Here is a 72,089-nt window from a genome sequence, read left to right as displayed (position 1 = left end):
CCCCTCCCGCTTCTCCTCCCCACCTCTATCCCTTCCCCTCCTGGCTCCAAGCTGCCTGGCCAAGGAGCTCCTTCTTTGGGGGGGGAATGAAGGCAGAACCACTGGTAGGACAGGAGAGACCGATCCTGAGGTGGGAGCGTGCTTCGAGCCAGAAGCAAAATCTTCTTCCTGGCTCTTGTGTGGTTGGCAATGGGGGTGCGGCACCTTGGGGTCCAGTGCCATGCTCCGGGACCACTGGGAGGCCTCTGCCACCAATGTTCCTGGCTATCACCTCCAGGGCTCTTGCATCCGCGGCACATACTCGCTCATGGTGGCGGACATGCTGGCCAGCTGGTGGGACATGCCCCCATTGTCTGTAGGATCTTCTGACCTACATCAACACTCCTCCTGGACAAGTGTACCATGTCCCTGCTCAGATGGGACAGACCTGCTGTGTCGAACCAATCTCCACATGGTCAGCGCCATCCTGGAGACACCTCGGGTGCCTGCAGCAAGGTGCTTGGGCCCGGTACCTCCATGGTGGAGGAGCACTAGATGTCATGCGTGTCGACTGCATTATGGAGCAGGCTCCTCGAAGTTCGCACTCACATCCGCGGAGAAGGCACCCTGCAGCTCCACAGGCGAGAATCGGGTCTCCTCAGCACCAGATGTACGATCGTCCGGCGAGTCCGGTCCCGCACCCACACCTTCATAGAATACAAGAGCAGGGAGGTTATGCTTAAATTGTATAATACTTTGGTTAGGCCACAGCTGGAGTACTGCGTGCAGTTCTGGTCGCCGTATTATAGGAAGGATGTGATTGCACTAGAGAGGGTGCAGAGGAGATTTACTAGGATGCTGCCTGGAATGGAGAATCTTAGTTATGAGAACAGATTGGATAGGCTGGGTTTGTTCTCATTGGAACAGAGGAGGTTGAGAGGAGACCTCATTGAAGTGTGCAAAATATTGAGGGGCCTGGACATAACGGATAGTAAGGGCCTATTTTCATTGGTGGAGGGGTCTATAACGAGGGGGCATAGTTTTAAGGTGGGTGGTGGAAGGTTTAGAGGGGAATTGAGGGCGGGCTTCTTTATGTAGATGGTTGTGGGGATTTGGAACTCGCTGCCTGGAAGAGTGTTGGATGCCGAAACCCTCACCACTTTTAAGAGATGGTTGGATGGGCACTTAAAGTGCAGTAATCTGCAGGGTTACGGACCTAGAGCTGGTAATTGGGATTAGACTGGATGACCTTTTGTTGGCCGACGCAGTATTAATGGTAAGTACTGCAGGGAATCGAATACGGCCAGGGTGATCTCCTGGACTCGTTTCGATCGCTTGGATGGGTTGGAGAGTAATTTTCCCAGCTTTTTGTTCTCCCAAAATTGGCTTGGGTTTTTATCTGGTTTTTGCCTCTCCCAGGAGATCACATGGCTCCGGTTGGGGTGGAGTGAAGAATGTTTCAGCATAAGAGGTGTTGCAGTTGTATGGGGTGGACTGGTTGGGCTGGGTGCCTTTCCGTCATTGTTCATAGGTTTATATGTAACCTTCAGGGCTGCTGACCAAGGGCCGTGTGGTTCTTTGTCGGTCGGTGTGGACACGATGGGCCGAAATGGTTCTGTTCTGTAAATTTCTATGTTTCTGGGCTCGGTGGTGTTGCATGGGGCCACGCTGCTGGCTGAGCTACAAAACATAAATGAGGTTATTCGAGGAGAAGGGGGTGCTAGGGTCACAAGATGATTCCAACGTTACACACAGCATATGTACGTCAAAAGCACAACCACTATTAAAACCATCACAGACATCACATTTCATGACCATCACCAAATTCTGCATTGCAATAATGCTCATGAGGCCATCATTATTTATATAACACTTTTTTCAATCTATCATATATTATTGGTCGGATATTAATTGGTTTGGCATCTATTGACTTTACATCACGCAATGGTGTATACTTTACTCACGTGGTATCACATTAGGTTCTGCAGCTGCATACATGGCCGACAAGGGTGGCTCCTCACTTGTGCCAGCACCGAGTCCTCGAAATCGGTGAGCTCGATGATAACTGGTGACCCACCATCCGTTCGCCTCTACTCAGCCCTATTCTTCGAAAGCTTCTTCTGTAAAAGGTAACACCAGCACGTCATGGCATGAGGTCATTGTGTGAGATCATTGCTAGGTACTGTCACAGAGACTGATACAACACATAACCGACAGATGTAATCATGATTATTATGATAATTATCATTCTTTACCTAACGACATACACCGTAAATGTAGGCTTTGAGTAAAACATTCCCAGTATAAGTGCAAGACATCACATCTGATTAAAATCAGATCATTACACTTACAATTCAAATTATATAAATATATAAGTATATATAATTAAATGTAATACTTACTCTGGCGGATCCGACAAGGTCATTCCAATGCTTATGGCACTGGTTGCCCTCACGCACCTCGTTGGTCGCCGACGAGACCACCTCGGCTATGTCGGCCCATATCTTTTGGTAGACCTTTGGGGTGGGCTTCCCACGCCCACCCTGGGTCAATTGACCCCTGCATGACTCCACCTCCTGCAGGAGGGAGACATTTGCCTCATTGGAGAATCTCCTCACTCGTTTGTGTTCTCCCAATTGTTCCTCTCACTGCTTTCACCAGCGTCCTCAGTCTCCACAACGTGCTGTGTCGCCTCCTCCATCTCTTCCAATGTTACATTTTTTTTTTTTGCCAAAAAATTGGTGGGAACGACGTTCTTTGTGCTCAGCAGTCTTTTTGCTGCTGGTAAATCTCCCTCCTACCTCCCACAAGAGCCAAACAAGCACACAACACACCCACACACGCTTTCAGTTCCTCTCTGCTCCCTCTCTCTCTCTCTCTCTCTCTCTCTCCCTTTCTGCATACGTATTGATGACCACTGACCTCCTGAAACGCAGGAAACAACCGTTGCCATGCCATTGCTATGGATGGTGACACTTTACGGCAGAAGATCAAAAAATATAATGCTAACGCCCATTTCAGATCGCTCACGGTAATGCCCATTTTATAAAATGGAAAGTTGGGGTTTTGAAAATGGGTGATAATCCGGCGATCTCAAAACCCATATTTACTGCCAATACTGGAAATAACGCCCATTTTTGAGTGATCTGCACAAAAGTGGCAAGTCTAGCCCTATACCTTTTACACTGATAGTATCCCAGTTAATATTACTGTTACTGCACTATTGTTTATGCACTTGCCAGAAATGTGCCTGCAAATTTGTTCTTCTATCTCCCTCGGACTTTTGGGGGTCTATAGTACACTCCTAGCAATATGATTGCCGCTTTTTTGTTCTTTAGTTGAACCCATATTGCTTTATTTGATGATCCTTGTAACATATCATCCCTCCTCACAGCTGTAATTGTTTATTTAATCAATACTGCAACCCCCCATCCATTTTAACCCCCTCGCTATCTCGCCTGAAAACCCTGTAACCAGGAATGTTGAGCTGTCATTCATAGAATTCATAGAATCATAGAAATTTACAGCATGGAAGGAGTCCATTTCGGCCCATCGTTACCACGCTGGCTAGCCAAGAGCTATCCAGCCTAATCCCACTTTCCAGCTCTTGGTCCGTAGCCCTGTAGGTTATGGCACTTTAAGCGCACATCCAAGTACTTTTTAAATGTGGTGAAGGTTTCAGCCTCTCCCACCCTTTCAGGCAATAAGTTCCAGAACACCACCACCCTCTGGGTGAAGACATTTCCTCTCAAATCTCCTCTAGACCGTCCCTCAATTATTTCAAATCGCTGCCCCCTGGTTGTTGACCCCTCTGCCAAGGGAAACATTCCTTCCCATCCACTCTATCCAGGCCCCTCATAATTTTATACACCTCAATAAAGCCTTCCCTCAGCCTCCTCTGTTCCAAAGAAAACAGACACAACATCTCCAATTTTTCCTCATAGCCAAAATTCTCCAGTCCAGGTAAATCTACTCTGCACCCTTTCCAGTGCAATCACATCTTTCCTGTAATGTGGTGACCAGAACTGCACACAGTACTCCAGCTGCAGCATAACCAGTATTTTATACAGTATAAGCATAACGTCCTTTCTCTTGTATTCCATGCCTCGACTAATAAAAGCAAGTATTCCATATGCCTTCTTAACCACCTTATCTACCTGGCCTTTTACCTTCAGGGATCTGTGGACCTGCATGCCAAGGCTCCTTTGTTCCTCTACACTTTTCAGTGTCATACCATTTAATGTTTATTACCTTGTCCTGTTAGACCTCCCCAAATGAATTACCTCACACTTATCCGGATTGAATTCCATTTGCCACTGTTCTGCCCACCTAACCAGTGCATTGATGTCTTCCTGCAGTCCGCAGCTTTCTTCTTCATTATCAATCACACAGCCTATTTTAGTGTCATCTGTAAACTTCTTAATCATGCCTCCAACGTTCAAGTCCAAGTCATTGATATATACCACAAAAAGCAAGGGACCCAGCACTGAGCCCTGCGGAAACCCACTGGATACAGCCTTCCAGTCGCAAAAACACCCATCAACCATTACCCTTTGCTTCCTATCTCTGAGCCAATTTTGGATCCAACTTGATACCTTGCCCTGGATCTCATGGGTTTTTACTTGCGTGACCAGTCTGCCATGTGGGACCTTATCAAAAGTTTTGCTAAAATCCATATACACTACATCACACACACTGCCCTCATCGACCCTCCTGGTTACCTTCTCGAAAAATCAATCAAGTTAGTCAGACATTCCTGCCCTTCTTTCAACCATGTCTCAGTAATGGCCATAATATCATAATCACACGTGTCTATCTGTGCCCTTAGCTTATCTTCCTTATTTTCTAGACTCCTTGCATTACAATATATACCATTTAGCATGGGCAAACTGCCATGTTGTCCATATTCCTATTTGGTCCTGGTTTTCCGGCGGGCGGTCACCCATTCCCTCTCTGCCTCCACACTCTTAAGTTGCGGGGTGACCACCTCTAGAAACGTGCTATTCACGAATTTCTCAGCCTTGCGGATGCACGGCAATGACTCCAGCAGTTGCTCAAGCTCAATAACATGGATTTCGAGCTGCCATAGCTGGTGACACTTCCCGCACATATTTTTGTCCAGGCCATGAGTGTGGTATCTTTCTTACGACCTCACAACACACAGACTTTACAAGATGGCTCTTCACACAGGAACTTGTCAGGTGGCCGGTCACCTGATGCCTTTATTGTATTTACAGCAATGACTGCATTACCACGGTAATCCATTAGGTGGAGCAGTAGTCCACTGGATGGAGCTATATATTACACTTCTCCCACCTTAATGAAGAAGTAATTATAAGAATCATCACACATAACTTGCATGTTATACATAACAAAAGATATGGGGCTAGGACCCCCACTTTTGTGCTTATCGGCCAAAAATGGGCGTTATTTCCGGTGTGGGCGGCAAAAAAGGCTTTTCAGATCACCGGCTACTTGCCCATTCTCAAACACCTAGTTTACATTTTTGAAAATGGACGTTACCGTGAGCGATATCAAATGGGTGGTAACGTTAAATTTTTCTGACCTTCTGCCGTAAAGCGTGGCCGTCCTTAGTAACGGCATGGCAACGCTCGATTCCTGCAATTCAGGAGGTCAAGTGTCATCATGACATGCGCAGAAGAGGAGACAGAGAGAGAGGGAGCTCAGAGGCACTGAAAGCGTGTGTAGCTGTGGTGTGTGCTTGTTTGGCTGTTGTGGGAGGAACAATGGAGATTCATCAAAAACCTCAGGAAGCACCAAGAACATAGTTGGCACCGAGTTTTTTGTCCAACAAATAACATATAAAATGGAAGGGATGGAGGAGGCTTTGGAGCTGGTAGCCAGGAACACTGGTGGCAGAGGGTTCCCAGTGGTCCTGGATCACTGCAATGCACCCCAAGGTGACGCACCCCCATTGGCAACTACATATGGAAGCCAGCAGCAATATCTTGCTTATGGCTCGGTGCAGGCTCCCACCTCGGGACCGTCCTCTCCGGTATCCATCCAAGCAGCACTTCAGCCGCCCCCACCCCTCCCTCTGCCCCAATGAAGTATCGCCTGAGGAGCACCTCGGCCAAGCGGCTTGGAGTCAGGAGGCGAAGGGGAAGGGATAGGGGTGGGGAGGAGAAGGGGATGGGGGGGCAACGGTTAGTTTGTACAGAAATACTGATGAGTTCAGACTAATATTCAGTTTAAATATTTAAAAATTTTACAAAACCTTGTAGCATATTGGCTCAGATAGCTGCACCATTAAATGCTGGTGATTCCTTAACATCAAAGGGTATAATCACACTTAACTTTAATCAATGTAAACTTTAACTGTCACCAAGGTGATGCCCACCGTTGATGTATGACCCGCACACCCAGCCTTGGACATAACACCAATGTTCTTTCAGGCAAAGCGATCATTGATGAGCTCCTAACGTAAGGCTCTTGTAGCTATCATGCTACCATGGGCCCTTTTATGTGGTCTACAGGTGGGCGGGGACATGGCTTCAGCATCAGCCTGATTGTCTGGTCCTATGTCAGCGTCCACCTCCTCGTCCTCCTCTTTCTCTCTCTGGTTAGGTGGACTGTCAGACTCATCAGGCAATTCTTGTCCCTCCTGATAGTTGTGTAGCATGGAGCACACCACCACAAATTGAGCTACCTGCTCAGGGTAGTATTGGAGCTTGCCTCCTGAGTGATCCAGGCATCTGAAGAGCTGCTTCAGCACTCAAATGGTTTTCTCCACGCTATTGCGAGTTGCTCTATGGCTCTCATTGTATCGCCTCTCAGCCTCAGTGTGGGTGTCATGCAGGGGGGTCATCAGCCAGGTGATGAGGCCATATCCTTTGTCCCCAAGCATCCAGCATTGACCTTGTGGCTGATTGTTAAACAAGTCAGATACAGTGCTCTCACGCAGGATGTGCGCATCACGGATGCTGCCCGGAAACTGAGCATTCGCTGTCAGTATAATTTGCTGGTGGTCGACAACCAGTTGGACATTCAGGGAGTGGAATCCCTTGCAGTTCCTGAAAACCTCAGCATCCTGAAAAGGTGCCCGCATCGCGATGTGAGTACAGTCTATTGCTCCCTGCACCTTGGGGAGGTTTGCAATTCGGGATAATCCTAGAGCCCTCTCACTCTGTGCCTTCCTGGTCATAGGGAAGCTGATCAAGTCCCTCCTGTTTGTGTACAGGGCTTCAGTGACCTGTCTAATGCAGCGATGTGTGGCATGCTGAGAAAGTCCGCAAATGTCGCCAGCTGTGGCCTGAAAAGAACCCGAGATGTGGAACAACAGTCCTGCAGTGACTTTGACCTCAACGGACAGTGCAGTACTGATGGTGCTGGCAGGCTGCAGGTCTGCCCTTATCAGCTGGCATACCTCATGAGAACCTCTTTATGGAAGCATAGTCTCTGAAGGCAGGTGTCGGGCAAGTCGAGGTAAGAATGCTTCTCTTTGTACTTGCGGGGGGTGTAACGTCTGGTCCTCCTCATCTGTCTGTCACTTCGTACATTGGGCACATAATACAATGCAGCATTCCTTTGGCGATGCTGAGTCTGCTGCATGTATTTGGTCACCAAGGGAGGGTGAGAAAGGACAGGCCCCATTGCCTGTTTGCCACCGATTGCACACAAACAAGGAATGTCCTGACGAGCACACCTCTCCAATTCCAATCGGTCACAGTGTGGTCAAGATGTTTTTAGAGATGTTCACATCAACTCTAATGACCTGCAGAGTACATCCGAACTCCACCGAGGTTGAAGCACAGCAGCCTGTTAAAGGACGCAACATGTGATCTACAACATGGCATCCATAATGCTGTTATTCGTCCCGGTTAGTTCCACTTTTTGTGGGCGTTTTTTTGAGCGAGCGATATTGTGGGCGATATGTGTGCGAGGTGGTGAAATTGACGATGGTCGATCTCCATGGCCGCTAGTTTGGGTAAAAATGCTCTTTACGACAAAAAACAGTCGCCGGGTGCTAATATTGAATCTTGCCATTAATTCTGTGCGGAAAGTAACACTGGGCAATATTATGGGTGTTGAATTTGCCCATCCTGCTGATTCCGCCCAAAAAAGGTGGGCGTGTGGTAATATTTTTTCTCGCCATTAAGGAAAAATAACGCTCGCCAATAAGTCTCCTAAAAAAGCTCGTTAGTTTCCATTTTGTGCCAAAAGTGGATGATATCTGGGCCTTATACATCATTTTAGTGGTAAAATGGGTGTTAAGTGGGCATTCTAGCCCTTGGACTTATTTTGCCATATTTACAAATCAAACTTAACCACTGGTTTTCTGTTTAGAAGAGGATACCTTCCCTCTTGAATAGAACCTTCCAAACATGGTGTCGAACTTAGACTCATTCTAGGCTGATCCTGAGGAAAGTTTTCCTCCAAGGGATGCCCTTGATCTACAGCTTCAAACTGTTTGTCTGCCTGACTCAGACTCAGACTTAAATTCTGACTTTCTCTTGTTTGTAGTACATCTTGTTTGTAGTACATCTGATGTAAGATATGATACTGGTACTGTACTTGTAATAAGACTATCTGATGTGTCAGAAATAATCAAATCATTCCAACTTCCAACTCCTTCCACATCAGTAGGTAAAATATGATCAATGTGAACCAACCTAACCTTCCCATGATCAAACATCTTGACCAAATATGAGCGAGGACCACATATCGTCACTATTCTTACTGGTAACCACTTTAACCATTTATGGCAATGGTTCTTCACTCCCACCTTCTGATTTAATTTCACACTTCTCTCTCTTAGTCTACCTCTATCATGATTCTCTTTCTGTCTTAATTGTTTCTCTTCTACTGACTGTGCCAAGTTTGGTTTTAACAACGAGAACCTGGTTCGTGGCTATCGTTTGAGAAACAACTCTGCTGGTGTTCTACCAGTAGTTGTATGAGGAGTATTATGTAATAAGTAATTAGAAAATTTGCCAATTTGTGGTTCAACGACAATTGCCGTTTCTTTGGATTTGGATCCAACATTTGTTTGATGAGGGTACGTTTTACAATTTGTACTGTGCGCGCTGTTGCACCATTTGAAGCAGAATGGTATGGTGGAACTTTGGCATGTTTCACACCATTTCTGCTTGTGAACAGTGCAAATTCTTTTGAACAAAATTGTGGCCCATTATCAGAGACAATTTCTTCTGGGAAGCCATATGAAGAAAATAATCTTCGCAAATTGTCTAGTCTTTTAATATTGTTATTTTCCACATCAGAAACACCTCTACCCACTTCAAATGGCTATCAATCACAATAAACAATTGCTATCCTTCTAGCTCAGCAAAATCGATATGTAACATTTGCCACACCTTCGGAGGCCATTTCCATGGCTGTAATGGTACTTATGGTGGTTTCTTGCTTACCAATTGACATGTTATACACTGACTAATGATGTACTCTATGGGCTAGATTTTCCACTTTGCTGTCCATCGCCCAAAAATAGGGGGGTGATACAGTGATGTTCGATGGCCCAGCCTTAGCGATCGCTGGCTCATCGCCCATTTTTTGGATGTCGATTTTCCACTTTGCCATAGGCCAGTGATGTCAAATGGGCGATTCAAAAGGTCAGCGATGTGATGCTCGTCCAGTTGACAGCATTTTGTGCATTTTGGGAGGTCAAGGGTCAACCACACATGCGCAGAAGGCCACTGGGGAGAGAGAGAGGAGAGATAAAGGAGAGAGTTGTTGGAATTGGAGAGAGGAGATTTGCGGAGTTTTGTGGAGTTTTTTGCCGTTGGAGATTTGGATAAAGTGTTTTTTGCCATTGGAAAGTTGGAGATTTGGATAAATTGTAGAGATATCATCATCGGAAAAGGGCAAAGCCGTTTTCGGATGAGGCCAACGAGGCACTCGTTGAGGAGGTCCACTCCAGGTGAGCAGAACTTACCCGGGGTGCTAAGGGCAAACCTCCACCCCGGGCGTAGAAGAAGCTGTGGTCCGAGATACCGGACGTCGTCTCCCTGTGTCCCAGGAGGCGAGGAGCCCGACCAGTGCTGGAAGCGCTGGAACAGCCTTGTGGCGTCAGCTAGAGGATCTGGAGGGAAACGTGGCCGCAGGTAGGGAGGAGGAGTGTTATTGTTGTTCATGTTTTTCTTGTTTTTCTTCTTGTTACTGTTGATGTTGGGGGGGGGGGGAACTGGCGGGTGGGGGGGGGGGCGGAGGGTGGTGGGAGCTGGGTGGGGGGGTGGTGTTTAAAATTGAAATTGTTAATAAAATTTTGTTGAATCTTACAATTGTTGTGCATTGGCTTTTAATATCGTAAGTAAAGTTAAGTTAAAATATTAATGTAACTGTGATACATTTAAATATAAATATAAGGAGAAATGTGAGTGGATCTATCAGTAAAAGGATAGAAACATAGAAATATTGAAAATAGGTGCAGGAGTAGGCCATTCGGCCCTTCAAGCCTGCACCACCATTCAATAAGATCATGGCTGATTGTAGGGGGTGGTGGGTTTGTCAGCCTTTTCTGACCTTGACAGTTCGAATTGTCCCACTCCCTGGTTCTAGAGCTTGGAATTATTTAGGGGATGTGATAGATGTAGACAGACAACTGTTTGGTGCAAGAACAAATATTTTATTTAGAAAATAGCACACCACACTAATTAACTTAATAGCATATAAAAAAATGTACAGAAAAAGGGGGAAAACATATATGCAATGGGTACAGAGGTTACGCAGTGAAAAAAACAAACAAACCACCTCCCACCACTACACTAACTAAGTTAGGCACTGAAATTGCAGGGACTATGCTCACCAAAGGATTTCTCCACAGTTTAGACCAGTTGCACACAGTTTTCTCTCTCTTCAATCTTGTGGATTCTTTGGCTGGTTGCGGTGTCTTCGGTATTAGCACTGGTCGACGTTTTGATGGTAAATACGTTTTTTCCTGGATGATTGTTGGTTTTTCAGTGGCTCCGAGGCTTCTTGTTCGGTTCTTCTTGTTGCGTTGCTGTAACCTCGTGTGGCAAGTTAGATGTTTCAAAGCCAGAGTCAAAGAGCCCAGAGTCCAAGTGCTTTTCCAGAGTGTCCTCGGGTCCATTTCTTCAAAAGGTGTTTCCTCAGCCCAAAAGTATCCACCAGCCCAAAAAGTCAGCACCAAGGCCCCCAGTCATACCTGAGTGCACAATTGATTTTTGATGACTGCTTTTGTGCGATTTTGGCTGGCTGATCAACTCTAATGTTATTCCTTTTGTGAGAATTTTGGTGGGCTGATTGAGCATTAACATGATACAAGATTCCCAAAGGTGTTGATGGGATTTTCGAATGGTGCTGTTCGACTGTAATTAGGTCTTGATACTGTCCATTGTGTGTTTTGCTGATGCCAGGGTTTTTCTGTATAGCTGTATTAAGAACTATTAAAATATGTATGTATCTGGGTCCCTGGTAAGTGGGCTTTCGTTAGATTGCTAATGTCTCCCTGGGGCCTGCCTCCCAAGTGGGTTAGCAGCCCTATGCAGACCCAGCATACAATTTACAATATCCAAACTCAATCTGAAAGGCCCTAGTTTAGTCCAAAGGCATCTAATAGTGAGATATTTCTGTCCACATTTCTCCTCCAAAAGTCTAACACAGTTCCCTTTTAAATTCCAGACACATATCCATTGAGTAAGGGTCCCAGAATTTTCTGAATCCTAAACTGATCATTCACCTCAGTACCCCTTTCCTGCCTTCTCTCCAAACCCCTTGATCCCTTTAGCCAACATGGTCACATCTAATTCCCCTCTTGAATATATCTAACGAACTGGCATCAACAACTCTCTGCAGTAGAGAATTCCAGAGGTTAACAACTCTCGGGAACATTCTTCCTGCATCTAACCTGTCCAGTCCCGTCAGAATGTTATATGTTTCTATGAGATCCCCTCTCATTCTTCTAAACTCCAGTGAATACAGGCCCAGTCGATCCAATCTCTCCTCATACATCAGTCCCGCCATCCGGGGAATCAATCTGGTAAACCTTCGCTGCACTCCCTCAATAGCAAGAATGTCCTTCCTCAGATTAGGAGACCAAAACTGAACACAATATTCCAGGTGAGGCCTCACCAAGGCCCTGTACAATTGCATTAAGACCTCCCTGCTCCTATACTCAAATCTCCTCGCTATGAAGGTCACCATGCCATTTGCCTTCTTCACTGCCTGTTGTACCTGAATGCCAACTTTCAATGACTGATGTACCATGACACCCAGATCTCGTTGCAACTCCCCTTTTCCTAATCTGCCGCCATTCAGGTAATATTCTGCCTTCATGTTTTTGCCACCAAAGTGAATAACCTCACATTTATCCACATTATACTGCATCTGCCATGCATTTGCCCACTTACCTGTTAAAAGCCCCTTGTTTTAGCAGCCTTCTCCCTGCCTCCGACGTTTAAAATGGCGTCCGTAGTGCCGAGTTCTGTGAGGAAGGCAAGGAAAAAGCAACTGTTCTCCAGCGATGTTCTCGGCGAGCTATCAGCCGGCGATATGCCGGCGATGTGCCACAAGTTGGGCTGGGCAATGTGTGGGCGATCACCTCAGCGATCAGCTCGGTAATGTGAGCCAAAAGTCAGGGGGATAATTTTTCAGCGATGATCCAGCCTGAATTTCCACGATTTTGTCAAAATGGGTGATGAAAGGCCGTTTTGGGCGATACATGGGCGATGTGAAGTGGAAAGTCTAGCTCTATATCTTTATCTAGACCTGGCCACCATAAGTGACCTCTTGGTCAAGCACATTGCTAGGTGCTGATCATGATGATCTCCTAATAGTTGCTTTTGCTGAATTTATTTGGGATAACTACTCTTGCACCCCACATGATACAATCTTTATCCACTGATAATTTATTCCTCCGAACGAAGTATAGATGAATATCTTTCTCTGATACCTGGTTTGGCCAGCTATTTGCTATGTAATCCTACACCTTTGACATAACTGGTTGCTCTACCAATCTCTTCAGCTGTGACTGGCAGTTCATCAATGTATGAACAATAGAACACTTCTTCCCTATTGGGTGTAACTTGTCAGTGGGGTTTCAACCTAGATATAGCATCAGCATTACTGTGATCAGCTGATCATCTGTATTCAATACTGACAAAATCAAAGCCTATCTCTGCATTCCGGCTGCAGCTAAGGTTGGAACTGGGGATTTTGGATTGAGGATTGCTGTCAGGGGCTTATGGTCGGTAACGATGGTAAACTTATGACCATAGAAGTATTTGTGGAACTTTTTGACCCCAAAAATTAATACCAAAGCTTCCCTTTCGATTTGAACATAATTACGCTCACTGGCACTGAGAGTGTGTGAAGCAAAAGCAATTGGTCTCTCCTCCTCACTATGTAGTACATGAGAGATCACTGCCCCAACTCCATATGGAGAGGCATCACATGCTAGCTCCTTAGATACATCATTTAAATTGAGAAAAATTGTAAAGTGCAGCAGTACAGAGAGATCTGGGGGATCCTTGTCCATGAAACACAAAAAGTGAGTATGCAGGTACAGCAAGTAATCAGGAAGGCAAATAGAATGTTGGCCTTTATTGCAAGGGGGATAGAGTATAAAAGCAGAGAAGTCCTGCTACAACTGTACAGGGTATTGGTGAGGCCACACCTGGAGTACTGCGTACAGTTTTGGTCTCCGTATTTAAGGAAGGATATACTTGCATTGGAGGCTGTTCAGAAGGTTGATTCCAGTGATGAGGTGGTTGACTTATGCGGATAAGTTGGGCATATACACATTGGAGTTCAGAAGAATAAGAGGTGATCTTATTGAAACTTATAAGATAATGAGGGGGCTTGACAAAGTAGATGCAGAGAGGATATTTCCATTCATAGGGGAAACTAAAACCAGGGGACCTGGGGCTAGAGCTTCCTCGCACGCATGTACAGCCCGATGACCTCCGACAGTGGCGTCCCCTGTTGTTTAGTGACCCCAAGCATCAATACATAACAACATCCCCCTTCAAGATCTCAGTATCAGTCTCTTTACAAATTAAGATGGTCTGGAGCTTTTCGCTCAAGAGTTGATCGTCTCAGTTTAACTCCAGTTCTGGGTGAGTGTTCGGAGTCAGCTATGGCTGGAGGCTGAGTAACCGATCTGATGGGAGTAGTAATGACCCTATCAGAGACTGAAAGTCCAGATTCAGTAATGACAGCAGAGTCTTCTGATGAATGAACATTGGTTGGTTGGTCATTGACTGCATCTTCCTCAACATGTTCCGGTTCATCCATGTGCCACAGTTTTATCTGATCAACATGTTTCCTGCATGTTTGCCCACTCTTGAGCACGACAATAAACACTCTGTTACCCTCCTTGGCCGTAACAGTACCGGCGATCCACTTTGGACCTTGACCATAATTCAGCACGTAAACTGGATCATTGACAGAGATGTCACATGACACAGCAGCACGATCATGATACCATTGCTGATTTTGACGTCTATTTTCAACATGATCATTCAAATCGGATTGGAAAGCAGCTAATGTAACACCTCTGTTTAAAAAAGGGGACAGACAAAAGGCAGGTAACTATAGGCCGGTTAGTTTAACATCTGTAATGGGGAAAATGCTTGAAGCTATCATTAAGGAAGAAATAGCGGGACATCTAGATAGGAATAGTGCAATCAAGCAGACACCACATGGATTCATGAAGGGGAAATCATGTGCAACTAATTTACTGGAATTCTTTAAGGATATAACGAGCATGGTGGATAGAGGTGTACCGATGGATGTGGTGTATTTAGATTTCCAAAAGGCATTCGATAAAATGCCACACAAAAGGTTACTGCAGAAGATAAAGGTACGCGGAGTCAGAGGAAATGTATTAGCATGGATCGAGAATTGGCTGGCGAACAGAAAGCAGAGAGTCGGGATAAATGGGTCCTTTTCGGGTTGGAAATCGATGGTTAGTGGTGTGCCACAGGGATCGGTGCTGGGACCACAACTGTTTACAATATACATAGATGACCTGGAAAAGGGGACAGAGTGTAGTGTAACAAAATTTTCAGATGACACAAAGATTAGTGGGAAAGCAGGTTGTGTAGAGGACACAGAGAGGCTGCAAAGAGATTTAGATAGGTTAAGCGAATGGGCTAAAGTTTGGCAGATGGAATACAATGTCGGAAAATGTGAGGTCATCCACCTTGGAAAAAAACAGTAAAAGGGAATATTATTTGAATGGGGAGAAATTACAACATGCTGCAGTGCAGAGGGACCTGGGAGTCCTTGTGCATGAATCCCAAAAAGTTAGTTTGCAGGTGCAGCAGGTAATCAGGAAGGCGAATGGAATGTTGGCCTTCATTGCGAGAGGGATGGAGTACAAAAGTAGAGAGGTCCTGCTGCAACTGTGCAGGGTATTGGTGAGGCCGCACCTGGAGTACTGCATGCAGTTTTGGTCACCTTACTTGAGGAAAGATATACTAGCTTTGGAAGGGGTACAGAGACGATTCACTAGGCTGATTCCGGAGATGAGGGGGTTACCTTATGATGATAGATTGAGTAGACTGGGTCTTTACTTGTTGGAGTTCAGAAGGATGAGGGGTGATCTTATAGAAACATTTAAAATAATGAAGGGGATAGACAGGATAGAGGCAGAAAGGTTATTTCCACTGGTCAGGGAGACTAAAACTAGGGGGCACAGCCTCAAAATACGGGGGAGCCAATTTCAAACCGAGTTGAGAAGGAATTTCTTCTCCCAGAGGGTTGAGAATCTGTGGAATTCTCTGCCCAAGGAAGCAATTGAGGCTAGCTCATTGAATATATTCAAATTACAGATCGATAGATTTTTAACCAATAAGGGAATTAAGGGTTATGGGGAGCGGGCGGGTAAGTGGAGCTGAGTCCATGGCCAGATCAACCGTGATCTTGTTGGGTGGCGGAGCAGGCTCGAGGGGCTAGATGGCCTACTCCTGTTCCTAATTCTTATGTTCTTATGTTCTTATTAATGTTGGGAAAGTCCAGAACCAGGGGTCACAGTCTAAGGATATGGGGTAAGCCATTTAGGACCGAGATGAGGAGAAACTTCTTCACCCAGAGAGTGGTGAACCTGTGGAATTCTCTACCACAGAAAGTTGTTGAGGCCAATTCACTAAATATATTCAAGAAGGAGTTAGATGTAGTCCTTACTACTAGGGGGATCAAGGGGTATGGCGAGAAAGCAGGAATGGGGTACTGAAGTTACATGTTCAGCCATGAACTCATTGAATGGCGGTGCAGGTTCGAAGGGTCGAATGGCCTACTCCTGCACCTATTTTCTCTGTTTCTATGTTTCTAAATCAGGATGGACAAGAAAAAGCTTGGTCTTGAGACTTCTCTTCATCAGTAGTTCAGCAGGGGTGACCCCGGTAAGGTGTGAGGTCTTGTCCTGTAACTAAGCAATATACGTGACAAACTAGTCTGCAGTGAACCCTGGGTCACCCGTTTCATACTTTGCTTGATCGTTTGAACCGCACACTCTGCTTGACCATTAGATGCAGGTTTGAATGGAGCAGAACTTACATGTCTGATACCATTGAGTTTCATGAACTCCTGTGAAGCAAGATCCGTTATCGCTCACAACAATGTCAGGCAAACCATGAGTAGCAAACATGACACGAAGGGTCTCAATAGTAGCTGTGGATGTACTGGATGACATAATAATGCACTCTATCCACTTTGAATATGCATCCACCACAACAAAAAACATCTTTCCCAGGAAAGGGCCCGCAAAATCGATGTGTATCCTAGATCATGGTTTCAATGGCCATGACCAAAGACTCAGTGGAGATTGTGCTTTACTTAGCTGTATACAAGTATTGCACTGATGCACACATGATTCCAGATCAGAGTCAATTCCAGGCCACCAAACATGAGCCCTGGCAATGGCTTTCATCATGATGATACCAGGATGAGTGCTATGTAGTTCACGTACAAATTTTTCTCTGCCTTTCTTAGGCATAACAACACTATTACCCCACAGTAGACAATCTGACTGAATGGACAGTTCATCTTTGCGACGGTTGTAAGGTTTGGTCTCATCACACATTTCCATAGGTATAGCAGGCCAATCACCACTGAGGACACAATGTTTTACAACCGATAAAATAGGGTCTTGGCTGGTACAGATCCTCACTTGTTGAGCAGTGACAGGAGTTCCTTCACTCTCAAAAGCATCCATTACCAACAGTAGATCTGCAGGTTGATGCATCTCCACTTCAGGTGTGGGCAACGACTCAGTGCGTCAGCACAATTCTCAGTGCCAGATCTATGACAAATAACATAATCATAGGCAGACAATGTCAACACCCACCTCTGGATATGGGACGATGCATTGGTATTAATACCTTTGTTTTCCGAAAACAATGAAATGAGTGGCTTGTGATCCGTTTCGAGTTCAAAACGAAGACCAAACAGGCACTGATGCATCTTTTTGACCCCATACACACAGGCCAAAGCTTCTTTTTCTACCATGCTGTAAGCTCTTTCCGCCTTTGACAAACTTTTCGAAGCATACGCAACAGGTTGTAGCTATCCAACTCATTTGCTTGTTGTAGTACACAGCCAACCCCATATGAAGAAGTATCACAGGCCAATACAAGACGCTTAAATGGATCATAATGAACAAGCAGCTTGTTCGAACAGAGCAGATTCTTTGCTTTCTCAAAAGCTCTATCTTGAGATACACCCCAGACCCAGTTGTTGCCTTTTCTGAGCAGCATGTGCAGTGACGCTTTCATAAAGTGCTCAATCTGGGTAAGAAATTACCGAAGTAGTTGACTAGCCCAAGGAATGTACGCAGCTCTGTCACATTCTGAGATCAGCGTGCATTTTTGATGTCATTGGTTTTCGAATCAGTAGGCCTGATGCCATCAGCAGCAATCTTCCTTCCCAGGAATTCAACTTCAGGTGCCGTGAAGACACATTTCGAACGTTTCAGCCTGAGTCCCACTTTGTCCAGACGATGTAGGACTTCTTCAAGATTGGTGAGATGTTCAGCTGTGTCGTGACCTGTGACCCGAATGTCATTTTGAAACACGATGGTTCTAGGAACGGACTTCAGTAGACTCTCCATGTTCCTCTGAAATATGGCTGCAGCCGAACGGATTCCAAAAGGACACCTGTTGTAGACAAACACTCTTTTATGGGTGTTGATGCAGGTGAGTTTCTTCGAAGTGTCGACAAGCTCCTGTATCATATAGGCCGATGTCAGATCCAGTTTAGTGAACGATTTTCCACCAGCTAGCATGGCGAACAGGTCATCAGCCTTCGGTAGAGGATACTGATCCTGTTTCAAAAATCAGTTAATCGTAACCTTGTAATCTCCACAGATCCTGATAGTGCCATCACTCTTTAACATAGGAATGATAGGACTGGCCCATTCGTTAAGTTCGACCGGTAATATGACCCCTTCATGTTGGATTCTGTCAAGCTCAATTTCGACTTTCTCCCTCATCATGTACGGAACAGACTGAGCTTTATGATAGATAGGTCTTGCATCAGAATCCAGGTGAATCTGCACCTTGGCTCCAGTAAAATTGCCACTGACCAGTTCAGACAAAGAAGGAAACTTGTTCAATACTTGAGCACATGAAGTGTCATTCACCAAGGATAATGCTTCGATATCATTCCAGTTCCACTTGATTTTCTCGAGCCAATTCCTGCCGAGCTGCGTTGGACCATTGCCTGGGACGATCCATAATGGTAAGTCATGATCCACACCATCATATGACACCTTGACTACTGCACTGCCAATCACCGGTATGAGTTCCTTAGTCTAAGGACGCAACTTGGCATTGACTGGACTCAGCTTAGGCTTCACAGGCTCAGTGTCCCACAGCTTGTCAAATGTCCTTTGGCTCATTATCGACTGACTCGCACCCGTGTCCAGCTCCATTGATACAGGCACGCCATTCAGCTTAACATTAATGATTATCAGCTGGTTCTTTCCCAAGAACGAATACAGACCATACACTTCCTCCTCGGGTTGTGTATCCGGGCCAGCACTCGACTGGTCATCATCAGCAATGTGATGAGTGGCAGCATGCTTGCTCAGTTGTGGGCACATTCTCTGAAGATGCCCCACTTTCGAACAGCCTTTACAGATGTACTGTTTAAATCAACACTGATGAGGCTGATGATTGCCCCCACAATGCTAACAGGGTGAAATCGGATTCGTAACAATTGGTGGACTTTGAGTAGCTACAGGTTTCACATAAGCAGTCGAGTCGGTCCTACCATAAGCAGCTCTGCCAGCCAACGACACAATCTTGTTTACAGTACTTGCCGTGGAGCTCCGACTCTTCGATGATATCTGCCTTAAATTATCATCAGTCGCCATGCATGCCTGAGCAGTCATGATGGCCTTGCTCAAATCCAGCATTTCTGCAGCCAGTAATTTCTGAAGGATCACATCATGTCAGCCAGATGCCTTAGGTCGGCGATGAATCCTGACACATCCTGGCCCTCAGCATGAACATGTGTATTGAAGCGATAGCGTGAGATGATGATCCCCTCTTTTGGCTTGAGATGTTCACACACCAGAGCGCACAAATCCCCATACTCTTTGTCCATTGGATGTGCAGGCGAGAGAAGATTCTTTATGAGGCCATAAATTTTTGGACCACAAATGGTGAAGAAAACCGCTCTGCGCCTAACTGCATCACCAGCTTCCTCAATTTTATTGGCTACGAAATACTGATCCAGGCGGTCAATAAAATCCACCCAATTCTCACCATCCATGAATCTCTACAGAATTCCAATGGTGCCCATTGTGCATGCAAAGGTTCTTAAGTTTCCTCGTTGCCAAATGTAATGTATATAATGACTCTCAAGACTTGTTACTGTAAACTCACTCAGGTGCAAACCTGATTCAACTTTATTCGCACCCGAAGTGCGAACATGCCATGGTACTCACTCTTATATACCCGGGCCCGCGCACAGGCGCGTACAGCCCGATGACCTCCGACAGTGGCGCCCCCTGGTGTCTAGTGACCCCAAACATCAATACATAACAACTTTGACCTCAACAGACAGTGCGGTCCTGATGGTGCTGGCAGGCTGCACATGTCCCCTGATGAGCTGGCATATCTCACTGATAACCTATTTCTGGAAGCGCAGTCTCCTAAGGCACGTTTTATCGGATAAGTTCAGGTAAGACCGCTTCTCCCTGTAAGTGCGTGGGATGTAAGATCTTGTCCTCCTCAGCAGTCTGCCACCTCTTTGATTGGGAACATAATGCTGTTGAATATACCTTCTGCCATCTCTAGTCTGCAGCATGTGCGTAGTCATCAAGAAAGGCTGAGAAATTACAGGCCCCATTACAATCACAATCAGTAATATACCTGTTGTTCATAAACAATAAATTTACCTACTAAAACACCTAAAATAAATTCACATCGTCCACAGTATGACGAGATGTTTGTTCAGATGTTCAAATCACCTTAAAAGACCGCAAGAGTACATCATAACTCCCGAGAAGTTGAAGCAGCCTTTTATATGAACCGACCTCCGATTTACAAAATGGCATACATACCGCTGTGATTAGTTCAGGTAAGAGCAACTTTTTCTCAGCAGGTTTTTCGGCGAGTGATATTTTCAGCGTTATGTGGGCGAGGTGCCAAAAGTAATGCTCGCCGATATTATGGGCATTAGTTTTGCCCACTCTGATCTATATGGCAAAAAAAGTGGACGGTGGGTATTATTATTTCTCGGCGTTAACGACATGCCGAAAGTAACGCTGGGCGATAAGTGAGCGATACATGGTCGTTAGTTTCCATTTTGTTGCGAAATGGCCGATATCTGGGTGGAATATCTCATCTCAGCATTAAAATGGATGTTAAGTGGGCGGTATCGATGCAAAAAAAAGTGGAAAGTCAAGCCCAGAGAGGGCACATTTGGCTAGAACCTCCACTTTTGTGCTTTTCACCCAAAAATGGGCATTATTTTCGGCATGGGTAGTAAAAAAGGGTTTTCAGATTGCCGGCTTCTCACCCATTCTCAAAACACCTAGTCTCCATTTAAAAAATGGGCGTTACCATGAGCGATATGAAATGGACGGTAGCGTAAATTGTTTTTGACCTTCTGCCGTAAAGTTTGGCCGTCCTTAGTAACGGCACGGCGACACTCGTTTCCTGCGATTCAGGAGGTCAAGGGTCATCATGACATACACAGAAGAGGAGACGGAGAGGGAGGGAGATCAGAGGGACTGAAAGCGTGTGTGGCTGTGGTGTGTGCTTGTTTGGCTGTTGTGGGAGGCACGAGAGAGATTAACCAGCAGCAAAAAGCCTACTAAGCACCAAGAACATAGTTGGCACCGAGTTTTTGTCCAACAATAAGATATAACATGGAAGGGATGGAGGAGGCCCTGGAGCTGGTAGTCAGGAACACTGGTGGCAAAGGGCTCCCAGTGGTCCCAGAGTACGGCACTGCACCCCAAGGTGACACACCCCCATTGCCAACTACACACCTTGCTTCTGGCTTGGAGAACATCCCCGCCTCGGAACCGTCCTCTCCCATATCCATCCAAGCAGAGTTTCAGCCGCCCCCCCCCGCACCGCCCACCTCCCGCCCCAGCGAAGCATCGTCTGAGGACTTCCTCGGCCAGGCAGCTTGGAGTCAGGAGGGGAAGGGGAAGGGGTAGAGGTGGGGAGGAGAAGCAGGGGCGGGGGTTGAAGGGTTGATTTGTACTGAAATACTGATGATTTCAAGCTAATGTTCGGTTTAACTGTTTTTTATTGAACAAAACCTTGTAGCGCATTGGCTCAGATAGCTGCACCATTACACACTGGTGATTCCTTAACATCAAAGTGTATAATGACACTTAACTTCAATCAACTTAATCTTCAACTGTCACCAAGGTGATAGAAACATAGAAACATAGAAAATAGGTGCAGGAGTAGGTCATTCGGCCCTTCTAGCCTGCACCGCCATTCAATGAGTTCATGGTTGAACATGTAACTTCAGTACCCCATTCCTGCTTTCTCGCCATACCCCTTGATCCCTCTAGTAGTAAGGACCTCATCTAACTCCTTTTTGAATATATTTAGTGAATTGGCCTCAACAACTTTCTGTGGTAGAGAATTCCACAGGTTCACCACTCTCTGGGCGAAGAAGTTTCTCCTCATCTCGGTCCTAAATGGCTTATCCCTTATCCTTGGACTGTGACCCCTGGTTCTGGATTTCCCCGACATTGGGAACATTCTTCCTGCATCTAACCTGTCTGAACCCATCAGAATTTTAAACGTTTCTATGAGGTCCCCTCTCATTCTTCTGAACTCCAGTGAATACAAGCCCAGTTGATCCAGTCTTTCTTGATAGGTCAGTCCCGCCATCCCGGGAATCAGTCTGGTGAACCTTCGCTGCACTCCTTCAATAGCAAGTATGTCCTTCCTCAAGTTAGGAGACCAAAACTGTACACAATACTCCAGGTGTGGCCTCACCAAGGCCCTGTACAACTGTAGCAACACCTCCCTGCCTCTGCACTCAACTCCCCTCACTATGAAGGCCAACATGCCATTTGCATTCTTAACCGCCCGCTGTACCTGCATGCCAACCTTCAATGACTGATGTACCATGACACCCAGGTCTCGTTGCACCTCCCCTTTTCCTAATCTGTCACCATTCAGATAATAGTCTGTTACTCTATTTTTACCACCAAATTGGATAACCTCACATTTATCCACATTAAACTTCATCTGCCATGCATTTGCCCACTCACCTAACCTATCCAAGTCACTCTGCAGCCTCATAGCATCCTCCTCGCAGCTCACACTGCCACCCAACTTAGTGTCATCCGCAAATTTGGATTCCCTCGTCTAAATCATTCATGTACAGTGTAAACAGCTGGGGCCCCAGCACAGAACCTTGCGGTACCCCACTAGTCACTGCCTGCCATTCTGAAAAGTACTCCGACTCTTTGCTTCCTGTCTGACAACCAGTTCTCAATCCATGTCAGCACATTACCCCCAATCCCATGTGCTTTAACTTTGCACATTAATCTCTTGTGTGGGACCTTGTCGAAAGCCTTCTGAAAGTCCAAATATACCACATCAACTGGTTCTCCCTTGTCCACTCTACTGGAAACATCCTCAAAAAATTCCAGAAGATTTGTCAAGCATGATTTCCCTTTCACAAATCCATGCTGACTTGGACCTATCATGTCATCTCTTTCCAAATGCGCTGCTATGACATCCTTAATAATTCATTCCATCATTTTACCCACTACTGAGGTCAGGCTAACCGGTCTATAATTCTCTGTTTTCTCTCTCCCTCCTTTTTTAAAAAGTGGGGTTACATTGGCTACCCTCCACTCGATAGGAACTGATCCAGAGTCAATGGAATGTTGGAAAATGACTGTCAATGCATCCACTATTTCCAAGGCCACCTCCTTAAGTCCATCAGGCCCTGGGGATTTATCGGCCTTCAATCCCATCAATTTCCTCAACATAATTTCCCGACTAATAAGGATTTCCCTCAGTTCCTCCTCCTTACTAGACCCTCTGTCCCCTTTTATATCCGGAAGGTTGTTTGTGTCCTCCTTAGTGAAAACCGAACCAAAGTACTTGTTCAATTGGTCCGCCATTTCTTTGTTCCCCGTTATGACTTCCCCTGATTCTGACTGCAGGGGATCTACGTTTGTCTTTACTAACCTTTTTCTCTTTACATATCCATAGAAACTTTTGCAATCTGTCTTAATGTTCCCGGCAAGCTTCTTCTCGTACTCCATTTTCCCTGCCCTAATCAAACCCTTTGTCCTTCTCTGCTGAGTTCTAAATTTCTCCCAGTCCCCGGGTTCGCTGCTATTTCTGGCCAATTTGTATGCCACTTCCTTGGCTTTAATACTATCCCTGATTTCCCTTGATAGCCACGGTTGAGCCACCTTCCCTTTTTTATTTTTACGCCAGACAGGAATGTACAATTGTTGTAGTTCATCCATGCGGTCTCTAAATGTCTGCCATTGCCCATCCACAGTCAACCCTTTAAGTATCATTTGCCAATCTATCCTAGCCAATTCACGCCTCATACCTTCAAAGTTAACCTTCTTTAAGTTCTGGACCATGGTCTCTGAATTAACTGTTTTATTCTCCATCCTAATGCAGAATTCCACCATATTATGGTCACTCTTCCCCAAGGGGCCTCGCACAACGAGATTACTAATTAATCCTCTCTCATTACACAACACCCAGTCTAAGATGGCTTCACCCCTAGTTGGTTCCTCGACATATTGGTCTAGAAAACCATCCCTTATGCACTCCAGGAAATCCTCCTCCACCGTATTGCTTCCAGTTTGGCTAGCCCAATCTATGTGCATATTAAAGTCACCCATTATAACTGCTGCACCTTTATTGCATGCACCCCTAATTTCCTGTTTGATGCCCTCCCCAACATCATTACTACTGTTTGGAGGTCTGTACACAACTCCCAGTAACATTTTTTGCCCTTTGGTGTTCTGCAGCTCTACCCATATAGTTTCCACATCATCCAAGCTAATGTCCTTCCTAACTATTGCATTAATCTCCTCTTTAACCAGCAATACTACCCCACCTCCTTTTCCTTTTGTTCTATCCTTCCTGAATGTTGAATACCCATGGATGTTGAGTTCCCAGTCCTGATCATCCTGGAGCCACATCTCTGTAATCCCAATCACATCATATTTGTTCACATCTATTTGCACAGTTAATTCATCCACCTTATTACGGATACTCCTTGCATTAAGACACAAAGCCTTCAGGCTTGTTTTTTTAACACCCTTTGTCCTTTTAGAATTTTGCTGTACAGTGGCCCTTTTTGTTCTTTTTCTTGGGTTTCTCTGTCCTCCACTTTTCCTCACCTCCTTTCTGTCTTTTGCTTTTGTCTCCTTTTTGTTTCCCTCTGTCTCCCTGCATTGGTTCCCATCCCCCTGCCATATTAGTTTAACTCCTCCCCAACAGCACTCGCAAACACTCCCCCTAGGACATTGGTTCCGGTCCTGCCCAGGTGCAGACCGTCTGGTTTGTACTGGTCCCACCTTCCCCAGAACCGGTTCCAATGCCCCAGGAATTTGAATCCTTCCCTGCTGCACCACTGCTCAAGCCACGTATTCATCTGCGCTATCCTCCGATTACTACTCTGACTAGCACGTGGCACTGGTAGCAATCCCGAGATTACTACTTTTGAGGTCTTACTTTTTAATTTAGCTCCTAGCTCCTTAAATTCGTTTCGTAGGACCTCATCCCTTTTTTTACCTATGTCGTTGGTACCAATGTGCACCACGACAACTGGCTGTTCTCCCTCCCTTTTTAGAATGTCCTGCACCCGCTCCAAGACATCCTTGACCCTTGCACCAGGGAGGCAACATACCATCCTGGAGTCTCGGTTGCGGCCGCAGATACGCCTATCTATTCCCCTCACAATTGAATCCCCTATCACTATCGCTCTCCCACTCTTTTTCCTGCCCTCCTGTGCAGCAGAGTCAGCCACGGTGCCATGAACTTGGCTGCTGCTGCCCTCCCCTGATGAATCATCCCCCTCAACAGTACTCAAAGCAGTGCATCTGTTTTGCAGGGGGATGACCACAGGGGATCCCTGCACTACCTTCCTTGCACTGCTCTTCCTGCTGGTCTTCCATTCCCTAGCTGGCTGTGGACCCTTCTCCTGCGGTAAGACCAACTCGCTGCACGTGCTACTCATGTCATTCTCAGCATCGTGGATGCTCCAGAATGAATCCACCCTCAGCTCCAATTCCGCAATGCGGTCCGTCAGGAGCTGGAGGCGGGTACACTTCCCGCAGATGTAGTCGTCAGGGACGCTGGAAGTGTCCCTGAGTTCCCACATGGTACAAGAGGAGCATATCACGTGACCGAGCTCGCCTGCCATGACTTAACCCTTAGATACACTTAAATTGGCAACAACAATGTTAAAAGTTACTCACTGTTATAGAAGAGAAAAAAGAAAAAAAAAACTACTCACCAATCACCAGCCAATCACTTACCCCTTGGTTGTGACGTCACCTTTCTATTTCTTTCTACTTTTTTACCTTCTCCCTGTAGCTGCACAAGTCACGCCTCTCCACGCACCTCTCGCCAACTCTGGGCCCCGGACTCCCTGCTGTGCCTTTTATAGGCCTCTCTCTGAAGTCCCGACTGCCTCTCCACGCACCTCTCGCCAACTCTGGGCCCCGGACTCCCTGCTGTGCCTTTTATAGGCCTCTCTCTGAAGTCCCGACTGCCTCTCCACGCACCTCTCGCCAACTCTGGGCCCCGGACTCCCTGCTATGCCTTTTATAGGCCTCTCTCCGAAGTCCCGACTGCCTCTCCACGCACCTCCTCGACGCATGGCCCCAGACTCTCTGCTGTGCCTTTTATAGGCCTCTCTCCGAAGTCCCGACTGCCTCTCCACCATTGTGATGCCCACCATTGATGTATGACCTGCACACCCAGCACTGTGTCAGTCTTGTAAATAACACCAACGTTCTTTCAGGCAAAGCTCCCAACATAAGGCTCTTGCAGCTATCATGCCACCATGGACCCTTTCATGCCATCTACATGGGCCATGGATTCAGCGTCAGTCTGATTGTTTGGCCCGATGTCAGCTTCCGCCTCCTCGTCCTCCTCTTCCTCTCTGGACAGTCAGACTCATGAGGCAATTCTTGTTCCCTCCTGCTAGCCAAGTTGTGCAGCATGGAGCACAACACCACGAATTGTGCTACCTGCTCAGGGTGGTATTGGAGCTCGCCTCCTGAGTGGTCCAGGCATCTGAAGCGCTGCTTCAGCACTCCAATGGTTTTCTCCACGATATTGCGAGTTGCTCTATGGCTCTCATTGTATCGCCTCTCGGCCTCGGTGTGGGTGTCACACATGGGGATCATCAGCCAGGTGGTGAGGCCATATCCTTTGTCCCCAAGCATTCAGCATTGACCTTGTGGCTGGTTGTTAAACAAGTCAGATACAGTGCTCTCATGCAGGATGTGAGCATCATAGAAACATAGAAATATGGAAAATAAGTGCAGGAGTATACCATTTGGCCCTTCGAACCTGCACCACCATTCAATATGATCATGGCTGATCATGCAACTTCAGTACCCCATTCCTACTTTCTCGCCATACCCCTTGATTCTTTAGCCGTAAGGGCCACATCTAACTCACTTTTGAATATATCGAACGAACTGGCCTCAACAACTTTCTGTAGTAGAGAATTCCACAGGTTCACAACTCTGAGTGAAGAAGTTTCTCCTCATCTCGGTCCTAAATGGCTTACCACTTATCCTTAGACTGTGACCCCTGGTTCTGGACTTCCCGAACATCGGGGACATTCTTCCTGCATCTAATCTGTCCAAACCCATCAGAATTTTATATGTTTCTATGGGATCCCCTTTCATTCTTCTAAATTCCAGTGAATATAAGCTTAGTCAATCCAGTCTTTCTTCATATGTCAGTCCTGCCATCCTAGGAATCAGTCTGGTGAACCTCCACTGCACTCCCTCAATAGCAAGAATGTCCTTCCTCAGATTAGGAGACCAAAACCGTTATGTATTTAACCCTTGCAACCTGTATTACACTACCACCAGCAGGTCTACCACCCATGAGGTATCTACACTCTGGAATCTCATTAAAAGAGCTAAGGTCTCACTTGCTCATTGTACACAGTACTCAGTATCATCCTTTATTGTGAGCTTATCAATTGGCGACGATGTAACGATCAACCGCGCAAAAATACAAAGAACAGTTGGTATCCTAGAGAAGTTCTCAGAAGGGGATGATTGGGAGGCCTTCGTGGAGAGACTCGACCAATACTTTGTGGCCAATGAGCTGGAAGGGGGTGAAAATGCTGCCAAATGAAGGGCGATCCTCCTAACTGTCTGTGGGGCAACAACCTATGGTTTCATGAAGAATCTCCTAGCTCCGGCAAAACCAACAGCTAAATCCTATGAAGAATTGTGTACGCTGGTCTGGGAGCACCTAAATCCTAAGGAAAGTGTTTTGATGGCGAGATATCGGTTCTGCACGTGTCAACGGTCGGAGGGCCAGGAAGTAGCGAGCTATGTTGCTGAACTATGGCGCCTTGCAGGACATTGTGAATTTGCAGAATAAATGCTTCGAGACTTTTTTGTACTGGGCATTGGCCATGAGGCAATCCTTCGCAAACTGTTAACTGTTGAAACTCCCAATCTAAGTAAAGCCATAGCGATAGCCCAGGCATTTATGTCCACCAGCGACAACACCAAACAGATTTCGCAGAGCAAAGAAGTTTCGGCAAGTACTGTGAATAAAGTAACATCGTTTTCGAGCAGGAATATACATGGCAGAACGTACTTGCCGGCTGCTGCTGCTCGACCTTAGATGACCCAGAGTCCGCCATCAATCGTTAATGCGAGGCAGTTAACCCCTTGTTGGTGCTGTGCAGGTGATCATCGGGCCCATCAATGCCGCTTCAAGAACTATGTGTGCAACAGTTGCAGAACAATGGGATACCTCCAGCGAATGTGCAGGCAAGCTGCAAACCCTGCAAACCTTGCAAACCACCACGTTGCAGAGGAAGATCGATCCACTGTGGATCAGACTGAATCGGAAACTCGAACGGAGGAGGCAGAAGTGTACGGGGTACACACATTCACCACGAAATGTTCACCAATAATGTTGAAAGTTGAACTGAACAGAATTGCAGTATCGAGGGAACTGGACACGGGTGTGAGTCAGTCCATAATGAGTAAAAAGGCCTTCGACAGGCTGTGGTGCAACAAGGCACATAGGCCCAAGCTCAGCCCCATTCACACCAAACTAAGGACTTACACCAAGGAACTAATCCCTGTAATTGGCAGTGCAGAAGTCAAATTCTCCTATGATGGAGCAGTATACGAACTCCCGCAAGGGATTGTGCCAGGGGATGGCCCCACATTGTTTGGCAGAAGCTGGCTGGGAATAATCCGCTGGAACTGGGACGACATCCGAGCGCTCTCGTCCATCGGCGACGCCTCATGTGCCCAGGTTCAGAGCAAGTTTCCATCGTTGTTCGAGCCAGGCATTTGAAGCTTCTCGGAGGCGAAAGTGCAGATCCATTTGGTTCTCGGTATGCGACCCATCCACCACAAGGCACGGGGCGGTACTGTACATGATGCGTGAGAAAGTGGAAATTGAGCTGGACAGGCTGCAGCGAGAAGGCACCATTGCGCCGGTGGAATTCAACGAATTGGCTAGTCCGATTGTCGCGGTACTTAAAGAGGACGGCACGGTTAGAATTTGTGGGGACTATAAAGTAACAATGAACTGTTTTTCGCTACAGAACCAGTACCCGCTACCCAAGGCAGACGACCTATTTGCGACCCTGGCTGGAGGGAAGATGTTCACCAAGCTGGACCTGACCTCAGCCAACATGACGCAGGAGCTGGAGGAGTCTTCGAAAAGCCTCACCTGCATCAACACGCACAAAAGTCTGTTGATCTATAGCAGATGCCCGTTCGGGATTCGGTCGGCCGCGGCGATCTTCCAATGGAACATGGAGAGCTTGCTAAAATAGGTTCCTCACACCGTGGTTTTCCAGGACGACATATTGGTTACAGGCCGGGACACCATCGAACACTTGCAGAACTGGAAGAGGTTCTTAGTCGGTTGGATTGCGTGGGGCTCAGGTTGAAACGCTCGAAGTGTGTTTTCCTGGCGCAGGCGGTCAAGTTCTTGGGAAGAAGAATCACAGCAGATGGCATCAGACCCATTGACGCCAAGATGGGAGGTCATCAAGAACGCGCCGAGACCACCGAATGTGACGGAGCTGCGGTCGTTGCTGGAACACCTTAACTGTTTCGGTAATTTCCTACCTGGGTTAAGCACCCTGCTAGGACTCCTACATGCGCTACTATGCAAGGGAGACGACTGGGTCTGGGGGAATTCACAAGAGGCTGCCTTTAAGAAAGCCATAAATCTGTTGTGTTCAAACAAACTGCTTGTCCTGTAATCCTTGTAAAAGATTAGTGCTGGCTTGCGATGCATCATCATATGGAGTCGGGTGTGTGTTACAACAGGCTAACGAAGCGAGGATTTTGCAACCGGTCGCTTATGCATCCAGGAGTTTGTCCAAGGCCAAAAGGGCCTACAGCATGATTGAAAAAAAGGCTCTGGCGTGTGTTTACGGGATAAAGAAAGGTCACACTTGCTCATTGTAAACAGTACTCAGTTTCATCCTTTATTGTGAGCTTATCAAAAACTGTACACAATATTCAAGGTGTGGCCTCACCAAGGCCCTGTACAACTCAGCAAGACCTCCCTGCTACCATACTCACATCCTCTCGCTATGAAGGCCAACATGCCATTTGCCTTCTTCACCGCCTGCTGTACCTGCATGCCAACTTTCAATGACTGATGTACCATGACATCCACGTCTCATTGCACCTAATCTGTCACCATTCAGATAATATTCAGCCTCCCTGTTTTTGCCACCAAAGTGGATAACCTCACATTTATCCATATTATATTGCATTTGCCATGCATTTGCCCACTCACCTAACCTGTCCAAGTCACCCTGCAGCCTGTTAGCATACTTGTCACAGCTCATACTGCCACTCAGTTTAGTGTCATCTGCAAACTTGGAGATATTACATTCAATTCCTTCGTCCAAATCATTAATGTATATTGTAAATAGCTGGGGGCCCAGCGCTGAACCCTGCGGTACCCCACTAGTCACTGCCTGCCATTCTGAAAAGGACCCATTTATTCCTACTCTTTACTTCCTATCTGCCAACCAGCTCTCTATACACGTCAATACATTACCCCCAATACCATGTGCTTTAATTTTTCACACTAATCTCTTGTGTGCGACCTTGTTAAAAGCCTTTTGAAAGACCAAATACACCACATCCACTGGTTCTCCCTTGTCCACTCTACTAGTTACAACCTCAAAAAATTCTAGAAGATTTTTCAAGCATGATTTCTCTTTCATAAATCCATGCTGACTTGGACCGATTTTGTCACTGCTTTCCTAATGCGCTGCTATTTCATCTTTAATAATTGATTCCAACATTTTCCTCACTACTGATGTCAGGCTAACCAGTCTGTAATTCCTTGTTTTCTCTCTCACTCCTTTTTTAAAAAGTGGGGTTACATTAGCTATCTCCAATCCATAGGAACTGATCCAGAGTCTATTGAATGTTGGAAAATGACCACCAATAAATCCACTATTTCTAGGGCCACTTCCTTAATACTCAGGGATGCAGATTATCAGACCCTGGGGATTTATCAGCCTTCAATCCCATTAATTTTCCTACCACAATTTCCTGACTAATAAGGATTTCCTTCCGTTCCTCCTTCTCGCTAGACCTTCAGTCCCCTAGTATTTCCGGAAGGTTATTTGTGTCTTCCTTAGTGAAGACAGAACCTAAGTATTTGTTCAATTGGTCTGCCATTTCTTTGTTCCACATTATAAATACACCTGATTCTGACTGCAAGGGACTTACATTTGTCTTCACTAATCGTTTTCTCTTCACATACCTGTAGAAGCTTTTGCAATCAGTTTTTATGTTCCCCGCAAGCTTCCTCTCATACTTTATTTTTCCCCTCCTAATTAAACCCTTTGTCCTCCTCTGCTGAATTCTAAATTTCTCCCAGTCCTCAGGTTTGCTGCTTTTTCTGGCCAATTTATATGCCTCTTCCTTGGATTTAATTTCCCTTGTTAGCTACGGTTGAGCCACCTTCCCTGTTTTATTTTTATGCCAGACAGAGATGGACAATTGTTGAAGCTCATCCATGTGATCTTTAAATGTCTGCCATTGCCTATCCACCGTCAACCCTTTAAGTATCATTCACCAGTCTATCCTAGCCACTTCACGTCTCATACCATCGAAGTTACCTTTCTTTAAGTTCAGGACCCTAGTCTCTGAATTAACACTGCCTGGAAATTGAGCATTCACTGCCATTATAATTTTCTGGTGGTCGACAACCAGTTGGACATTCAGGGAGTGGAATCCCTTGCGGTTCCTGAAAGCCTCAGCATCCTGAAAAGGTGCCCGCATCACGATATGAGTACAGTCTATTGCTCCCTGCACCTTGGGGAAGTTTGTAATTCTGGAGAATCCTAGAGCCCTCTCAGTCTGTGCCTCCCTGGTCATCGGGAAGCTGATTAAGTCCTTCCTATGTGCATACAGGGCTACAGTGATCTGTCTAATGCGGCGATGTATGGCATGCTGAGAAAATCCGCAAATCTCTCCAGCTATTGCCTGAAAAGAACCCGAGGCATAGAACGACAGTGCCACGGTGACTTTGACCTTGATGGACAGTGCAGTACTGATGGTGCTGGCAGGCTGCAGATCTACCCTTATCAGCTGGCATACCTCAGTGAGAACCTCGTTGTGGAAGTGCAGTCTCTGAAGGCAGGTGGTGTTGGGCAAGTCGAGGTAAGAATGCTTCTCCTTGTACTTGCGCAGGGTGTAACGTCTGGTCCCCCTCATCAGTCTCTCATGTCTTACATTGGGCACATAATGCAGTGGAGCGTTCCTTCGGTGATGTCGAGTCTGCTGCATGTAATTGCTCACCAATAGGGGGTGAGAAAGGACAGGCCCCATTGCATTAGCTCTCTGTTTTTCACTGATTGGTCACAAACAAGGAATGTCGCGACGAAGACACCTATTTAATTCCAATCGGTGACTGTATGGTCAAGATGTTTGTAGAGATGTTCACATCAACTCCAACGACCTGCAGAGTACATCCGAACTCCGTCGAGGTTGAAGCACAGCAGCCTTTTAAAGGACGCGACATGTGATGTAGAACATGGTGTCCATAACACTGTGATTAGTTCCGGTTAGTTACACTTCTTCTGGGCATTTTTTTGCGCGAGCAATATTATGGGCGATATGTGTGCGAGGTAGTGAAATTGACGCTGGGCGATCCCATGGCCGCTAGTTTCGGTAAATATGCTCTTTACAACAAAAAACAGTGGGCGAACGTTAATATTGAATCTTGGCATTAAATTAGTACGGAAAATAACGCTGGGCGATATTATGGGCATTGATTTCGCCCATTCTGATGATTCCGGCCAAAAAAATTGGGATGGCGGTAATATTTTTTCCCGGCGTTAAGCACATGGGGAAAGTAACACTCGGTGATAAGTTGCTAAAAAATGCCCGTCAGTTTCCATTTTGTGGCAAAATGGACGATATACGTCATTTCAGCGGTAAAATGGTCATTAAGTGGGCGTTAAGCATGCAAAAAAAGTGGAGGTTCTAGCCCATAATTCCTAAATTGCATTCTGGAGAACTTTTTTAGCCAATACATGGCAAAACCAACAAGAGGGGGGACAGTTTTGGATTTAGTGTTAGGGAATGAAGCTGGGCGGGTGGAAGGAAAAGCAATGGGAGAGCATTTTTGTGGCAGTAATCATAATTCAGTTAGTTTTAGCATAATTATGGATAAAGACAAAGAAAAAACAGGAATAAGAGTTCTAAATTGGGAGAAGGCCAATTTTACTAGGCTGAAAAGTGATTTAGCAAAAGTAGAGTGGAAACAGTTATTTTGAAGGTAAATCAGTGCCAGCTCAGTGGGAGGCATTCAACAGGGAGGTACATGGAGTTCAGAGTAAACATGTTCCCACAAAGAAAAAGGGTAGAACTGCCAAATTTAGAGCCCTGTGTATGACGAGGTGCATACAGGGTAAGATAAGGCAAAAAAGAAAAGCCTATATCAGATATTGTGAACTCAATACTGCAGAAAGCCTAGAAGAATATAGAACGTGCAGGTGTGAAATTAGGAAGGAAATTAGGAAAGCAAAAAGAGGGCATAAAAAAATACTGGCAAGCAGAATCAAAGAAAAACAAAAGATGTTTTACAATTACATAAAGAGCAAGAGGATAACTAAGGAAAGATTAGGGCCTATTGGGGACCAAAATGGTAATCTATGTGTGGAGGCGGAGGATGTGGGTAAGGTACTAAATGAATACTTTGCAACTGTCTTCACAAAATAGGGGGGATGATGCCAACATTGAAGTTTAGGAGGAAGATAGTGAAATATTGGATGGGACAAACATTGGAAACGAGAAAGTTTTAAGGGGATTAGCATCCTTGAAAGTAGATAAGTCGCCAGGACCGGATGAAATATATCCAAGGCTATTAAAAGAAGCAAGGGAGGAAATTGTGAAGGCACTGACCATCATTTTTCAATCCTCCCTGGCTACAAGAGTTGTACCAGAGGATTCGAGAACTGCTAACACTGTACCATTGTTTAAAAAGGAAGGGATAAACTGAGCAATTAGTTTAACCTCAGTGGTGGGCAAATTACTGGACTCAATACTGAGGTACAGTATAAACCTTCATTTAGAAAGACACAGATTAATTAAGGACAGTCAGCATTAATTTGTTAAGGGAAGATCGTGTCTGACTAACTTGATTGAGTTCTTTTGAGGAGGTTACAAGGTGAGTCGATGAGGGCAGTGAGTTTGATGTAGTTTAAATGGATTTTAGCAAGGCTTTTGATAAGGTCCCACATGGTAGACTGATCAAAAAAGTAAAAGCTCATGAGTTCCAAGGGAGAGTGGTAAATGGTATCCAAAATTGGCTCAGTGGCAGGAAGCAAAGGGTAACCATTGAGGGGAGCTTTTGTGACTGGAAGGCTGTTTCCAGTGGGGTTCCACAGGGCTCAGTACTCGGTCCCTTACTTTTTGTAGTAAATATTAATGATTTAGACTTAAATGTAGGGGGCATGATAAAGAAATTTGCAGATGATACAAACATTGGCCGTGAGGAGGAAAGCTTTAGACTGCGGAAAGATATCAATGAACTGGTCAGTTGAGCAGAAAAGTGGCAAATGGAATTCAACCCAGAAAAGTGTGAGGCAAAGCATTTGGGAAGGGGCAACAAGACAAGGGAATATACAATAAATGGAAGGATAAAGAAAGATGTGGAAGAACAGAGGGACCTTGGAGTATATGTCCACAGATCTTTAAAGGTAGCTGGACAGATCGATAAGGTAGTAAAAAAGGCATATTGAATCCTCTCCTTTATTAACTGAGGCATAGCATACAAGAGCAGGGAGGTTATGCTTGAACTGTATACAACACTAGTTAGGCCACAGCTAGAGTACTGCGTGCAGTTCTGGTCACCACATTACAGGAAGGATGTGATTGCAGTAGAAAGGGTGCAGAGGAGATTTACGACGATGTTGCCAAGACTGGAAAACTTTAATAAAAAGAGAAAATGCTGGAACTCTCAGCGGATTAGGCAGCATCTGTGGAAAGAGAAATAGTTAACGTTTCAGGTTGATGACCCTTCGTCAGAACTAGCGTGTTTAGTGATGTTGGTGTTGGGGCTGACCATGGTGGGATTCTGAGGAACAAGGTGAGATTTTCTCAATGGCACAGATGCTCCTGGAGTAGATGGCAGGTGAGGTTGAAATGACAGAAACGATCTGTCAATGGTGGGAGAGGTTGCTCCAAGTAGGTGACAGTGAATAGAGAGGTCACTGCAAAAGCTTCCTGTTATGTATGGAGAAAGAGTCAGACTGAACACTGTGAGCTCAAAGTAAAGTGTGACCTTAGTCTTTTATTGCAGGTCTCCAGAGTGCCTCTCCAACCTGTGAGGCCCCCTTAAGTACCTGTGCTCCCAAGGGATTATGGGATCCCTTGGGACTCCAGGGGATGTGCCCTCTGATGGCTGTACAGAGTATATACAAGTTTACATATATAACAACATTCCCCCCTAAAGTCAATAGTGTAACTATTTACAATGTGAGTCGACCTGGGGCCCTTCTTGCCCTGGTTGATCATCTCGGTGTGAAAGCTGGTATTGGTGATTCAATTGTTGGGCCCTCGCTGGGCGCTGTGCAGCTGGCCTTGCTGGGCAGCCTGGTATGGTGGGTCCTGCTGGGCTGCTGTAGATGATGGATTCTGCTTCGTGGCCAACTGTGGTGCCGGTTGCCACTGGTGTGTATGTTGGGGGATCAAAAAAGGTAGGGTCCAAAATGGGTTGCTCAGGATAGTCCATGATTCTGAGATTGATTTGGTCCAAGTGTTTCCGGTGAATGAGTCCTTTTGAAAGTTTGACCCGAAACACCCTGCTCCCCCCTTTGGCCACGACAGTGCTGGAAAGCCACTTAAGACCTTGTCCATAATTCAATAAAATACAGGATCATTGATTTCAATCTCGTGTGACACATTTGCGCTATCATGGTATGTACTTTGTTGAAGCCACCTGCTCTCTACCTGTTCATGTAGATCAGGGTGAACTAACGAGAGTATTGTCTTAAGTGCTCTTTTCATGAGCAGTTCAGCGGGTGAGATCCCCGTAAGTGAGTGGAGTCTCGTGCGGTAGCTAAGCAGGACTCGGGATAGGCGAGTCTGCAGTGAGCCTTCCGTTACCCTCTTCAAGCTCTGCTTGATGGTTTGCACTGCTCTCTCTGCCTGACCATTGGACGCTGGTTTAACCGGGGAAGATGTGACATGTTTGATCCCATTGCGGTTCATGATTTCTTTGAACTCGGCACTGGTAAAACATGGCCCGTTGTCGCTCACCAGGACATTGGGTAGGTCGTGTGTGGCAAACATGGCCCGCAGGCTTTCAGTAGTGGCAGCGGATATGCTAGCTGACATTATATCACATTCAATCCACTTGGAGTATGCATCTGCAACCACAAGGAACATTTTACCCAAGAACGGGCCTGCATAGTCAACATGCAGTCTAGACCACGGTTTGGAGGGTCAAGACCATAAACTTAGCGGCGCCTCCCTGGGTACATTGCTTAACTGTGAGCAAGTATAACATCTGGGAACGCAGGACTATAAGTCCGCATCGATACCGGGCCACCACACATGGGATCTGGCTATTGCTTTCATCATTACGATGCCTGGGTGGATACTGTGGAGGTCATTGATGAAGGTATCTCTGCCCTTCTTGGGGACCACTACTCGATTGCCCAACAGAAGGCAGTCTGCCTGTATAGACATATCATCTTTTGCCGCTGGAATGGCTTTATCTCTTCCTGCATTTCCACTGGGACACTGGACCAGCTCCCGTGAAGCACACAGTATTTGACTCAGGACAATAAGGGGTCCTGGCTCGTCCAGGTTTTGATCTGCCGGGCAGTGACGGGTGATTGCTCACTCTCAAATGCTTCCATAGCTAAATCTGCGGGCTGTGCCATTTCCACCCCCGTGATGGGCAATACCAGCCTACTGAGAGCATCGGCGCAGTTTTCTGTGCCTGGTCTGTGGCCGATGGCGTAGTTGAATGCAGACAACGTGAGCGCCCATCTCTGGATGCGGGCCGATGCATTGGTATTTATCCCTTTACTCTCGGAAAACAGGGATATGAGTGGCCTATGGTCAGTTTCCAATACGAATATTGATGCATTTTCTTTGCCTCATAGACACACGCTAATGCTTCTTTTTCAATCATGCTGTAGGCTCTCTCAGCCTTAGACAGACTCCTGGATGCATAAGCAACCGGTTGCAATTTCCCAAAATCATTGGCTTATTGCAATACATACCCGACGCCATATGACGACGCATCACATGCTAGTACCAAACGCTTACATGGATCATACAACACAAGCAATTTGTTTGAGCATAACAATTTTCTAGCTTTTGCAAAGGCATTTTCTTGGCTTTTTCCCCATGCCCATTGATCCCCTTTACGCAGTAAGATGGTTCTAACAGTTTGCTGAGACCCGGTAAGAAGTTACCAAAGTAGTTCAGGAGTCCTAGAAACGACCGCAGCTCCGTCATGATCTGTGGCCTCGGTAAGTTCTCGATTGCCTCCGTCTTCAAATTGGTGGGCCTGATGCCGTCCGCCGCGATCCTCCTCTCCAAGAACTCCACTTCAAGCTCCAGGACAATGCACTTCGAGTATTTTAACCTGAGCCCCACGCGGCTGAGTCGACTAAGAACCTCCTCCAGTTTCTGCAGATGCTCAACTGTGTCCCGACCTGTGGCCAAGATGTCGTCCTGGAAGACCACGGTGTACGGGATCGACTTCAGCAAGCTTTCCTTGTTTCTCTGGAATATCGCCGCTGTAGATCGAATTCCAAACGGGCACCTGTTATAAATGAAAAGACCTTTGTGCGTGTTGATGCAGGTGAGGCCCTTCGATGATTCCTCCAGTTCCTACGTCATGTAGGCTGAAGTCAAATCCAGCTTGGTGAACGTCTTTCCTCCGGCCGGCATTGCAAAGAGGTCGACGGCCTTTGGTAGTGGGTATTGGTCCTGAAGGGAGAAATAATTGATAGTTACTTTGTAATCGCCACAGATTCTGACGGTGCCGTCTCCCTTGAGGACTGGAACAATAGAACTGGCCCACTCGTTGAACTCAATCGATGAAATGATGCCCTCGCGTTGCAGCCGGTCTAGCTCGATCTCTACCCTTGCTCCCATCATGTACAGTACTGCTTTTGCCTTGTGATGGATGGGTTGACCCCCGGAATTAGATGGATTTGCACTTTTGCTCCTTGGAATTTCCCGATGTCTGGTTCGAGCAGCGAAGGGAACTTGTTTAAGACCTGGGCACACGAAGTGTCGTCAGCAGGCGACAGTGCTCGGACGTCGTCGCAGTTCAAGCATATCTTTCCAGCCAGCTCCTGCCGAGCAGTGTGGGACTATCGCCCGGTACCACCCAGAGTGGTAGCTTGTGCACCGCTCCATCGTAGAAGACCTTTACGGTAGCACTGCCGATTATGGAAATCAGTTCTTTTGTGGAAGTTCTTAGTTTCTTACGAACTGGAGTTAAGACCAGCCTTGAGGCCTTGCTGCACCACAATCTTTTGAAAGTCTTTTTGCCCATGATGGACTGACTTGTGCCCGTGTCCAGCTCCATTGACACCGGAAGTCCATTTAGTTCAACATTTAGCATTATCTTGGGAGACTTTGTGGTGAATGTGTGCATCCTATGTATCTCTGCCTCTTCGGTCTGAGGCTCTGGGTCGTCGTGATCCTCCGTGGATCTGCCCTCCTCTGCAACATGGTGGTTTGCATGATTAACAGGATTTGCAGCTCGCCTGCACATACATTGGTGGTGTCCCATTGTTCCACAGCCTTTGCAGACGTACCCCTTGAAGTGGCATGAATGGAAACGATGATCATCTCCGCAGCGCCAACAAGGTGTTAATGACCTTGCATTTATCACCCTTGATGGTGGACTCTGAGACATCTGCGGACATGCAGCTGCAGATATGTGTGACCTGCCCTGTATGTTGCGATTCGAAAACAACATAACTTTGTTCACTGTACTTGTAGCAGCACTTATGTGCTGAGAGATTTGCTTAGTATTGTCACTGGTGGCAATGAATGCCTGGGCTATCACTATGGCCTTACTCAAGGTTGGGGTCTCTACAGTCAGAAGTTTGCGAAGTATGGTTTTGTGACCAATGCCAAGTCTGAAAAAGTCTCTGAGCATGTGCTTCAAATGTCCTTCAAATTCGCAATGTCCTGCATGGGTCTTAGCTCTGCGACATAACTCGCCACTTCCTGACCTTCAGACCTCTTGTAGGTGTAGAACCAGTACTTCGCCATCAGAACGCTTTCCTTCGGGTTCAAATGCTCCCGGACCAATGTACACAAATCATCGTACGATTTCTCCATGGGTTAAGGATATTGTTAAATCTAAGGAAGAGGCATATAAAGTGGCCAGAAAAAGCAGCAAACCTGAGGACTGGGAGAAATTTAGAATTCAGCAGAGGAGGACAAAGGGGTTAATTAAGAGGGGAAATAGAATAAGAGAAGAAACTTGCCAGGAACATAAAAACTGACTGCAAAAGCTTCTATAGATATGTGAAGAGAAAAAGATTAGTGAAGACAAATGTAGGTCTCTTGCAGTCGGATTCAGGTGAATTTATAATGGGGAACAAAGAAATGGCAGACCGATTGAACAAATACTTTGGTTCTGTCTTCACGAAGGAAGACACAAATAACCTTCTGAAAGTACTAGGGGACCGAGGGTCTAGTGAGAAGGAGGAAATGAAGGTTATCCTTATTAGGCGGGACGTTGTGTTAGGGAAATTGAGGGGATTGAAGGCCAATAAATCCCTGGGGCCTGATAGTCTGCATCCCAGAGTACTTAAGGAAGTGGCCCTAGAAATAGTGGATGCATTGGTGATCATTTTCCAACAGTCTATCGACTCGGGATCAGTTCCTATGGACTGGAGGGTAGCTAATGTAAGACTACTTTTTGAAAAGGGAGGAAGAGAGAAAGTGAGTAATTATACACCAGTTAGCCTGACATCAGTGGTGGGGAAAATGTTGGAATCAATTATTAAGGATGAAATAGCAGCGCATTTGGAAAGCAGTGACAGGATTGGTCCAAGTCAGCATGGATTTATGAAGGGGAAATCATGCTTGACAAATCTTCTGGAATGTTTTGAGGATATAACTAGTAGAGTGGACAAGGGAGAACCAGTGGATTTGGTGTATCTGAACTTTCAAAAGGCTTTTGACAAGGTCCCACACAAGAGATTGGTGTGCAAAATCAAAGCACATGGTATTGGGGCTAATATGCTGACATGGATCGAGAACTGGTTGGCAGACAGGAAGCAGAGAGTCGGGAGTCCTTTTCAGAATGGCAGGCAGTGACTAGTGGGGTGCCACAGGGCTCAGTGCTGGGACCCCAGTTCTTTACAATATACATCAATCATTTGGATGAAGGAATTGAGTGTAATATCTCCAAGTTTGCAGATGACACTAAACTGGGTGGCGGTGTGAACTGTGAGGCGGATGCTAAGAGGCTGCAGGGTGACTTAGACAGGTTACGTGAGTGGGAAAATGCATGGCAGATGCAGTATAATTTGGATAAATGTGAGGTTATCCACTTTGGGGGCAAAAATGCAACGACAGAATATTATCTGAATGGTGGCAGATTAGGAAAAGGGGAGGTGCAACAAGACCTGGGTGTCATGGTTCATCAGTCATTGAAAGTTGGCATACAGGTACAGCAGGCAGTAAAGAAGGCAAATGGTATGTTGGCCTTCATAGCTAGGGGATTTGAGTATTGGAGCAGGGAGGTCTTACTGCAGTTGAACAAGGCCTTGGTGAGGCCTCACCTGGAATATTGTGTTCAGATTTGGTCTCCTAATCTGAGGAAGGACGTTCTTGCTATTGAGGGAGTGCAGCGAAGGTTCACCAGACTGATTCCCAGGATGGCTGGACTGACATATGAGGAGAGACTGGATCAACTGGGCCTTTACACACTGGAGTTTAGAAGGATGAGAGGGGATCTCATAGAAACATACAAGATTCTGACGGGACGGCACAGGTTAGATGCGGGTAGATTGTTCCCGATGTTAGGGAAGTCCAGAACCAGGGGACATAGTCTTAGTATAAGGGGTAGGCCATTTAGGACTGAGATGAGGGGAAACTTCTTCACTGAGAGAGTTGTTAACCTCTGGAATTCCCTGCCGTAGAGTTGTTGATGCCGGTTCATTGGATATATTCAAGAGGGAGTTAGATATGGTCCTTACGGCTAAGGGAATCAAGGGGTATGGAGAGAAAGCAGGAAAGGGGTACTGAGGGAATGATCAGCCATGATCTTAATGAATGGTGGTGCAAGCTCAAAGGGCCGAATGGACTACTCCTGAACCTATTTTCTATGTTTCAATGTTTCTATGTTTCGCTGGAGTAAGCAGATTTTTCATGAGACCATACATTGGTGCCCCACAGACGGTGAGGAGGATCGCCCTTCGTTCGGCAGTGTTCTCTTCCCCATCCAGCTTGTTGGCTATGAAGTATTGATCGAGTCACTCCACAAAGGTTTCCCAATCATCTCCCTCCCAGAATTTCTCCAGGATGCCCACTGTTCTCTGCATCTTTGGGTTCGATATCCCATCCTCGTCACCAGTTGTTATGTATGGAGAAAGAGTCAGACTGAACACTGTGAGCTCAAAGGAAAGTGTGACCTTAGTCTTTTATTGCAGGTCTCCAGAGTGCCTCTCCAACCTGTGAGGCCCCCTTAAATACCTGTGCTCCCAAGGGATTATGGGATCCCTTTGGACTCCAGGGTATGAGCCCTCTGGTGGCTGTGCAGAGTTTACATATATAACACTTCCAACCTGCATACAACTCAGAAGTTTCGACGAAATCCTGAAGGCTTCAGCTTATTACATTGGAAAGTGAACAGCTGTGAAATGGTAGCTTTTATAGCACTTCTGCAGCTGCCAACTTACCAAAACAATAGTGAATCACTGAGAAGCTGAGTCCTCTTACCTAGCATGTTCTCAGACAGACGGAAAACCCGAAAATATGTGTGAAAATTGTAAGTGCCTGCTTTTAACCCTCTTAAGCAGCATTCAGCTACCTCTTAACTACATTAATTAACTGGTTTGCGATCTGCACGCAGACCTGACAGATGAGAAACTTACACGGAGGCGGGTTTATTGCAGGATTCCGACCCGCTGATAATCAAAACCATTTTGACTGCGGTCCTGCCTCCAAGACCACACTAGCAGGGTGCTGGGAAAATTCCAGTGCCAGAGACCTCAAAATTTAGTTCACCTCTGAAAGTTAAAGATGCAGCAGGTGTTCAAGTTAATTGCTGTACTTAACATGTTCACTCTTTATTACTAAAATTTTGCTGCTTCTGTCCAACGAAAGCTTTGTTCAAATCTGATTACCAATATCCAGATCATCAATTGCAGAACTGTATACAGAAAAACTATAAAGAATCCACAACAAACAATATAATGCATAAGCTCTCACACATATGGTCCTAAATGACAGTGAGGTTACAGCAGTGCAAAACATTCTTGGATGTTCTTCCTCATCCAACAAATCGGGATGCTTTCCATCTGCTTGTTAGTGAAATGAGTCCAGCTGTTGTAGCTGATTAATCTCTTAGCTTTTATTAAAGTTAAAACACACACCTGCACCCAGTAAAACCACACACACCCTTGTGTGTAAAACAAACAAATGCAGTACAATACACAGTCTGGACTGTCTAAACAGGCCCCTAATGCAAAGTACATGATACGTCCTTACTATATAGTATAAATGCACACGAGGCCCATGCTTGAGAGAAGGTCAGTCTGTGACCTGTCCTTTATTCCTTAGCACTCAAGTGATGAAGGTGGGTGGAGCTTCCCCTTTTATATCTGAAGGTCTAGGTTAGGAGTGTCTCCCACAAGTTCACCACCTAGTGGTCAGTGTTCTCACAGTGTATAACTAAGGTCAGATTATACATGGGTTACAATGCTGGTTGAATACATGACATCACCTCCCCCCCCCCAAAATCTTATTGGGATCACAGGTTGAGTCTCTCTGGTGGTTTACGCTCCCTTGTAGAACACCTGAGTTGGGACTACGGTTGTTAGGCGCTGGCCTGAGTGTCTGCTGTTTGCGGTGCCTCAGGCCTGTCCAAACTACCCACAGTGACTGGGCTCTCCTCCCTTTGGTTCCTGTGTTCGTCACCTGTGGTGGAGTGAACTCTACATCGTGTTCTTCCTCTGCTTCTTCTATGGGGTTGCTGAACCTCCTTTTTGTTTGATCCACATGTTTGCGGCAGATTTGTCCATTGGTAAGTTTAACTACCAGAATCCTATTTCCCTCTTTGGCAACCACAGTGCCTATGAGCCATTTGGGCCCTGCAACGTAGTTGAGGACAAAAACAGGGTCATTTACATCAATACATCACGCCCTCACATTCCTGTCATGGTAGTCATATTGTGACTGGCGCCTGCTCTCGACAATTTCTTTCATGATGGGGTGTATAAGGGATAACCGGGTTTTGAGCGTCCTTTTCATTAGCAGCTCTGCGGGTGGAACCCCTGTGAGCGAGTGTGGTCGGGATCTGTAGGCCAACAGGAGGCGTGATAAGCGGCTTTGTAGGGAACCCCCTTGGAATCTGAGCATCCCCTGTTTGATTATCTGCACTGCTCGTTCTGCCTGGCCGTTTGAGGCCGGCTTGAACGGTGCCGTTCTGACATAGTTTATTCCATTGCCTGCCATGAAGTCCTTGAATTCAGTGCTTGTGAAGCACGGGCCATTGTCGCTGACCAAGATGTCCGGTAGACCGTGGGCGGCGAACATTGCCCGTAGACTTTCTACCGTGGCAGAATGTGCTTGAATTTAAAATGTCACACTCGATCTATTTGGAGTAGGCGTCTACTACAACCAAAAACATTTTTCCCATGAAAGGACCTGCGTAGTCCACATGGAAGTATGACCAAGGCTTGGCGGGCCATGGCCAGGAGCTAAGGGGGGCTTCCCTGGGCGCATGGCCCAGCTGGGCACATGTGTTGCACCTGCGAACACAAAGTTCCAGATCTGCGTCTATCCCTGGCCACCAAACGTGTGACCTGGCAATTGCCTTCATCGTGACAATGCCCGGGTACTCATTGTGGAGTTCTCTGATGAACACCTCTCTGCCCATCTGGGGCATGACTACGCGGTTTCCCCACAGTAGGCAATCGGCCAGAATCGAGAGTTCATCCTTGCGCCTGTGAAATGGTTTAAATTTCTCAGGGCATGCCCTGTACGTGGCTGCCCAGTCCCCATTCAGGACACATTTCTTGACTAGAGACAATAGCGGGTCTCTATTTGTCCAGACTTTAATCTGACGGGCTGTCACGGGTGAGCCTTCGCTTCTGAAAGCTTCAACAGTTACATGACCATCTCAGCAGCATGCTCGGTAGCCCCCTCAGTGGTGGCAAGTGGGAGCTTGCTGAGTGCATCGGCGCAGTTTTCGGTGCCCGGTCTGTGCCGAATTATGTAGTCATAGGCGGCTAACGTGAGTGCCCATCTCTGTATGCGGGCCGATGCGTTTGCATTTATGGCCTTGTTGTCGGCCAAAAGGGACGTTAGAGGTTTGTGATCTGTCTCCAGCTCAAATTTACTGCCAAACAGGTACTGGTGCATTTTCTTTACCGCATATACACATGCGAGCGCCTCCTGTTCTACCATCCCATAGCCCCTTTCTGCCTGGGACAGACTTCTGGAGGCATAAGCTACCGGCTGTAACTGACCCTTGGCATTGACATGCTGCAACACACACCCGACACCATAGGACGACGCATCGCACGTTAACACAAGTTTCTTACATGGGTCATATAGCGTTAACAGATTGTTGGAACATAACAAATTGCATGCTCTATTAAAAGCCCTTTCCTGGCTGTCCCCCCAGACCCATTTGCGACCTTTGCATAGGAGCACATGTAGCGGCTCGAGCAGCGTGCTCAATTTGGGAAGAAATTTACCAAAATAGTTCAGGAGCCCCAGGAATGAACGCAGCTCCATCGTGTTACGGGGTCTGGGTGCTCTAGGATCGCTTCCGTCTTGGACGCAGTAGGGCTGATCCCATCTGCTGCTACCCTCATCTCCAGGAATTCTACCTCTGGAGCTAGGAAGACGCACTTCGCCTTTTTCAGTCGCAGCCCTACCCGGTCCAGTCTGCGTAGCACCTCCTCCAGGTTGTGGAGGTGTTCTTCAGTATCGTAACCCGTAATGAGGATGTCGTCCTGAAAAACCACCATCCCTAGAATCGACTTGAGGAGGCTTTCCATATTTCGTTGGAAGATCGCGGCGGCCGAGCGAATCCCGAACGGACATCTGTTGTACTCAAACAACCCCTTGTGTGTCATGATGGTGGTCAACTTCTTCGACTCACTCGCCAGCTCCTGGGTCATGTAAGCTGAGGTCAGGTCCAATTTTGAAAAAAGTTTGCCACCGGATAGCGTCGCAAAGAGGTCCTCCGCTCTCGGTAGCGGGTACTGGTCTTGGAGTGACACCCGATTGATGGTGGCCTTGTAATCGCCACATATCCTTACCGACCCATCTGCCTTGAGCACCGGCACAATCGGGCTCGATCAGTCACTGAATTCGACTGGCGAGATGATGCCTTCCCTCAGCAGGCGGTCCAATTCGCCTTCTATCTTTTCCCGCATCACGTATGGCACCGCTCTGGCCATGTGGTGTACTGGCCTGGCGTCCGGGTTTATGTGAATCACTACCTTGACCCCCATGAAAGTGCCAATGCCGGGTTGAAATAATGAGTCAAATTTGTCCAGGATCTGTGAGCATGATACTCGCTCCGCAGAGGAAATTGCATTGACCGCCCCATTTCCAGTTCATGACAGCAAGCCAACTCCTCCCCAGTAGTGCGGGACCGTCCCCTGGTGCAATCCAGAGTGGCAGTCTGTTCTCCGAATCTTTGTGGGTCACGACTACCATGGCGCTGCCTAGCACCGGAATGATCTGCTTTGTGAAAGTCCGTAGCTGTGCGTCAATCGGCGATAATTTTGGCCTCCTGGCCTTGGACGCCCACAACTTTTCGAACTGTTTGATACCCATCAGGGACTGGCTGGCCCCCGTGTCTAGCTCCATTGATACTGGGATGCCATTGAGGAGCACTTTCATCATTATCGGTGGCATCCTGGTGTATGAACTGTATACGTGCTCCACATGAACTCGCTGAACTTCAGCTTCCAGCGATTTCCCTCAGCATTCATTTCTGCAATTTCTGCAGGTATTTTGCTCACCTCTGCAAACTCCAGCTGAATGTATGCCTCCACGCCTCCAGCATGAGCTGCTGTTTGAAACAAAAGGTCCCTTGCCAGTCGATCATCCCTGACTGCCCCTGTTACTGCCCTTGAGTGCGCCATTAACAGGTGTTTATGGCCCCATTACTGGCCGCATTGTCCCTTGCAATGGCGTGAATTGCCGTTCAGCTTGCCATTTTCTCTGTCGAACTCCCCCTTTGGGTTCGACTACATGTTGGGGCATGCCTGACTGCCCTTGTCTGCCTGGAGAACTGTGTGCTGATTTAACAATGTTGAATCTCTGTCCCAACCATTCCTTAACACAGTACCTCGCGTCTGTTCTGCTAGTGGCCATGCTCGCGTGGTTTAAATCCCAGTTTCTTGTCACCATTGATACGCCCTTACTATACAGTATAAATGCACACAAGGCCCATGCTTGAGAGAAGGTCAGTCTGTGACCTGTCCTTTATTTCATAGCACTCAAGTGCTGGAAGTGGGTGGAGCTTCCCCTTTTGTATTTGGTTAGGAGTGTCTCCCACAAGTTCACCACCAAGTGATCAGTGTTCTCACAGTGTACAACTTAGGTCAGATTATACATGGGATACAATGCTGGTTGAATACATGACAGTACCCATGTCTAAAACACCTCCCCTGACAATCCCTAAAGCTTGGTTGGGACACACAACATCCTTTCACACTATGCGGTGGTCTTAAAGATCCGTGGGCTGGGATAAATGCTCACCAATCACCCCTCTGACTTACTCGCTGTTTCTCCCGATAATTCATATCTTCTGGGTCCGGACCAAACTGTGGTATTCAAGTCCAGTCTCAAGATCAGCCTCCCAGTCGAAGTAGCAAGGCTCTCTTGGCTCGTAGATGGTGGTTTCTTCTCTCCGTTCCAGATGGAGTGCTCGGTCCTTGTGCGTTGGAAGCAGGCGTAGAAGAGGGGAGAGAGAGAGGTGGCTTCCAACTGCCGTTCTTATACCTGCAAGACTGCTTAAAGTCCAACTGTCCTTCCCGCCTGAGGCTGTCCAACTGAAAAGCAAAAACCTGCCCCTTTGTCAACTGGGCTGTCCCTCGATGGGTGGCTCCAATGAGTCTGTGGTCAAAATCGCTTTCCTTTGTCTTTCGATGGCCTGAAACCTCGGCCACTTTACTTATTGTCTCACTGATGGGTTCCAATTCCATGACAAAAGGCGCTCATCAACCATGATGTTACTGCATTCAGTCATTCTCATTCCCGCCCAGTTGATGTGTATTCAACTTAAGCATATTTGGACCTGCTCCAGGTCAGCTTTTCTGCTGTACAGTTAATGTGTCCCAGCAAAGTTCAAAACTTATAAGTCCAAAAGTTCACATCGATGTTTTCGCCGAATCTTACACAGGTCATAATGATTTTCTTTTCTTACCAATTCTGATTCTGAATTAATTGGTCCAGTGCCATGCATAAAACAATACCAAAAATATGGAAGACATTGCAGAGAAAAGACTTATTCAACCTCAGAGCAGATCAGAGCATCATTCCACAATTCTTAAATGTAAAAAGCCCTCATCGTTGCACAGGCTATCTACTTCCAGGGTACAGGTTATTCAGCTATGCCTTCACCTAAAAAACAATTAACTGATGATACAGAGAAACATGGGTGCAATTGTACATAAAGACCTGTGAATTCGCATGAATTTATACAATTCTCTGAAAAGTTTAAGGTTGTGGGTTCAAGTCCCACTCCAGGGACTTGAGCACATAAATCTAGACTGGCACTCCAGTGCAGTGCTGAGGGAGTACTGCACTGTTGAAGGTGCCATCTGCGACTGAACATAAGTATATTAGAAATAGGAGCAGGAGTAGGCCTTTTGGCCTCTCGAGCCTGCTCCGCCATTCAATAAGATCATGGCTGATCTAATCTTGGCCTCAACTCCATTTCCCTGCCCGTTCCCCATAACCCTTGATTCCCTTATCTTTCAAAAATTTGTCTATCTCCACCTTAAATATATTCAATGACCCAGCTTCAACAGCTCTCTGGGGTAGAGAACTCCAAAGATTCACGACCCTCTGAGAAGAAATTCCTCCTCACCTCCATTTTAAATGGGTGATCCCTTATTCTGAAATTATGCCTCCGAGTTCTAATTCCGGCCCGAGGGGAAACATCTTCTCTGTAGCTACTCTCTCAAGCCTCCTCAGAATCTTATACATTTCAAAAAGATCACCTCTCATTCCTTTAAACTCCAATGAGTACAGGCCCAACTTGCTCAACCTTTCTTCGTAAGGCAACCCTTTCATCTCAGGAATCAACCTCGTGAACCTTCTCTGAACTGCCTCCAATGCAAGTATATCCCTCCTTAAATAAGGAGACCAAAACTGTACGCAGTACTCCAGATGTGGTCTCAGCAATGCCCTGTACAGTTGTAATAGGACTTCCCTACTTGTAATAAATGGCAACATTCCATTTGCCTTCCTAACTACTTACTGTACATGCATGCTAACTTTTTTTGTTTCATGTACAAGGACTCCCAGATCCCTCTGTCCCACAGCATGTTGTAATCTCTCAATTTAAATAATAATTTGCTTTTTTATTTTTCCTACCAAAGTGGATAACCTCACATTTTCCCACATTATACTCTATCTGCCAAATTTTTGCCCACTCATTTAGCCTATCTATAATCCCTTTGCAGATTCTTTGCGTCCTCCTCACAACTTGCTTTCCCACCTACCTTTGTATCATCAGCAACTTTGGCGACAGAACACTTGGTCCCTTCATCGAAGTCATTCATATAGATTGTAAATAGTTGAGGCCCCAGCACTGATCCCTGTTGCACCCCACTAGTTACAGTTTGCCATCCTGAAAATGATCCATTTATCCCGACTCTCTGTTTTCTGTTAGTTAGCCAATCCTCTATCCATGCTAATATATTACCCCCAACCCCGTGAGCTCTTATCTTGTGCAGTAACCTTATATGTGGCACCTTACTGAATGCCTTCTGGAAATCCAAATACATGGCATCTACAGGTTCACAACCTTCTGAGAGGCGAGGGTGCTACCAACTGACTCAGGGAGGGGGTCTGAAAAGAATCATGGTGGGGGAAAGGGGTAAAAAGCACAAGGTCCAAGATTTTCTCATTGAGGCAGGAGGAGTCCTCCTGCTCCTTCTGGTCGATAAGGAAACCTTTAAATATAAATATATAAATGTAAATTGCCTGGGCTTCTTTTGGCCATGATCACTGGTGGCCCCGGCATTGTCGCCACAGCCACGATCAGTGGTAAAAAATCTCTTTGGGAGACAAATGACATCACTGCACCTCGCAATTTCAATAATGATGCAGCCCCCATCTGCCTGAGATGGATTCCTTGCCTGCAACCGGGTTCAGCGGGACCCTCTCTCAGAGGGTCGTGAATCTGTGGAATTCTCTACCCCAGAGAGCTGTGGAGGCTGGGTTATTGAATGTATTTAAGGTGGAGATAAACAGATTTTTGGATGGTAATGGAGTCGAGGATTATGGGGAGCGGGCAGGGAAGTGGAGTTGAGGCCAACATCAGATCAGCCTTAATCTTATTGCATGGCGGAGCAGGCTCGAGGGACAAATGGCCCACTCCTGCTCCTATTTCTTATGTTCTTATGTTCAAACGCTGCGGGAAGCATCTGATTGTCATTGTAACATTCTTCCCATAATACGGCGACCAGAACTGCACGCAGTACTTCAGCTGTGGCCTAACCAGAGTATTATAAATTTAAGCATAACCTCCCTACTCTTATGTTCTATGCCTCAGCCAATAAAGGCAAGCATTCTGTATGCCTTCTTAACCACCCGTCCACCCCACTCTGAACACTCCTCGCACCGAGGCACAGAGCCCCCAGGCCCGCCCCTCCAACACACTTCGACCCCCCAGACCTCCACTGCAATGTGGCCCCTCCTGTCCCCCGCCCTGGGTTTCTCCACCCCCCACCTCCACCACTCTCCCCTCCATCCCCCGCCCCCATCCCCCCTCATCTTCCCTCTTCCCTTAAAAACGTTAGTGGGGAAAATGTTGGAATCAATTATTAAAGATTTAATAGCAGCGCATTTGGAAAGCAGTGACAGGATCGGTCCAAGTCAGCATGGATTTATGAAAGGGAAATCATGCTTGATAAATCTTCTAGAGTTTGTTGAGGATGTAACTAGTAAAGTGGATAAGGGTGAACCAGTGGATGTGGTATATTTGGACTTTCAAAAGGCTTTTGACAAGGTCCCACACAAGAGATTAGTGTGCAAAATTAAGGCACATGGTATTGGGGGTAATGTATTGACGTGGATAGAGAACTGGTTGGCAGACAGGAATCAAAGAGTGGGAATAAATGGGTCCTTTTCAGAATGGCAGGCAATGATCCTCACCACATTTAAGAGATGGTTGGATGGGCACTTAAACTGCCGTAACCAGAAAGCAGGAATGGGGTACTTAAGTTGCATGATCAGTCATGATCATATTGATTGGTGGTGCAGGTACAAAGGGCCGAATGGCCTACTCCCACACCTATTTTCTATGTTTCTATGTTTCTATATTTGTCTAAAAATCCTGTAACCAGGAATATTGATCTGCCAAACCTGCCCCTCTTTCAGCCATGTTTCTGTATTGACTTAAATTGTATAATACTTTGGTTAAGACACAGCTAGAGTATTGCGTGAAGTTCTGGTTGCCCTATTATAGGAAGGACGTGATTGCACTGGAGAGGGTGCAGAGGAGATTTACTAGGATGCTGCCTGAAATGGAGAATGTTAGTTATGAGAACAGATTGGAAAGGTTGGGTTTGTTCTCATTGGAACAGAGGAGGTTGAGTGGAGACCTCATTGAGGTGTACAAAATATTGAGGGGCCTGGTTATAGTAGATAGCAATGGCCTATTTCCATTGGTGGAGGGGTCTATTATGAGGGGACATAATTTAAAGGTGTTTGGTGGAAGGTTTAGAGAGGATTTAAGGGGAGCTTCTTTGCGCAGAGGGTTGGGGATCTGGAACTCACTGCCTGGAAGAGTGGTGGATGCAGAGATCCTCACCACATTTAAGAGATGGTTGGATGGGCACTTAAACTGCCGTAACCTGACGGGTTACGGACCTAGAGCTGATAACTGGGATTAGACTGGATGACCTCTTGTTGGTCGGCGAAGATATGATGGTAAGTACTGCAGGGAATCGAATACGGTCAGGATGATCTCCTGGACTAATTTCGATCACCTGGATGGGTCGGAGAAGAATTTTCCCAGATTTATTTCCCCCAAATTGGCCTGGATTTTTATATGATTTTTGCCTCTCCCAGGAGATCACATAGCTCCAGTTCGGGTGGAGTGTAGAATGTTTCATTGTTAGGGGTGTCGGAGTTGTGTGAGGCGGACTGGTTGGGCTGGGTGCTCTTTACCTTTCCGCCATCGTTCATAGGTTTATATGTAACCTTTAGGGCTGCTGACCGAGGGCTCTTTTTTGGCTGGAGCGACACGATGGGCCGAAATGGCCTCCTTCTGCGCTGTAAATTTCTGTGTTTCTATGTAAGCACCTGCCCGCTTTGTTCACCCCAGGAAAGGCAGGGTTAACATAGAAATACGTGCAGGTGTAGGCCATTCGGCACTTTGAGCCTAGAAACATAGAAAGATAGAAATTTACAGCGCAGAAGGAGGCTATTTGGGCCCACCTTATCTGCGCCAGCCGACAAAGAGCCGCATGGCCCTTCATCAGCAGCCCTAAAGGTTACATACAAACCCATGAATAGTAACGGAAAGGTAAAGAGCACCCAGCCCAACCAATCCACCTCACCACTGCAATACCCCTTATACTAAAAGCATCTGCACTCCACTCCAACTGGAGCCATGTGATCTCCTGGGAGAGGCAAAAACCAGATAAAAGCCCAGGCCAAGTTAGGGAGAAAAAATCTGGGAAAATTTCTCTCTGATCCATCCAGGCGATCGAAACGAGTCCAGGAGATCACCCTGACCATATTCTATTCCCTGCAGTACTTACCATTATACCTGTGCCAACCAATAAAAGGTCATCCAGTCTAATTCCAATTACCAGCTCTCGGTCCGTAACCCTGCAGGTTACTACACTTTAAGTGCCCATCGAACCATCTCTTAAAAGAGAAGAGAGAGGTCACAAGACTCAAGGAGGGGGGGTGGAGGAGGAGGGAGAGGTAGCAAGACTCAAGGCGGGGGGGGCGGTGGGGAGAGGAGAGGACAAAAGAACTTTGGGTGTGGTAGATCCATACAGACCTTTGGGGGAGAGAGAGAGTGTACTACAAACCTGTGCTGCCTGCTTTCCTGCCGTTTTGACCTTTGAAAGTTTAACTTTAAGTATGGGGGCAATACTGACATACCTTTTTCAAGCGTTCTGCATCATTGTGCTTCGTAGGAGACAATTGATCAGAGCTCATCACATCAGGAACATCAGAGCCCATAGGCCTAATCCTGTTCCTATTTCTTATGTTCTTATGATGCCCCTACACGTAACCCGGACGGAAGCTGACCATCAATACAACATGTCGCACAATGTGACGTGCAGCATCATAGAGAAGAACATTGGCATCTTGAAACAGTGTTTTCGGTGACTGGACCATTCTGGAGGCTACTTGCAATACTCGCCTGAGATTGTCGGTCCGTTTACTGTTGTGTGCTGCATGCTGCATAACTTAGCAATCATGAGGCAGCAGCAGCTGGTAGTGGAAGACCCACCTGTGGTGAGAGTGGCTATGATAATGATTTGGAAGATGCAGATGACGAGCAGGAGGAGGTGGTGGAGGAGGATGATGATGAAGATGAGGAAAGCATGCAAGTGCCTGAGGCCAGAGCACGATGTCGGAGAAGGGCGGGCCATCATGCACCTTTACTGATTGCTCGAGGCTTGCGACAGCAGCTCATCTGTGAACACTTTACTGATGCCTGAGGGCTCAGCGACAACTATTCCACATGGACTGTTTATTTTTTGGAGCTTTTCCATAATGTTGTCTTGCGTTAATGGAACAGGATTCAGTTTTAATGTAAAATACATTTTATTCAAAAGTTTACAGTGTACTTAACTTTAGTGTAATAAAATTATTCTTGCATCAAACTTTACCTTAATATGACTCTTTAAGATCACTTAAAACTTGTAAAGTTACATAACTTACAAAAAACTTTTAAATTTGAAAAAAGTTACACTCTAAGATCACTTAAACTTTAAGATCACTTATAAAGTTGTAAATTTACATAACTTACAAAATACTTTCAATGTGAGAACATTTACAACAGTAATATCAACAACAACAACAGCAGCAAAGAAAGGCTGCACCCATCTCTCAGCCCCCTTAGTGTAACATCGCCCGTCACACTTGGTCTTGGACTCTCCACCACCCCTGTCCAAAGGCGGTGGCGCAGTCATTTTGGGCTTGGTACCAAGCTTATTCCTTCGTTTAATGTGCACTTCTTGATGGGTGGTGGGGCGGGGGGTGGGGAGGTGTGGGGGCGGGGGTATCAGGTGATAATGTGGAGGGCCTGGCTTGGGTCTCTTCAGACGCTGGTTTGGGGAGTGCAGTGGGAGTGGCAGTTGATTCTGTCAATGGGCGCATGGTCTGGGTGTGTTCCCATATTGCAGCAGCTGACTCTCACATGCCCTCCATCATGCACCCTGACAGTGTCTCAGCGGACTGAAACATTCCCTCCCTGATGGCCTGTGTCATTGCCAGTGTTGTCCTTTCCACGACTTCTGACATTCCCTCCCTCATGAACACTATTCTCTCACTGATGTTCCCATTTCCCGTGCCATTGCTGTTACTTCTCCTTACAGTCCCACTACCTCATCACTCACCCCACTGATGGTGTCCAGGAGTGATCGGGTGAGGTCAATGCTCTCCACACTCAATGCCATGATCTGAACCACATCTGTTGCATCCTGCACCCCAGGAGAGCATGGTCGATTTCTCCTTCCCCCCCATCCTGGGTGTGCCTCGCGACCTCCCAGTAGGAGGCACAGGCTCGGATGGCGGGGCCCTGGATGTGCCTCGTGGTATCCCAGTGGGACCCGTATCCTTGGACGGTGGGGCCATGGGTGTTACTTGCTGCATCCCACTACTGGGACCCACAACCTCAGATTGTAAGAAACCAAGGAATGTCCCATCAGAACTCAAACCACTAGTCATGGAAGGGACTGGCAACTCCGATAACTGCACATTCTTGAAATTCAGTATATAAGTGATAGTTTCATCCAGCTGACCCAACTCCCTCTCACCCCCATGTTGGTCTGGAGGGTTGGCTTGGAAGATGTTCTCGTCTTCAGGCTCGTCCGTGTCCGTGTCTGAATCTTCTTCTGCATCTTCAGGATTGGCATCAGGTTCTGCAAAATATAACAGAATAGTCAAATAGTTAGCAACAGAGGAGGAGGCAGGATGGGTGGCATGAGTAGGATCACACATAGCAGGCCGGGCAGCAGGTTGATTTGAAGGGCCACGATGAATTTTCAGGACTTACCCTCTCCCCCGAGTGTGGGCCCAGCTTGTGCAGTACTGATTGTTTTTCTCCAGGCAGGACCCATCAAAGCAGTGGCCCTCTCTTCCAAGGGTGTCAGTGGGTGAAGATTTGGCGGGTCTCCTCCTGTTCAATTTCTTTCCCTTTTGTTGTGGGACAATTTCTTCTACAAAGATGAAACTGCAACTTTTTAGAGAGGGTGTCTTTCTACTGGGTGGGACATATACAGCTGGTCACATTTATAATTACAATTGCATTGAATAAATGAAAATATTACTTACACTAACTACTTGACCAAGGTGCGGCCATTTCTTTTTCACTGGCTTCCAGATCTCTTGGTGTTCACCAATGCGCAGAAATCTTCTGCAACTTGGTTCCAGCATTGCTTCATTTCTTTGGGTGGCACTTTTGTGCGACCGCTGCTGGTGTCCATCTCCTGCCATCTGTTCTCAATCACAGTAACTAGTGCCTCCACTTCTTCATGCAAGAAATTATTTTTTCTTGGTCCACATTGCTGTATTGCTGCAGCTGCTCTGAGACACTCACAGCACTTTTCCAATGCTCTTAGACACACGGTGATTTTTCCAGACACACAGTACTACTTTTGCATGCATCAATGATTTTAACAAATACAGCACTGCTCCTTGAATTCTGCAGTTAATTTCCTACCACAGCAGTCCTTCTGGCACCAAAACACAAGCAGCTAGCTAGCTCGTTAAAAATGGCCGATTGCCAACGCTCAGCGCTACTGCTCATGCGTGGACATCACCAGCAGACTCCACTGTGCACGTGCAGGTGCCCCGGCACATTTTCCAGCGCAGAACGCTGGCTCCACCCCTGACTCGACTGGCCACGCTGCGCGGCTGCAGAGAAGAGGCCGGACAGCGGCCAAAGTGGCAACGTTCTTTTTCGGCGCACCTCGGAACGTAGATAAGTGGTGCAACTTTGGTAAGTGCACCAAAATACGGGCTCGGCCAAAATTGAGGCCTCATCATCATCATCATCATCATAGGCAGTCCCTCGGAATCGAGGAAGACTTGCTTGCACTCCTGAAGTGAGTTCTTTGGTGGCTGAAAAGTCCAATATGAGAGCCACAGACTCTGTCACAGGTGGGACAGATAGTCATTGAGGGAAAGGGGTGGGTGGCACTGGTTTGCCGCACGCGCTTTCCACTGTCTGTGCTTGATTTCTGCATGCTCTCAGCGTTGAGACGCGAGGTGCTCAGCGCCCTCTTGGATGCACTTCCTCCACTTAGGCCAGGGACTCCCAGGTGTCAGTAGGGATGTCGCACTTTATCAGGAAGGCTTTGAGGGTGTCCTTGTAGTGTTTCTGCTGCCCACCTTTGGCTCGTTTGCCGTGAGGAAGCTCCAAGTAGAGCACTTGCTTTGGGAGTCTCGTGTCTAGCATGTGAACTATGTGGCCTGCCCAGCGGAGCTGATTGAGAGTGGTCAATGCTTCAATACTGGGATGTTAGCCTGAATGAGGACGCTGATGTTGGTGCGCCTGTCCTCCCAGGGGATTTGTAGGATCTTGCGGAGACATTGTTGTGATATTTCTCCAACAACTTGAGGTGTCTACTGTACATGGTCCATCACTCTGTGCCATACAGGAGGGCAGGTATTACTACAGCCCTGTAGACCATGAGCTTGGTGGCAGTTTTGAGGGCCTGGTCTTCAAACACTCTTTTCCTCAGGCGGCCGAAGGCTGCACTGGCGCACTGGAGGCGGTGTTGGATCACTTTGTCGATGCCTGCTCTTGTTGATAGGAGGCTCCCAAGATATGGGAAGTGGTTCACGGTGTCCAGGGCCACGCCATGGATCTTGATGACTAAGGGGCAGTGCTGTGCGGCGAGGACAGGCTGGTGGAAGACCTTTGTCTTCCGGATGTTTAGCGTGAGGCCCATGATTTCGTACGCCTCAGTAAATACGTCGACTATGTCCTGGAGTTCAGCCTCTGTATGTGCGCAGACGCAGGCATCGTCCGCATACTGTAACTCGACGACAGAGGTTGGGGTGGTCTTGGATCTGGCCTGGAGACGGCGAAGGTTCAACAGCTTCCCACTGGTTCTGTAGTTTAGTTCCACTCCAGCGGGGAGCTTGTTGACTGTGAGGTGGGGCATGGCAGCGAGAAAGATTGAGAAGAGGATTGCGGTGATGACGCAGCCCTGTTTGACCCCACTCCGGACGTGGATTGGGTCTGTGATGGATCCGTTGGTAAGGATCACGGCCTGCATGTCGTCGTGGAGCAGGCGGAGGATTGTGATGAACATTTGGGGGCATCCGAAATGGAGGAGGACACTCCATAGACCCTCGCAGTTGACAGTGTCAAAGGCCTTTGTAAGGTAGAAGAAGGCCATGTATAAGGGCTGGTGCTGTTCCCTGCATTTTTCCTGGAACTGTCGCGCTGCAAAAATCAGCCAGTTCCACATTTTCACCACTCTCTGAGTAAAGATGTTTCTCCTGCATTCGTTATTGGATTTATATATGGCTGTCTTATATTTATGACCCCTAATTTTGGACTCCTCCACAAGTGCAAACATCTTCTTTACGTTTACCCTATCAAACCCCTTCATAATTTTAAAGACCTCTATTAGTTCACCTCTCAGCCTTCTCTTTTCTAGAGAAAAGAACCCCAGCTTGTTCATTCTTTCCTGATAGTTATAACGTCTCAGTTCTGGTAGCATCCTTGTAAATCTTTCTTGCACCTTCTCCAGTGCCTCTATGTCCATTTTGTAATGTGGAGAACAGAACTGTGCACAGTTCTCAGAGTGTGATCTAACTAATGTTCTATATAAGTGAACATAACGTCCCTGCTTTTCACTTCTATTCCTCTCGAAATGAAACCCAGTGCTTTGTTTGCATTTTTTATGGCCTTGTTAACCTGCTAATTAATACAGTAGGAAAGTTTTCAAAGAAGCATTAGCCTTTATCACAGTATGGATGCATAGAACCTTCGTGCAAATAACCTTCAGTTCCTGGCACACATTCCTGCAGATTAGTATAAACATTAAGATCTGCTGCATAATGAAGTTAATTAGTTGTTTAAACACTAATTAAATGTTACCTTATGACAACAGAAAAATAGGTATTTTTTTGATTTAAACAGGAAATCCAGAAGATAACAATGGTTTTGTGTATCAGGATTCTTCCATGCTACCCCAGATAATATGTAGCTTGACGCGCTCGATGGAATAAGTACAGTAGCATTACAACTTAGTGGACTGCATTTGGCCATCCTTTTACATGACAATGAAGGCAGAAGTTTATCTTATCTAAGGAAGAGTTAGAATGATTTCCAATCCAAGTTTTCAGTAGGACTGGAGGAAGGCTTTTGTTAGTTTAAAACATTTACATAATATAATTGGGCTTTTTGTTTATTATACTTTGCATATCTTATCTATATCAAAGTATTTGTTTTTCTCAATATGTCACTGTAAGTACTCCCATGTCAACTATACTATTCCAGACATGCCAGACATTGTTTTAAATTATCAACACCAAAGCATTAAACTTATTCCCAACCTCAACTATGCAAATATTTATTGGAATGCTGAGTTTTGTTATATTTCTCTCATCTATTTGATAATTCCTTGATTAAAAGCTATCTCATTCTGAATAAAATTAAACTGACGATCACGGCATGCTGTTCAAAACAAAACAATTTCCTACGTGCAATTATCCAGCAGATAATGTATACAAGAAAATGAAAATCCTGATAACAGAACATATTACTTTCATCTAAACTGTCTCTTCCTGTCCTGCGACTCTGTTTAGCAACAGAATAATCTCAAAACAATACTGGAATCCCCTTCCTCTTTCTTTTTCTGTGATTTAAATTCATAGAGAAAAAGCTTTTCCATGGTATTAGAAAATAAAAAGCCATATACATAAATTTCAGGATCAGAAGGAAATGCAAATTCTGAATGGCAAGGTTTGGCTAGAAGAGTGGAAAGCTGCCACCATTTGGTAAAACTCAATGGTGGTTATGGAAGTGCAAAGAAAGAGCAAACTTAGTGCCGTATGATATCCTCATGATCTCTCAGAGAACGTTACAACCAATTAATTACTTGAAGCGCAGCCACTGTTGCCCTGTAGTTAAACACACAACCAATTGCTCACAGCCAAGTCCCATAAACAGCAAATGAGATGAATAGCTAGTTAATCTGTTTTTGGTGGTGTTGGCTGAGGAAGGAATGTTGGGCAGGCCACTGGAAGAACTTACTGCGCTTTTTCAAACTGATCCATCAACCAGACAAGACAGACAAGACCTGTTTCACATCTTAACTAAACATGGCGCCTCCAGCAATGTAACACTCCCTCAGTACTGCACTGAAATGTCAACCCAGATTATGTGCTCAAGTCCTGGAGTGAGGTTTGAACACTCACACTTCTGATTTCAGAAGTAAGAGTACAATCAATTGAGCCAAGCTGATACAGGTATAAATGGGAATAAAATGGAAGATACGAGATATATTAATATAAATAACAAATGGTTGCCTCAGGTAAGATGGTTTGATTTTGCAAAGTTCAGTTATGTTTGGGTAAATTTACCATTTGTTAGGATTTTGAAAGGTACTTAAGGTTGATAGCATCTGCTCATTGTTTGCATCCTGCCCTCCAAGTAAAGTATGCTGGTGAATGTTACCGTCAGAGTAGTTGAGGTACAATGTAACCAATAGCTAAAGGGCAAAAGAATAGAAACTAGCCTCAGCAAACACTTCTCATACTTGTATCAAATTCCTCTATATGCTATTTTTACAGAGATGTTAATATGTCTAAAGCACAGTGTAGGTAGGGCCTTTGTTAAAATACTACATAAAGGAATTTGAGACACGTATGAAAAGTGTTTCTATGATAACTTTGCTAACAGTACTTCCTACACTAACGTTTGCTTAATGCCATCATTTTACTATTTTACATCAGTTTTCTGCATTTTTGAACTGGACATTAATCCCTCCAAACTGATAGAAAAAGGGTTCCAGATAAATATTAAAATCTCTTTTCGCCTGTGATTTTTTTTTCATATGAGAAATCACTCCACATAATTGTCATCATTGCCTAATGAATTTTCAGAATTTTAAGCAATCTCTGTATTTAATAAAATTACAAAACTATGTAACTTTGTATATTTAAATGTATGGTGAAGAGTGCTTTATTGAAGTAAGCAAACCACTAAAAGCAAATTGATAAATTATCCAACACAAGCCAAGCCACATTTTACATACAGTAAGCTTATGAAGAGCCTGAAGTTAAACCTGCAACTGCCTTATATTTAAAAATATTCAATTTAAGAAAGAAATTAAATATATTCTACTTTTATATAATTAAAATAGCACTTCCTAATTTCACAGTTGCTGGATAGGTGTTGTTCAATTTGCTATGGACTGCTTACACTGGAAGTTTTGTAGGAGACATCACTACCTCAAGAGTTTACACCCATAGTCATTAATGTTAATTAACACATTGATCTTAATGGCACTCAAGGCTATTGCAACAATTCTATCACCTTAGCTGTCAATGGCTTTGACTGATGGGCAGTATTCCTGTGCTACTTTGAGGCAGCTATTAAGTGACAGATTGATGTAGTCAGCAGATTTCTGCCAATGCCAATGCAGCCATCCAGCTTGCGTACTGTGCAAAGTTAAGATGCCATACAGTAGCATGAAATTGGTATGGATAGCAATGGTTAGAGATCATTTTTGTGCCACAAGTTCGCAAAGAATTCCAATCCCTTGCTACTTCAAAGTGTGGGAATGGGAGTTCGAAGAGGATAACTCCTGGAGTGAGAATTTCGGTTTATAGGGGGTTTATGAGGCTCTTCTGATGAAATTGGACAAGCAGAAGATTCCTTGTCAAAGTTCACCCCTTAGTGTCTATGGCTAATGAGTTTACTTCTGTGGCTCAGGCAGATACAAAGAAGACTTTGTCCTCTGTCCTACTAAATAATTTACCATTGTGCCCGATTGAGACCTGTAAAATGGACACAAATGTTAAATTTAGACTCCATTGTGTTTTGTATGATATAATTATACCATCTTTACTGTCATGTATTTCACCATCTTGCAATGACTATAAGTATGTAACTGTAACTCATGCATACTGTACCTGTACCCTTGTAATGCACACCCTGACTACAGGGAGGGAGCTCCTCACCTGAGCTTCCAGGTATAAAAGGGGAGGTCCCACCCAGGATCAGCACTCTTCAGTCCTGGAAATAAAGTGAAGGTCACAGAGTGACCGTGTCTGATATATCCATGCCTTGTGTGAGTTTGTAACAAGGTGCAAAGACATCACATTTACAAACATGTATCCTTGCATTTACCATGGATAATGCCATAGAACATCTGCTAATTTGTGGATCCTTCTGTTCCAACCTAATATTTCATGAGATGATAATTGATGTCCACGGGCTAATCTAAAAAAATTACAATAGACAGAAAAGGTGTTACTATTCAGTTGGCTATTATTCCAGATGATATCACTAATTTCTCTTAAGGCTACAAAATCCTTGTTCATAAATACAACAGTGCAAATTCTACATTTAAAATAAAAAAGTATTATAAATATCTTAGTTCGACATCTTAAAGATACACTACACCTCATTTTTTTAAAATAATGATCTATCTATTGTTTCCACAAACCAAAATCATGAAAAATCTTTGATATTAGCCTGGGAGGCAATGTTATTCTCTCTGTTACTTTTATTACAGCAACTCTTCATGCATAATAATTTCATGAGTACCATCTGACATTGCAAAATTACTACTGGTGTGAAATGGTTCTTCAGTATATAACACTGAATGCATGCTTGGTGTTGCTTAGCTTGTTAAATTAGTATTTAAATCCAAATATTTCAATGCTTTCACTTTGCATATCCAACAAGTTTCAAATGCTGATTTATAACATTGCAGCAGTAACTACAGTGTTTTAACACCAACACAAGTAAGAAAGTACATTGACTGTGCTGAGGACAGAATGAGTATTGGATTAAATACATGCTTAAAGTGGAGTTGAATGATGAAGAACAACAGCCCATGAGGCTAGGTGGTGCAGAAAGTGAATAATCAGGACTCACTAGAGCTCCACACACCAGATGTGTTGTCCCAGGCAGAGCTATCTAGCGATTGGAGAAGCCTAAGCCTGGAGATTGCCACCTGCTAACTAGAGACTTTGAGATGCAATCAAACGTTAGTACGACACTGCAAGTGGCAGTGAAAGGCACCACAACCCTAAATTTCTAAGCAACTTACTACTGATATGAGATCTGTAAAACTTTAGTTCAAGGCTCTCATGCAAATTGAAGCCAGCATAGAGTACACTTTAGACTATTGTACCAAGGTCTCTGAAACAGCAAAAGTGCACTGAGAGATTCTTGCATTGCGCCTATAACTTGCATCGATAAGTTCTCTACTGAAAGTGCCACTGGTGTTACCACATACTCCATGGCAGGCTACTTTCATCCATGATTGAGAAGATATGTTCTACACCTTTACCTCTCTTTAAAGTTGCAGCATGTGTTCCACAGAAACAAATAGCTCATGTAGATGATCAATCAGCAATATCATTATGGAAAAAAATGTCACAAGTATTCAGCTTTCAACCAATTATTTCCACTATAACATTTATTGGAGAGCAAGCAGATCTTAACAACCTTCTGTGCTCTGAATTCTTGCATGAACAATTTCCAAAAACAAAGCCACGACATTTTTCTTCAACACCTTAAAATGTGGTAACATAATCTTTTATGCCCTAAATTTGACCGCAAAGGCTTTTTATCAGGGACAGTATCTCATGCTGGAAATATTAATCAATGATGATAAGATGCTAGCTTGTTTTATTCTATATGTAGCTGCAAATCATGTCAAGATAGAATAATTTAAGTCATTGAAGAATTGGGCAAATATTTGACAGATGGAGTATAATATGGGAAAATGTGAGGTTATCCATTTTGACAGAAAAAATAGAAAAGCAAATTATAATTTAAATGGAGAAAAATTGCAAAGTGATTCAGTACAGAGGGACCTGGGGTCCTTGTGCATGAAACACAAAAGGTTACTATTCAGGTACAGCAAGTGATCAGGAAGGCAAGGAATGTTGGCCTTTATTGCAAGAGGGATAGAGTATAAAAGCAGAGAAGTTCTGCTACAGGGTATTGGTGAGTACCGTGTACAGTTTTGGTCTGCGTATTTAAGGAAGAATATACTTGAATTGGAGGCTGTTCACAGAAGGTTCACCAGGTTGATTCCGGAGATGAGGGGTTTGACTTATGAAGATAGGTTGAGTAGATTGGGCCTATACACATTGGAGTTCAGAAGAATGAGAGGTGATCTTATCAAAACAAACAAGATAATGAGGGGGCCCAACAAGGTGGATGCAGAGAGGATATTTCCACTCAGGGGAAACTAAAACTAAGCTACATAGGGCTAGAACCTCCACTTTTGTGATTATCACGCAAAAATGGGTGATATTTCCGACACCGGCTTCTCGCCCTTCCTCAAAGCACCTAGCTTCCACTTTTGAAAATGGGCGTTACCGTGAGCGATATAAAATGGGCGTTAGCGTTAAATCTTTTTGACCTTCTGCCGTAAAGTGTGGCCGTTCTTAGCAATGGTATGGCAACGCTCGATTCCCACGATTCTGGAGGTCAAGGGTCATCATGACATGCGCAGAAGAGGAGACAGAGAGGGAGCTCAGAGGGACTGAAGGCATGTCTGGGTATGGTGTGGCTGCTTTGGGAGGAAGGAGGGAGACTTTAGAGCTTCACAGCAAGTAGGCAAACAAAGGTAGCTGTTACCAGCCACATATTTGACCGAATTTGGCCTATGATAGAGAGAGAGCAGGAGGCATCACAGCACGCTGTGGAGACTGGCACTGGAGAGAGCAGTGAGGTGGGAGAGGAGCACATTGGAGGGCCCAAAAGAGCCAGGAGGTTCTCGGATGAGGCAAATGCCTCCCTCCTGCAGGAGGTCGAGGTACGCTGGGGTGATTTGACACAGGGAGGGCGTGGGAAGCCCACCCCAAAGGCATACCAAAAGATATGGACTAAGATAGCAGAGGTGGTCTCGTCGGCAACCAACGAGGTGCATGAGGGCAACCAGTGCCGCAAACGATGGAACAACCTTGTGGGATCCGCAAGAGTAAGTATTACATTGATTTACATGTACTTATATATTTATTTAATTTGATTTGTAACCGTCACGCATGACTATCATCAAATGTGAGGTTTTTCACTTTTACTCAAAGCCTGCAGTCACGGTCTACGTCTTTAGGTAAAAAATGATAATTATCAAAATAATCATGATTACACCTATTGGTTATGTGTTGCATCAGTCTCTGTGACAGTACCTAGTAATGATATCACGCAATGTCATCCTGTCACCTTTTACAGAAGAAGCTATCGACGATGAGGTCCGTGCAGAGGGGAACGGGTGGGGGGCCACCAGTCCCCAGCGACATCACTGACATGGAGGAGCGTGTGCTCGCACTCTGGGGAAGCACCCCCGGACAGCCACAGATGCATCTGCAACCCTAAAGTGATGCCACATGAGTAAAGTTTACCCCATTGCGTGATGTAAAGTCAATAGATGCCACACCCATTCATATCCGAAAAATCATATATATTAGATGATTTCTACAATTTTCATAGAAATAATGCTGGCCTGATGAAAATCGTTGCAATACAAATGTGTAAATGTGTTGATGGTCATGAAATGTGATGTCTGCAATGATTTTGAGAGCGGTGATGCTTTTGTCGTGCATATGCTGTGTGTAGCCCTGGACTCACCTTGTGACCCGAGCACCCCCTTCTCCTCTAATAACGTCATTTGTGTTTTGCAGCTGAGCCAGCAGCGTGTCGCAAGGCCAGAAGGTGGGGGCGTGGGGTAGGAGTCAGTGGATGATCCTACATCTGGTGCTAAGGAGCTCCGATTCTCACACATCAATCCACTGGGTCTGTTCTCGACGGATGAGGGCACGGAGTTCGAGGAACCTGCATCGCCATGCTCCAGAAGCCATTCCACCCCAAGGCCATCTAGTGGTCCTCTGGACATTCCCGCCTCCATTCTGGAGGTACTGGCCCTAAGCACCTCGCCACAGGGCACCCCATTTGTCCCCAGGACGGCGCCAACCCCGCAGGGGACCCGTGGATGCTACAGGTCTGTTCCACAAGCTCCACATGACAGCAGAGAGATGGTACAGTTGTCCAGGAGGCCTGTAGACATTGGTGACCAGCTCATCGAAGCATTGGGGGGCATATCCCGACAGCTGGCCACCATCTCCGGCACCATGACTGAGTACATTCCACGGATGGCGGAGTCCCTGGATGTGATAGCCAGGAACATTGCTAGCACAGGCCTCCCAGTGGGCAGTTGGTGAGGCGCGAGTCCGGGGTCGGAGGCCGATAAAAGGCCCAGCGGCAGCGAGAGGCGTACTTGTGCAGCTACAGGGAGAAGGCAAAAAAGAAGTAGAAAGAAACAGAAAGGTGATGTCACAGCCAAGAGGGTAAGCGATTGGCTGGTGATTGTTGAGCAGTTTTTCTTTCTTCTCTTCTATAACAGTGAGTAAACTTTAGCATTGTTGTTGCCTATCTAAGGGTTAAGTCATGACAGGACAGCTCGGTCGCGTGATATGCTCCTCCTGTACCATGTGGGAACTCAGGGACGACTCTAGTGTTCCTGACGACTACATGTGCGGGAAGTGTATCCGCCTCCAGCTCCTGACGGACCGCGTTGCGGGGTTGGAGCTGAGGGTGGATTCACTCTGGAGCATCCATGATGCTGAGAATGACGTGAGTAGCACGTGTAGTGAGTTGGTCTTACTGCAGGTGAAGGGTCCACAGCCAGATAGGGAATGGAAGACCAGCAGGAAGAACAGTGCAAGGAAGGTAGTTCTGGGGTCCCCAGTGGTCATCCCCCTGCAAAACAGATACACTGCTTTGAGTACTGTTGAGGGGGATGACTCATCAGGGGAGAGCAGCAGCAGCCAAGTTCATGGCACCGTGGGTGGCTCTGCTGCACAGGAGGGCAGGAAAATGAGTGGGAGAGCGATAGTGATAGGGGATTCGATTGTAAGGGGAATAGATAGGCGTTTCTGCGGCCGCAACCGAGACTCCATGATGGTATGTTGCCTCCCTGGTGCAAGGGGCAAGGATGTCTCAGAGCGGGTGCAGGACATTCTAAAAAAGAAGGGAGAACAGCCAGTTGTCATGGTGCACATTGGTACCAATGACATAGGTAAAAAAAGGGATGAGGTCCTACGAAATGAATTTAAGGAGCTAGGAGCTAAATTAAAAAGTAGTAATCTCATGATTGCTACCAGTGCCACGTGCTAGTCAGAGTAGGAATCGCAGGATAGCGCAGATGAATACATGGCTTGAGCAGTGGTGCAGCAGGGAGGGATTCAAATTCCTGGGGCATTAGAACTGGTTCTGGGGGAGGTGGGACCAGTACAAAGCGGACAGTCTGCACCTGGGCAGGACCAGAACAAATGTCCTAGGGGGAGTGTTGGGGAGGAGTTAAACTAATATGGCAGGGGGATGGGAATCAATGCAGGGAGATAGAGGGAAACAAAAAGGAGACAAAAGCAAAAGACAGAAAGGAGATGAGGAAAAGTGGAGGGCAGAGAAACCCAAGGCAAAGAACAAAAAGGGCCACTGTACAGCAAAATTCTAAAAGGAAAGACATTTGTTAAAAAAACAAGCCTGAAGGCTTTGTGTCTTAATGCAAAGAGTATCCGTAATAAGGTGGATGAATTAACTGTGCAAATAGATGTTAACAAATATGATGTGATTGGGATTACGGAGACATGGCTCCAGGATGATCAGGGCTGGGAACTCAATATCCAGGGGTATTCAACATTCAGGAAGGATAGAATAAAAGGAAAAGGAGGTGGGGTAGCATTGCTGGTTAAAGAAGAGATTAATGCAATAGTTAGAATGGACATTAGCTTGGATGATGTGGAATCTATATGGGTAGAGCTGCAGAACACCAAAGGGCAAAAAAAGTTAGTGGGAGTTGTGTACAGACCTCCAAACAGTAGTCGTGATGTTGGGGAGGGCATCAAACTGGAAATTAGGGGTGCATGCAATAAGGGTGTAGCAGTTATAATGGGTGACTTTAATATGCACATAGATTGGGCTAACCAAACTGGAAGCAATACGGTGGAGGAGGATTTCCTGGAGTGCATAAGGGATGGTTTTCTAAACCAATATGTCGAGGAACCAACTAGGGGGGAGGCCATCTTAGACTGGGTGTTGTGTAATGAGAGAGGATTAATTAGCAATAACGTTGTGCGAGGCCCCTTGGGGAAGAGTGACCATAATATGGTGGAATTCTGCATTAAGATGGAGAATGAAACAGTTAATTCAGAGACCATGGTCCAGAACTTAAAGAAGGGTAACTTTGAAGGTATGAGGCATGAATTAGCTAGGATTGATTGGCGAATGATACTTAAGGGATTGACTGTGGATGGGCAATGGCAGACATTTAAAATGGAGTACGAGAAGAAGCTTGCAGGGAACATTAAGACGGATTGCAAAAGTTTCTATAGATATGTAAAGAGAAAAAGGTTAGTAAAGACAAACGTAGGTCCCCTGCAGTCAGAATCAGGGGAAGTCATAACGGGGAACAAAGAAATGGCGCACCAATTGAACAAGTACTTTGGTTCGGTATTCACTAAGGAGGACACTAACAACCTTCCGGATATAAGAGGGGTCAGAGGGTCTAGTAAGGAGGAGGAACTGAGGGAAATCCTTATTAGTCGGGAAATTGTGTTGGGGAAATTAATGGGATTGAAGGCCGATAAATCCCCAGGGATTGATGGACTGCATCCCAGAGTACTTAAGGAGGTGGCCTTGGAAATAGCGGATGCATTGACAGTCATTTTCCAACATTCCATTGACTCTGGATCAGTTCCTATCGAGTGGAGGGTAGGCAATGTAACCCCACTTTTTAAAAAAGGAGGGAGAGAGAAAACAGGGAATTATAGACCGGTCAGCCTGACATCGGTAGTGGGTAAGATGATGGAATCAATTATTAAGGATGTCATAGCAGTGCATTTGGAAAGAGGTTACATGATAGGTCCAAGTCAACATGGATTTGTGAAAGGGAAATCATGCTTGACAAATCTTCTGGAATTTTTTGAGGATGTTTCCAGTAGAGTGAACAAGGGAGAACCAGTTGATGTGGTATATTTGGACTTTCAGAAGGCTTTCGACAAGGTCCCACACAAAAGATTAATGTGCAAAGTTAAGGCACATGGGATTGGGGGTAGTGTGCTGACATGGATTGAGAACTGGTTGTCAGACAGGAAGCAAAGAGTAGGAGTAAATGGGTACTTTTCAGAATGGCAGACAGTGACTAGTGGGGTACCGCAAGGTTCTGTGCTGGAGCCCCAGCTGTTTACACTGTACATTAATGATTTAGACGAGGGGATTAAATGTAGTATCTCCAAGTTTGAGGATGACACTAGGTTAGGTGGCAGTGTGAGCTGCGAGGAGGATGCTATGAGGCTGCAGAGCGACTTGGATAGGTTAGGTGAGTGGGCAAATGCATGGCAGATGAAGTGCAATGTGGATGGATGTGAGGTTATCCACTTTGGTGGTAAAAGCGGAGAGACAGACTATTATCTGAATGGTGACAGATTAGGAAAAGGGGAGGTGCAACGAGACCTGGGTGTCATGGTACATCAGTCATTGAAGGTTGGCATGCAGGTACAGCAGGCGGTTAAGAAAGCAAATGGCATGTTGGCCTTCATAGCGAGGGGATTTGAGTACAGGGGCAGGGAGGTGTTGCTACAGTTGTACAGGGCATTGGTGAGGCCACACCTGGAGTATTGTGTACAGTTTTGGTCTCCTAACCTGAGGAAGGACATTCTTGCTATTGAGGGAGTGCAGCGAAGGTTCACCAGACTGATTCACGGGATAGCGGGACTGACCTATCAAGAAAGACTGGATCAACTGGGCTTGTATTCACTGGAGTTCGGAGGAATGAGAGGGGACCTCATAGAAACGTTTAAAATTCTGATGGGTTTGGACGGGTTGGATGCGGGAGGAATGTTCCCGGTGTTGGGGAGGTCCGGAGCCAGGGGTCACAGTCTAAGGATAGGGTGTAAGCCATTTAGGACTGAGATGAGGAGGAACTTCTTCACCCAGAGAGTGGTGGACCTGTGGAATTCTCTACCACAAAGTTGTTGAGGCCAATTCACTAAATATATTCAAAAAAGAGTTAGATGTAGTCCTTACTACTAAGGGGATCAAGGGGTATGGTGAGAGAGCAGGAGTGGGGTACTGAAGTTGCATGTTCCGCCATGAACTCATTGAATGGCGGTGCAGGCTAGAAGGGCCGAATGGCCTACTCCTGCACCTATTTTCTATGTTTCTATGTCCCGGAACGCGGCACTCCACACCTCGGTTCCACACCACCACTGCAAATGACAGATGAGAGCAAGGACCAAGATCCTGCTTCTGCATCAGAGAATGTTGCCCTCTCAGCAACCCCTGCTCCTGTACCCGACCAACAACTGCATTTGCCTTCATTCCCCCCAATGAGGAGATCCTCGGCCAGGCGCCGTGGAGTGAGGAGGGGAATGGGTAGACGTGGGGAGAAGAAGGGGAGGGGGGAAAGAAAGTGAAGTGCATGTCCGCAGATGATGGCTGTGTTATATGTCAATGGTGGAAAAAGTGTGGTGTGGGCGGAGATTGGGTGTTATTGCCTGTGATGCTGAGAATTTCAGACCAATGTCGGTATAAAATTTCTGTTGTTGAATATAACCTTGTTGCGCATTATCTCAGATAGCTGCACCTTTACACACTGGTGATTCCTTAACATGAAAGGGTTAAATACAACTTAACATCAATCAACATGAACTTTAACTAGCACCAAAGTGATGGGCACCATTGATGTCTGAGCTGCACAGACATCAACGCTCTTTCAGGCAAATCGTTCATATATCAGCTCCTCACGTTAACAGTGGGATTTTAAAAATGCCAGTCACACCACTGGCGTTTGCTCAGAACATTCCACTTTTTGTTGCCGTTTTTTGGGTGAGCGATATTGTGGGCGAGGTGGTGAAATTGATGCTGGGCAATCTGCTGGGCGTTGGTTTTGGTAATATGCTCTTCACGACAAAAAATAGTGGGCCGTTGGCATTATTGAATCTCGGCGTTAATTCCGTGCGGAAATTAATGCTGGCCAATATTATGGACGTTGATTCCGCCCATTCTGCTGATACCGCCCAAAAAAGTGGCGGGCGGTGATATTTTTTCCCGGCGTTAAGTACATGGGGAAAATAACGCTCGACGATAAGTTTCATAAAAATGGGCATCAGTTTCCATTTTGTGGATACATTGGCGATAACTGGATGTTACATGTCATTTCAGCGGTAAAATAGCATTAAGTGGGCATTAAGCATGCAAAAAAAGTGCAGGTTCTTGCCCATAGTCTCAGAATAATGGGCCACCCATTTAAAACTGAGATGAGGAGGAATTTCTTCTCTCAGAGGGTTGTAAATCTATGGAATTCTCTGCCCCAAAGAGCTGTGGAAGCTGGGTCATTGAATATATTTAAGGCGGAGATAGACAGATTTTTGAGCGATAAGGGAATAAAGGGTTATGGGGAGCAGGCAGGGAAGTGGAGCTGAGTCCATGATCAGATCAGCCATGATCTTATTAAATGGTGGAGCAGGCTCGAGGGTCCAGGCGGCCTACTCCTGCTCCTATTTCTTATGTTCTGTAATCAATAACGAGATCCAACACCGCCTCCAGTGCGCCAGCGCAGCCTTCGGCCGCCTGAGGAAATGAGTGTTCGAAGATCAGGCCCTCAAATCTGCCACCAAGCTCATGGTCTACAGGGCTGTAGCGATACCCGTCCTCCTGTATAGCTCAGAGATATGGACCATATAGAGTAGACACCTCAAATCGCTGGAGAAATACCACCAACGATGTCTCCGCAAGATCCTGCAAATCCCCTGGGAGGACAGACGCACCAACGTTAGCATCCTCGACCAGGCCAACATCCCCAGCATCGAAGCACTGACCACACTCGACCAGCTCCGCAAGGCGGGCCACATTGTTCGCATGCCTGACACGAGACTCCCAAAGCAAGTGCTCTACTCGGAACTGCTGCACGGTAAACGAGCCATGGGCAGAGGAAATGTTTCAAGGACACCCTCAAAGCCTCCTTGATAAAATGCAACATCCCCACCGACACCTGGGAGTCCCTGGTCAAAGACCGCCCTAGGTGGAGGAAGTGCATCTGGGAGAGGGCTGAGCACCTCGAGTCTCATCACTGAGAGCATGCAGAAACCAAGCGTAGGCATTGGAAGGAGCATGCGTCAAACCAGTCCCACCCACCATTTCCTTCAACAACTGTCTGTCCCACCTGTGACAGGGACTGTATTATGTATGTAGGCACCTTGCTAATGACTCCACGAGGCAGGGGTATGGTACTCAAACTTTTGCAGCTCCTCGAGTGACGATACCTCAAGGTGAGCTCCCTTTTATACTGGGTTACCTCAGTGTGCAGGTAACACTTAGGTCTCCAGCAGCAACACCCTCTGGTGTACAGGTAAGGTGTGTACAGTGTAAAGGTACATTCAGTGTTACAGACATCATATAACAATACAAGCTGCATACATAACAGACTGTAATTCCCATATTGGATTGCTCAGTCACCTAAGAACTCATTCTTAGAGTGGAAGCAAGTCTTCCTCAATTTTGAGGGACTGCCTATGATGATGACTCTATCCCCCTTGCAATAAAGGCCAACATTCCATTTGCTTTCCTGATTACTTACTGTACCTGCATACTAACTTTTTGTGTTTCATGTACAAGGACCCCCAGGTCTCTCTGCAAGGCAGCACTTTGCAATTTTTCTCCATTTAAATTATAATTTGCTTTTCTATTATTTCTGCCAAAGTAGATAACCTCACATTTTCCCACATTATACTCCATCTGCCAAATTTTTGCCCACTCACTTAGCCTGTCTATATCCCTTTGCAGATCTTTTGTGTCCTCCTCACAATTTGCTTTACCCATTTTTGTATCATCAGCAAACTTGGCTACATTACACATGGTCCCTTCATCCAAGTCATTAATATAGATTGTAAATAGTTGAGGACCCAGCACCGATCCCTGCGGCACCCCACTAGTCACTGTTGCCAACTGGAAAATGACCCATTTATCCCGACTCACTGTTTCCTGTTTGTTAGCCAATCCTCTATCCATGCTAATATATTCCCTCCAACCATGTGAGCTTTTATCTTGTGCAGTAACCTCTTATGTGGC

This window comes from Pristiophorus japonicus, chromosome 2 (genome assembly GCF_044704955.1).
Source record: "Pristiophorus japonicus isolate sPriJap1 chromosome 2, sPriJap1.hap1, whole genome shotgun sequence".
NCBI lineage: Eukaryota > Metazoa > Chordata > Chondrichthyes > Pristiophoridae > Pristiophorus > Pristiophorus japonicus.
The sequence above is the reverse complement of the archived record's forward strand: the minus strand, read 5'-3'. Positions refer to the sequence as shown.